This window comes from Eptesicus fuscus, chromosome 21 (genome assembly GCF_027574615.1).
Source record: "Eptesicus fuscus isolate TK198812 chromosome 21, DD_ASM_mEF_20220401, whole genome shotgun sequence".
Classification (NCBI taxonomy): Eukaryota; Metazoa; Chordata; class Mammalia; order Chiroptera; family Vespertilionidae; genus Eptesicus; species Eptesicus fuscus.
Window position 1 is genome coordinate 49,337,597 of NC_072493.1, and position 69,170 is coordinate 49,406,766.

At 52.0% G+C, this 69,170-nt stretch overlaps 4 protein-coding genes across 5 annotated transcripts in view; all 4 read left to right on the forward strand.

Moving 5' to 3' along the window:
* The first annotated feature begins 11,467 nt into the window (after window positions 1-11,467).
* LOC103303844 (zinc finger protein 264-like) lies at window positions 11,468-28,754 on the forward strand. 2 transcript variants are annotated; one of them, XM_028138045.2, is made up of 4 exons: window positions 11,468-11,828; window positions 14,034-14,160; window positions 21,488-21,589; window positions 25,712-28,754. In XM_028138045.2, the coding sequence occupies exons 1-4, from the start codon at window positions 11,802-11,804 to the stop codon at window positions 27,349-27,351; spliced, it is 1,896 nt and encodes a 631-aa protein (XP_027993846.2). In that variant the 5' UTR covers window positions 11,468-11,801; the 3' UTR covers window positions 27,352-28,754. The 2 variants fall into 2 exon arrangements, with proteins under 2 accessions (XP_027993846.2, XP_027993847.2); XM_028138046.2 differs by lacking the exon at window positions 21,488-21,589.
* Window positions 28,755-33,704: 4,950 nt separating this feature from the next.
* AURKC (aurora kinase C) lies at window positions 33,705-42,855 on the forward strand. The gene is made up of 7 exons (XM_054710413.1): window positions 33,705-33,918; window positions 34,499-34,538; window positions 34,790-34,981; window positions 36,780-36,918; window positions 38,307-38,455; window positions 40,853-41,027; window positions 42,379-42,855. The coding sequence occupies exons 1-7, from the start codon at window positions 33,870-33,872 to the stop codon at window positions 42,547-42,549; spliced, it is 915 nt and encodes a 304-aa protein (XP_054566388.1). The 5' UTR covers window positions 33,705-33,869; the 3' UTR covers window positions 42,550-42,855.
* Window positions 42,856-46,091: 3,236 nt separating this feature from the next.
* Window positions 46,092-59,440, forward strand: ZNF805 (zinc finger protein 805). Its single transcript, XM_054710409.1, has 4 exons — window positions 46,092-46,318; window positions 50,743-50,869; window positions 52,529-52,630; window positions 55,652-59,440. Exons 1-4 carry the CDS (start codon window positions 46,133-46,135, stop codon window positions 57,268-57,270), a joined length of 2,034 nt encoding a protein of 677 aa, XP_054566384.1. The 5' UTR covers window positions 46,092-46,132; the 3' UTR covers window positions 57,271-59,440.
* Window positions 59,441-67,531: 8,091 nt separating this feature from the next.
* LOC103303847 (zinc finger protein 543-like) overlaps window positions 67,532-69,170 on the forward strand; it is an 8,463-nt gene continuing 6,824 nt past the window's right edge. Inside the window, exons 1-2 of the mRNA XM_054710410.1 lie at window positions 67,532-67,710; window positions 68,558-68,684. Coding sequence (XP_054566385.1) covers window positions 67,696-67,710; window positions 68,558-68,684 — 142 coding nt within the window. The 5' untranslated portion in view covers window positions 67,532-67,695. The remainder of the gene's footprint in view (window positions 67,711-68,557; window positions 68,685-69,170) is intronic.

Consider the following 69,170-nt stretch of genomic DNA (forward strand, 5'->3'; position numbering starts at 1 on the left):
TGTTTCTCTCTCATCGATGTTTCTGACTCTCTATCCCTCTCCCTTCCTCTCTGTGAAAAAAATCAATAAAATATATTTAAAAAAATAAAACGCACTGGAAAATAAAAACAAATAAAACACGTGTTGCACTTGGAAGACGTGTGAGAAGAACGAGAAAGGCCTGGGTGACAATGTCCTCTAATGGGCAGCCCGCCGGGGTGGTGGCCCCGGGCCGGGAACGCTGCTGCTTGTCTGCGGGGGGTCGGGGTTCGGGGTTCGGGGTTCGGAATTCGGAGTGAGGGTGGGGAGGCCTCCTGCCGCACCCCCTTCCCAGGGACCCCCCACAGCAGCTCAGGAGCCCCGACTGGAGTCCAGGCTGGGGGTCCGCACCCACCGGGACACGCGGCCCTGGACAATCCCCGCCCCGTCACCCCCGCCCCCCGCCGGCTGCCGTTTCCATAGCAGCGGGGTCGCCGCCCGCAGCCCCGGGGCTGAAACCCGCGCTGGAGCCGGGAGGCGGGGCGGTCCGTGCGCCTCCGACTGGGGTCTCGGCAGGAAGGGGAGAGAGAGCGTTTGTGGGGGTCCCTGCTGCCTGTTGCAGGCCCCGGGTCACCCCAAAGAGCCGGTGCCGCCAGCCCGCTGCTCCCGGGTCTCCCGCTCCCGCCCTGAGCCACGTGTCACTCCTCACACCGGGTTCGGGGTTCGGGGACCCACGGTGAGCCCGGCGCTGAGGCGCCTCCTCCGTGTTTTCAGCTCCGGCCGCGTTTCAGGGCTCCCCCCCCCCCCCCCCCCAGGCTCTCACGTCGCAGACGCACAAACCGGGATCGGCCTGTGCGGAGGGCGGGGAGCAGGCACCGGGGCGCCCTCCGCTCTGCGGTGGTGCATCCTCACCCCGGGGTGTTTTGTGGTTTTTGTTTGTTTGTTGCAGTGAGTGTTGGAGAGAGCGGGAGGGAGGGGGGAGAGAGAAAACACCGGTGTGAGGGGCGCAGGGTTGGCTGCCCCGGCAGGTGCCGGACCGGACCGGACCGGACCGGGACCAGACCTGCTCTGACCACAGCGCGTTTGTGTCCGTGAGCGAAATCGTCTTCCGGGAAAAGCTGTGCCGTGAAAACTCCCACCTTCCTCATCCCAAGCCTCCCGCCCCCGCTTTTTCCTTATTTTATTTTTATTATGTTTGAACATTTTTTATTGAACTTATATTTTAATGTATTTTATTGATTTTTTACAGAGAGGAAGGGAGAGGGAGAGAGAGTGAGAAACATCGATGAGAGAGAAACATCGATCAGCTGCCTCCTGCACACTCCCCACTGGGGATGTGCCCCCAACAAAATATATTTAGCCTTGACCGGAATCGAACCCGGGACCCCTCAGTCCGCAGGCCAACGCTCTATCCACTGAGCCACACCGGTCAGGGCTAAATATATTTTTATTGATTTCAGAGAGGAAGGGAGAGGGAGAGGGAGAGAGAAACATCCATGATGAGAGAGAATCATGGATCGGCTGCCTCCTGCACACCCCACACTGGGGATCAAGCCTGCAACCCATGGATGTTTCCGTCTCCCCGTTCCTCTCTCTCTAAAATCAACTTTTAAAATATACCCTGGGGTGAGGATTGGAAAGTAAAATGGCCCCGCAGGTGTGGCTCAGCGGTTGAGCGCCGTCCCCTGAACCCAGAGGTCAGGGCACCTGCCTGGGTGTGGGCGCCACCCCAGTGGGGGCAGGCAGGATGCTTCTCTCTCTCTCCCTCTCCCTTCCTCTCTCTCTAAAAAGTTCAATAAAAACATGTTTTTTAAAAAATAAAATAAGCCCCAATGGCATGGCTCAGTGGTGGAGCGGCCACCTAGGAACCAGGAGGTCAGGGTTCGATTCCCAGTCAGGGCACAGGCCCGGGTTCGGGGCTCATCCCCAGTGGGGGGTGTGCAGGAGGCAGCCGATCCATGACTCTCTCTCATCATTGATGTTTCTCTCTCTCTCCCTCTCCCTTCCTCTGAATTAAAAAAAAAATTAATTGAAATAAAGAAAATAAAACAAAACAAAGATGAGGCCGAGGCCCCGGCTGTGCTAGCCTCCTGGGGCCACTCGGCAGTCACCCCGTTGTCCGTGGGCAGGACAAGGGGCTCAGTGACCTCATAATGCGCCCCCTGCCGGCGGCCCCCGGGGTGGGCAGGGGCGCCTCCCTGGCCAGCGCCCCGCAGAGCTCAGGTCTGGCACCTGCTCCCACACAGGCCCCGCCCACCCGCCCGACCTCCCATGACCTCTGGGAAGACACAACCTCCTCCCCCTCCCCCTCCTCCCCTTCCCCCGCCCCTTCCCCCGCCCCCCCTCCTCCCGCCTCCCCCTCCTCCTCCCCCTCCTCCCCCTCCTCCCCCGCCCCTTCCCGCGCCTCCTCCTCCCCCCGCCTCCCCGTCCTTCCCCTCCCCTCCCCCTCCTCCCCCTCCCCCTCCTCCTCCTCCAGGGGCTCCGAGGTAAGTGTCCGCGTGACATGCCCACCCTATACCCGAAATGGGGTCCCCAGGTGTGGTGAGGGTCCGCCCTGGGGTCCCGGGTGTCCGCGGGGCCGGCCAGGTGCCCGCTGAGGAGTGGAGCCCGGCATCCTGGCGACGGGGTCGCTGGTCGGAGCCCGCCCGGGGCCCCAGGCACCCCCAGTCCCCGGGGAGGTCGAGGTGCCCCAGAGTCTCTGGGCTGGAAACCGGAGGGGCTTTCCCGCCAGGCTCGCTGGTCCCTCCACGTGAAAACCCGGTGGAGGCCCTGGCCGGTGTGGCTCAGTGGACAGAGCGTCGGCCTGCGGACCGAAGGGCCCGGGTTCGATTCCGGTCAAGGGCACGGACCTCCGTTGCAGGCTCCTCCCCAGCCCGGGCCCTGGTCAGGGTGGGTGCAGGAGGCAGCCGTCCGTCGATGTCGCTCTCACATCCATGTCTCTCTGTCCCTCTCCCACGCCCCCTAAAACTCAGTGGGGAAGCGTCCTGGGTGAGATTAACGACAACAAGGAGGCGCTTTGCCCCCGGGCGTCTGAGTGGCCGGGACTTGCATGTCACCCCTGCCACCCGCCCTGGTGATTCCGAGCCGGGGACCCCCCCCCGCCAGGGGCCCGGGGGCGGCGGGGTCAGGGAGGATGACCTTCTCCCCGGCCCTGCGCCCTGAGGGGCTCTGAGCGTGGAGGCCGAGGTCCAGGGCCCTGACTGGCCATTTATTCGCAAACAACAAGGACAGACGTGGACGGGCCGCCTGCTCCGGGCCCAGGAGGGGGTTCTGTGCGACTGAGGGCCGGGGGACGCCTCTCTGTCTGTGTGTGTGTCTCTGTCTCTGTCTCTGTCTCTCTGTCTCTGTCTCTGTGTGTCTCTCTGTCTCTCTGTGTCGCTCTCTGTCTCTCTCTCTCGCTCTCTGTCTCCCTCTACACTCCGTCCCCCACACCAGCCGGTTTCCATGGCAGCGGTTCCTGTCGCCAGCAGAGTGCCCTGGGGGATGGTCACAGGCTGGAGGGACTGTCCCCTCCCCCCCACCCCAGTGCGTGCTCACCGCCTCCAGTCTTTGTTAAGAGGGCTCCTCGGGCCGGAAAAGAGAAAGGAAAGAAAAGAGAGAAAAGCAGAGAGAAAATGGTCCGTGCAGCCCCTGCTGACTAAGGCCATCTCGTCCGCTCCCAGCTGTCACCCGTGCAGGACGCTCCCCCGCTCCGTCCTCCCTTTCAGCCGCCTCCCGCCCGCGCTGGCGAGGCCCGGACCGCAGACACTTGAGGATAATTGGAGACACCCCGACAGGAGAGACACCCCGACGGGAGAGACACCCCGACGGGAGAGACACCCCGACAGGAGAGACACCCCGACGGGAGAGACACCCCGACAGGAGAGACACCCCGACAGGAGAGACACCCCGACAGGAGAGACACCCCGACGGGAGAGACACCCCGACAGGAGAGACACCCCGACGAAGGAATGAAAGCCGGCCGCCACTCCCTGTCTCTCCCCCCCGAGCCCACGGGAGGGTCCAGTCGCCGGGCTCCCAAGCCCTGAGCCTGTCCCCTGGGGCCGTGGCCCCCACGCACCCCAAGAGCGACAATGCCTGGAATGCCCCCGAAGAACGGGCCCTGCTCGGCACCCAGATCACATTCCGTTCCCGGGGAAGGAGTCGGGAGGTTGGTGTGGGCGGTGCGGCCAGAGACGATCCCCACCCTGGTTTGGGGAGCCCCCCCCCCCTCCTCACTCATCACAAATCAGAACCTCGGACCGGTGCTCCCGGGGGACTTTGGGGGGACACTGTCCAGGAGCAGGCGGCTGCTCGCTTCTCCCCGGTTGTTGGGGTGTGTGTGTGTGTGGTTTTAACAAAAGCTCTAAAAAAAAATCATAATTCTGCCCTGACCGGTGTGGCTCAGTGGATAGAGCGTCGGCCTGCGGACTGAAGGGTCCCGGGTTCGATTCCGGTCAAGGGCATGTTCCTTGGTTGCAGGCACATCTCCAGTTGGGGGTGTGCAGGAGGCAGCTGATCGAGGTTTCTCTCTCATGGATGTTTCTAACTCTCTATCCCTCTCCCTTCCTCCCTGTAAAAAAAAAAAAGTCAATAAAATATATATTTTAAAAATAAATAAAAATCAGTAGAAAACTTTTTTTAAAAAATGGGTTTGTTCCACTGACCTATGCGTTCATTGGTAGCTTCGTGTATGCGCTCTGACTAGGAGTCACACCCACGACGTTGGTGCGGAGGAGGGGACCGGGGACCGGGGGCCGGGGATGGGGGACCGGGGGCCGGGGACCGGGGATGGGGAACCGGGGACCGGGGGCCGGGGAGGGTGGTGAGGGCCTGGGTGATGTCTTCACCAGGGAAGACTTAGAACAAACCGTGGCGCGGGGACGATGCTCTAGCCGCTGAGCTGCCCACGAGGGCTCGCTCCTTCCCTCTCCCTTCCCTTCCTTCCTTCTGATTCACCGGCTGAGGAGAGGCGGGGGGAGCTGCGGCACCCACTCGTGCATTCACGGGGTGACCCTCCTGAGTGCCCTGCTCGGGGGTGGAACCCACAGCCTGGGCGTGTGGGGCGGCGCTGGAACCAGGCGGCCCGGCCAGACTCGCTTTCCTCTTTGAAAGAAACACCTTCTGCCGTGGGGCGAGGAAGCATCGCCGCCAGCAGCCGCAGGGCACGCCCGCCCGGGGACAGCGGCCTTTTTCTGCCTTCACTGCCCGGGCATTTACGAGAAAACAGCAGCCCTGCGTTCCTCCGTGGAGTCCCCGTTCTCCTGCCTGGACGGCGACAGGTTTGTGGCGGGCGAATGCCTCCTGTTTTGTGACTTTGTGGCAGTTCCGCGGCGTCGCCACTAGATGGTGATAAAAGCCAACTACCAGGAGGCCATTGTGCGCCGGGTCCAGCAGACACCAGAGCCTCTGCCCTGCTCACCATGGCGCTTCCCCTTTAGCCGAATCCCCCACAAATCACACCGTCTTCTGATTCCTTCATTGCTGCTTTTAAACCAATTGTTATATTTTATTATATTAACTTGATTTTGATTTTTTTATTTGATTGGTTTCAAGCTTTTTAAAAAATACTTTTTATTTCATAGAGGGAGAGGGAGAGGGGGAGAGGAGGAGAGAGAGGGGGGAGAGGGGGAGAGGGGGAGAGAGGGGGGGGAGAGGGGGGAGAGAGAGAGAAAGCGAGAGAGACAGAGAGAAATGGAGAGAGACAGAGATAGAGAGAGAGAAACATCAGTGATGAGAGGGAATCATGGATTGGCTGCCTCCTGCACACCCCACACTGGGGATGGAGCCCCCAACCCAGGCATGTGCCCTGGCTGGTGTGGCTCGGTGGGCTGACAGCCTCCTGTGCACCAAAAGGTGTCAGGTTCCATTCCCACGGAGGGCGCACACCCAGTGGGTCGGGGCTCATACAGGAGGCGGCCGATGGATGTTTCCCTCTCTCTGAGGTCAATAAGGAGAATTTTTTTAAATCACAATAGCACACACATCCTTTGATGGTTTTTGCCTGAATCCGTCGGTAGGCCGATGAGTTCCAAATGACAGGCATGACCCTGTACAGCCTTGTTGCTTCAGAGAGAGCAGGCGGGTGGCCAGCAGCCCTCAGGGGGAGAGGCGCCCAGGGCTCTCCGTCCTCCTGATGATGTGTGGTCTCAGCCTGCACCGGGCACCACGCATCCGCAAACCCGCCTCGTTCTGTGCGCCCAGCGTCCCACCAGTGCGTGAAGGCTGTAGGCCTTGTCAAGGTGGACGCGGCGAACTTCCGGAAATGGGCAATTCTGGACATCTGCCTCACTGTAGATGCTTTAAAATAAAAATAAAATAACTTCCAGATATAAAAAGTAAAACGAGCCCGGCCGGCGTGGCTCAGGGGCTGAGTGTCCCACCTAGGAACCAGGTCACGGCTCGATTCCAGGTCAGGGCACAGGCCCGGGGTGGGGGCTCGATCCCCATTAGGGGGCTTGCAGAAGGCAGCCGATCCATGATCCTCTCATCACTGATGTCTCTCTCTCCCTCTCCCGTCCTCTCTGAAATCAACAGATTGTTTTAAAATGAATAAATAAAATGACTGAGGGAGTTTATCTTCCGGGTCCTTGGTGTCGCCGTGCTGTGCCGCCGGCTCGGGGCGGGCTGCGTGGTCCCTGCACCTGTCAGCCTCCGGGTCGGCCTCCGGAAAGAGGGCTCGGCGTCCGGGAGCAGGAGACGGATGGAAGGGGGTGCTCCCAGGCAGAGGGGGCCTTGGGCCCGGGCCGAGGACGTCAGGCGCAGGGTCCGTCGCTGGTCGTGTGGTCCGGGCCTTGGAGAAAGAAGTCGGTGGCTAATGAAGCTGGTGCTATTGTTGTGGCTTACGTAGCCGAGAAGCCTCGCTGAGGGGAAAGGAAAGAATCGAAGAAGCCGGTTTAGACGTGCATGGAAGGTGACTCTTCCCATCTTTCTTTTTATGATGATTTTTATTTAACTTCAAAGCTAACATCATGTGTTTACTTAACAGGATAATGGCACCTGCTTTGAATGGGCAGATCTATACCCACCTTCTTTTTTCTCCTAAATATATTTGTATTGATTTCCCGGAAGGGAGAGAGAGAAACATCAATGACACGAGAGAATCAGGGATCGGCTGCCTCCCGCACGCCCCACGCTGGGGATCAAACCTGCAACCCGGGCATGTGCCCTGACTGGGAGCCGTGACCACCTGGTTCACAGGTCAACACTCAACCACTGAGCCAGGCGGGCCCACCTTCCCAGCCCAGCGGGAAGCTCCGGCCTCCGGCAGGACACCCCGAGGCTCCCCGCCTCAGCTCAGCGGGCCTTCCAGGGCGCCTGCCTCCGTCGCCCACTGTTCCCCGCACCGGGATTCACCGGGGAACCATCTTCCGCGTTCCCACGGGGTTTCTGCCTGCAGCCGGGAAAGCGGGCAGAGCGCAGCTGAGGGGCTCCTCCTGACGCGCCAAGGCGCGGGTTCGATCCCCGGTCTGGGCACAGACAGGGACCAACCAATGACAGCGTCCAGGAGTGGAACAACAGAGCGACGTTTTTCCTGACAACCAAGCAATAAACATGTTTTCAGTGCACAGGGAGCCCTAGCCACTCTGGCTCCGTGGAAAGAGCATCAGCCCGCAGACCCAAGGGTCCAGGTTCGAGTCCACTCAAGGGCACGTATCTCAGTTGAGGTAACCAATCGGCGTGTTTCTCTCACATCACATCGATGTTTCTCTCTGTCTTTCCTACTCTCCCCAAGAATCAATGGAAAAATATCCCCGGGTGAGGATTAAAAAAAAAAAAAGTGCGCAGTGGGATGCCGTAGGAGGACCCAAACGAGGGAAGGCCTTCAGGTGTTGTGGCTGAGGCCCTGCTCCATGGAGCCCGCCAGCCCTGGGCCTGAGAGGAAGCAGGCGTCCCTGCAGGTGGGAGGCGGGGGGCGGGCTCTCAGAGGCGCCCCTGCAGGTGGGAGGCCAGCCCGACACTCTATCCACTGAGCCAAACTGGTCAGGGTTCAATATGATAATTTAATATTAAATTAATAGATCCAAGTGGATCATACCACATTCATCATATGTAACCCATCATGTGTAATATAATCCATCATAACAATGGATCAATACCAGATTTGATCTGATTAGACAAAAGTATATCCTTTCTTTTGGAGATAAAATATGGTTTAAGGATCTGTGTATGGCTGGGGTGCACACGGGAGGCAACTGGTAGATGTTTGTCAGATTAATGTTTCTCTCTCCCTCTCCCTTCCTCTCTCTTTAAAACAAAACAAAACAGCAGCAACAAAACAACAAATTGAAAGGGGTGGAGTATGATGGCTAGTTTTACGTGTCAACTTGTCTAGGCCAGCATTTGCCAACCTTTCAGACCTCACGGACCTCAGTGTTCCATGGACCACCGGTTGGCGATCGGTGACCGCTGGTCTATGCTAGAATTCAATTATTGGGTCAAACACTACACTGGGTGTTGCGCTGAAGGGATTTTGTAGGTGTGCTTACCATCTGCAACCAGTTGACTGTAAGCAAAGGACTTTATCTTGATAACATTAGGTGGGCTTTATCTACTTAGCTGAAGACCTTGAGAGAAAAGGGAAGGTTACCATGAGGGAGAAATTCAGCTTCCAGAATGCAGGTGAAGTTTGGCTCTGGCTGAAGAGTTTAGAGCCTGCCCTCTACCCTATGGCTTTGGACTTGCCAGGCCCACAATCATAAGCCAATTCCTTGAAATACATTTTTACACATACACGCCTAAGTGTGCATATATGGATGCACACATACACACAACACAGGCTGTCCCCCCCAAAATGTATCCACACTTTAACAGCTGATAGCTCCATTTTGAAAGTGACATTTTAATAAACACTGCCTTTATCATTATTCAAAGTATGTGTAATATGTTTTTTGGGGAAACGATGTATTTATTTATTTATTTTTAAAATATATTTTATTGACTTTTTACAGAGAGGAAAGGAGAGGGACAGAGAGCTAGAAACATCGATGAGAGAGAAACATCGACCAGCTGCCTCCTGCACACCCCCTACTGGGGATGTGCCCGCAACCAATGTACATGCCCTTGACCGGAATCGAACCTGGGACCCTTCAGTCTGCAGACCGATGCTCTATCCACTGAGCCAAACCGGTTTCGGCCGATGTATTTATTAAATGTATGTTCTACTAGTTCTTGCAAAACTGATCGATACTCCTCACCCCTCCATCTAATTAACATCCCGCCAACATATTTCTCTCACATCTGTTCCATGTTTCCATGACTCTGGTTCTATCTTAATTTACTGTTAAAGCATTTTTTTCTTGTTAATCCTCATCCCAGGATATTTTTCCGTTGATTTTTAGAGTGAGTAGAAAAGAAAGGGAAAGAGAGACACATCGATGTGAGAGAAAAACACGCATTGGTTGCCTCCTGCACGTGCCCTGACCAGGGCTGGGGCGGGGAGCAGCCTGCAACTGAGGAATCGAACCCGGGACCCTTCGATCCGCAGGCTGACACTGAGCCAATCCGGCTATGACAAAAAAAAAAAAAAAAATCCTTAAGGGCGTTTTCTACACTCTCTGATTCCATTTCTCAATTCATATGCATCTTCAAATCATGGGAGACGTATCTCATTCTCTTTGATCGTTATTTAAAAAACAAAAAACAATCCCTAGTCAGTTTGGCTCAGTGGATAGAGCATCAGCTGTCCAAGGGCACATGCCCGGGTTGCCGGCTGGATCCCCAGTGGGGGGCGTGCAGGAGGCAGCTAATCCATGATTCTCTCTCATCATTGATGTTTTTTTCTCTCTCTCCCTCTCCCTTCCTCTCTGAAATAAGTAAAAGAAATATATTAAAAAAAAAAAAAACAAGCCCTAACCGGTTTGGCTCAGTGGATAGAGCATGGGCCTGCGGACTCAAGGGTCCCAGGTTCGATTCCGGCCAAGGGCATGTACCTTGGTTGCGAGCACATACCCATAGGGGGCGTGCAGGAGGCAGCTGATCAATGTCTTTCTCTCATGGATGTTTCTAACTCTCTCTCCCTCTCCCTTCCTCTCTGTAAAGAATCAATCCTATATAATAAAAGCCTAATATGCTAAGTGTCTGGTCGACTGGTCAGCCATTCAACCAATCAAAGTGTAACATGTTAATGAATGCTAAGGTCACTCAACCGCTCGCTATGACATGCATTGACCACCAGGGGACAAACAGTTGACCAGCCGACCAGTCGCTATGATGTGCACTGACCATCGGGGGAAGACACTCCAACCTGTAGGTTAGCTTGCTACTGGGGTTCAGCTGTTCCAGACTGAACGAGATGGGTCAGACACGCCCTGGATCCCTCCTGCGGTCCCTCCCCAGCTGGCCAATCTCCCACGGTCCTCCCCTGCCTGGATCTTGCACCGGTGGGGTCCCTTGGCCTGGCCTGTGCCCTCTCACAATCCGGGACCCCTGGGGGATGTCAGAGAGCCGGTTTTGGCCTGATCCTACGGGCCAGCTTGAGGGACCCCCCCTGGTGCACGAATTGGTGCACTGGGCCTCTAGTAAAATATATATTTAACAATAACAACAACAACAACAACAACAAAAACCACCATCCCCAATGGTGACTTCTAAGATGGCTTAATACGCCTCCAGGTGGCCGTCAGAACCCCTGACGAACACGAGTTTGTTGAGTTGTCCGTTGCCTGTCATCAGCCATTGAATGAAGCCAGGTCGGTCCGGGGTTCAAGCTCTGTCGGTTCTCCTCTCCAGTCTACAGCCCTTTCCTCCTGGGTCTCACGGAGTGCCATGCCTTGAAGCCACCGTGTGAGCTGACCCTCCAGGTTACAGATCCAGGCGCCAACTCTCTCCCAACAGACGTGGTGGCCTCAGAGACTTCGAATGGCCCGCACTGGAGGCGGGAGGCCTGCGTTCACCAGGCCTCCTCCCCTCGGGCCTCCCCGCCCCGGCGGAGGGCCCAATGGCATGGTTCGGAAGTTCGGGCGTCATCCGAAGGCCACGGTTCGGAAGTTCGGGGGTCACCCGAAGGCCGCGGTTCGAAAGTTCGGGCGTCACCCGAAGGCCGTGGTTCGTTAGTTCTGGTACCAACAAATCCCAGGCGTGCGCGGTAGGTGGGCGCGCCACGTGCGCCAGGTGCGCGAGGAATGGAGGCGGGACTTCCGGCGTCCCCCTCTGGAGGCTTTTCAGTTCCGTTTTACGTTTTACTAGCTGTCTCTCCAGGAGCGAGTCTGGGAAGGCGCCAGGTGAGCCCAGGGACCAGCCCCGCGCCCTCACACTTGTCCGGAACTGGGGCGAAGTTCCCTGCCGCCAGAGCCTCCATTTCCCCCTCAGCTTCGGTAGCCCGCGCCTTTTCCTCGAAGAAAGACGTCCAGGTTACGGCGTCCCTCGCGTCGTCGGCTAGAGGGAGGCGGGGGACTACGTTACCCAGAAGGCCGTGTTTCGTGAGCCTGACGCGGACGCTGGCCAATGATGCCCCGGGACAAGGTGGCATTTCCGGAAGCTCCTGTATGTGGGCGGGACTTCCTTGTTTTTCTCCGCGGACGCCATTTGCCTCAGCGGTGGGGCCCCGGCGGGGCCTGACTGGCCGAGCGCGGGGTCAGCGCTTCCCGTCAGGCTCTTCGTCGGCGGCCTTCCAGGGCAGGGGCGGCGGACAGGCCTCACCTCGGCGCCGGTGTCCGCGCGGTGGCTCCCCGCCGCGGGCGCTTGGCCTGTTGCCCGGCAGGCCCGACCTCCCGGGGGCCTGTGCGCCCGCCCTTCACTCCCGCGGTCGCCGAGGGCGGCGCCCTGTGCGCGGAGGACACCGCGGCTCGGAGCGCGACGGTCGGCCGGCCGAGGTCGCCGGGTGCTCGCCTGTCCCCGCGTCGCTCGAAGCGCAGGCTCGCAGGATGGCGGCGCCGACCCGCCCCGCGCAGGTGAGTGGACGGGGATTTCGGAACCGACGGCTGGGAGCCGGGACCCCCCGGCGCTTTGACGTGCGTGGCAGGTGTCGCGTGTCCCCGGATTCCGACAGGGGGACCCGGGTCGCCACTTGGCTCGTCCCGGGCCCTGACGGGCTGGGGCCTCCTGACAGCGGGTCGCGGAGCCCCGGTTGTGTCCTTGGCGGTTTGCGCTCCTGACAGCCTGGCCTCGGCGCTCGGTCCTGTCGGGGTTCGGGAAGGAAACGGGGCGAGTGCTTTGTGGTGGGGTCTCCTGGGAGGCGGGGGGAGACCCAGGGCGTTGTGGGGAGCGGGTCCACTGACGGGAGAAGGGGCGACGCCGTCATAGACCCCAGCCCCACGGCGTGCTGCGGGGATCCGGCCCGGCCCACCTGCCTGCCCTCCTCCCACAGGTGACGTGACCTTTCCAGGCACAAGCGCCCCGACCCAGGGGAGGTGGGTGGGTGGTGTCTTGCTGCCCGCAGCTGCTGAGAGCGGCTGGGAGGGTGACAGTGGGTGATGGTTCGCGGGGGTCCCCCACCGCAGCCGCCACACACCCGGGTGTATCCTTCGCGGTTTGCGCCCCTGGAATCTCCTGGCCTCGGGGGTCAGTGCTGTGGGGGTTCAGGAAGGAGGAGAGGCTGGTGCTTTGCTGTGGGATCTCCCCGGGAGTCGCTCGGGGGGCTCAGGGGGTGTGGGAGCGGGTCCAGGGCCGGACATGAGCAGGCAGGGGCCGCTCTTACAGGTGTTTCTCCAGCGAGGTCCGCTGGGGGGCTCCGCTCCGCTGTCCCTGCTCACAGGTGGGGTTTTCGGGGCGACAGAAACAGCCCTGGCCGGTGTTGCTCAGTGGATAGAGCGTCCACCTGCGGATTGAAGGGTCCTGGGTTCGATTCCTGGTCAGGGCACATACCCGGTTTCCCTCTCATCATTGATGTTTCTGTCTCCTCCTCCCTTCCTCTCCAAAATCAATAAAAATATATTTTTTAAAAATGGGTGTAAATGCTTCACGGTCTCTTTATCATGTATCCACTTTTTAAAAAACAATTTTTTTTTAAATTATTGATTTCATAGAGGAAGGGAGAGGGAGAGAGAGAGAAACATCCATGATGAGAGAATCATGGATCGGCTGCCTCCTGCACGCCCCCCACTGGGGATCGAGCCCGCAACCCAGGCCTGTGCCCTGACCAGGAATCGAACCCGGCACCCTTCAGTCCGCAGGTGGACGCTCTATCCACTGAGCCACCCCGGCCAAGGCTTCGCTTTGATAGTGGAGGAGGGTCAGGTTACTCTGTTGGACCCCGTGGGAGGAACCTGTGATGAAGTCTGGCCTCTGGTTTGTGAGACGTGAGTCCCTCGGGTGAAATGCGGACTCCCTCAGGCCGGGTCTCCGACTGGCACGGAAGGATGAGGGTTTACCTCGGGCTGTGGGAGAGTTAATAAAGCCCCGAGCACAGCGAGCGTCACTTCCGTCACAGATGTCATGGGGAGTGAGCACTTACTGACCCGGAACCGCGGCTCAGAAGTGAGGTGATGTCCCCAGGTAACACGCTGGCAGGCATCGGCTTTCAGGAGTGTGGGCGCAGCCCTGGCCCCAGGTGGGCTTGTCCGGTGCAGGGAAGGTGCCGTTCCATCCCCGTCAGGCACTTCCTGGGTTGTGGGCTCCATCCCTGGCCGGGGTGTGCAGGAGGCAGCAAAGGTCCGCTCTCACTTTGCTGTTTCTCTCTCCCTCTCCCTTCCTTTCTCTTAAAAAAAAAAAAAACAAAAGTCAATAAAAATATTGAAAATTTTTTACAAAACGAGTTTGGGAGCAAAGCACAGGAGATGGAACTGGGGCTTTTAGTCCGTTTGACCAGGAAGTGGAGCCTTCGGCTCGGGGAGGCCCAGGACACCTGTGGTCACCGTCACGGATGTTGTGACTTCCTCATCCCTCTCGTCCTGGAGCCCTCCTGTCCGCCTCACCTCCTACGGGACGTTCCATTGTCTCGTGTCCGTTTACATCGGCTCCTGCCCGGGAGGCTTTTCCTATGCGACTGTGTCGCACCCACGGCATTGCCGTCCCCGGGAGCGAGCACAGAGCTCGGCCCCAGCAGGCGCGTGGTGCTCTGGGCCTCGACGTCTGCCCCTTGACCACGACGCAGAGACAATCGCTGATCCCATCAGCAGCTCCAGGGCCATCGCTGCAACCGCTGTCTTACTTTCCAGGTGTCTGTGACCTTCGAGGACGTGGCCGTGACCTTCTCCCAGGAGGAGTGGGGGCAGCTGGACGTGGCCCAGAGGACCCTGTACCAGGAGGTGATGCTGGAGACCTGCAGGCTCCTGGCGTCTCTGGGTGAGTCCTCCCCCCCGGAGGGGGACCTGCCACTTCCGTTTCCACGTCTGGTCACAAAGGCCTCAGGAGCCCTCGCTCCTCCTCCCCGGCCTCAGTCATGTTCTAGACTCCCCTCTGCTGGTCTCCACGGTCTCCTCTGGCTCCTAGAACGCGGTGGAAGGAAATGGGGGTGCTGTGCCGAACCAGAGGCGGGGCGTCCCATCGCGCCCTGAGGGACTGATGCGGGAGCTGGGACCCCGGGATTGTGCCCTGGCTCTGGGTCCGCTCCTGTCATGTTCAGAATGGCTCTGTCCTCGGCGAGTTTGCGACAGGACTGGCTCCCTCAGTCCCTGCTCTCTGTGGTCCCCAGACTCCTTGTCTGCTTTTCTGCATGTTTATGTTTCTGTTTCTTTCTGGGGTGTCCAGGAGGCAGCACTGGCCACCTGAGCCCATACTTCCTGGACCTCTCCCCTCTGCCCGGCACAGACTGGCCTCTGTCTAAGGGTCTCATTCCACAGCCGACTGAGGGAGCCTGGTGGACCCACGCGTCCCCCCTGTCCAGTGGTCAGGGCCGGGGTTGAGGGGCTGCTCTCCCAGTAGAGGGGGACCAGGCAGGTCCCAGGAGGCCTCGGCCCTCGGGTCCACCAGGTATTGCTCTAAACCCAGGTCTCGGTTACGGCCTCGTTATCCTCTTGTAGCGTCAGGAAGGCCTCACTTCCCGAGTCCCGGTGCTTCCCACCAGGGCAGTTTCGTCCCCCGGGAGACACTGGGCAGTGTCTGTGCCACTGGGATGGTCGCAGCCGGGGTGTGGGTGGTGCTGGCGTCGAGTGGGCAGAGTCTGTTACATCCTGCCGTGGGCAAGACCTCGCCCTCAACAAAGAATTATGCGGCCCAGAGTGCCAGCCCTTAGTTGTTCTTAGTTGGTTAGAGCGTCATCCCGATACGCCAAGGTGGCGGGTTCGATCCCTGGTCGGCACATACAAGATGCCGGGTTGAGAAACCCCAGCGTGGGCGGTCCTGTGCTTGAAGATAATCTCTGGGGACCCCTCGCCTTGAGGGGAAGGAGGGCTGGCCATCCAGGGCCCAGGTAAGGCGTGCCTGTGTGTACAGGTCTGGGATTATGTTTTGTGCCAATGAGAAGTAACGCAGAACTAGAAAGTTTGGTAATAAAATATCTTGTAAGAAAAACTTTTGAAATAAAGGGTCCCTTGACTGGTCCTGCTAACTGCCACACCACACACACACGCACACACACACGCACACACGTGCCCTTAGCTCACACACACACACACACAAACACACACACGTGCCCTGAGCTCACCGTGTCCACCTGGCAGGCTTATACACACACACACACACACACACACACACACACACACACACACACACACACTTTCCCTGAGCTCACCCTGTCCACCGGGCTGGCTCCCGGCTCGGCCCAGGCACACTGACATGCTTGCTGTTGTGTCTCCGTGAGGGTTGGGCACCCAGCCTTTCCTAGAGCCGCCCCTTCTGGCCAGGCCCCGCCTCCGTGCTGTGTCCTGACCCAGGCCGGGCAGGGTTCCCCCAGCATTCGCTCTCTGTCTTTACGTTTATAACCGAAGCCAGTGCTTCTCGCCCCGGGCGGGTCTTTTCCCAGACACTCAGCAATGTCCGGAGACGGCGGGTGGTGAGGCTGGGCGCCGATACCACAGACACGCAGCGGGGGCCAGAGCGCACTGAGGCGCGGGGCATGCCTCCCTGTCCAGAGGCACAGAGGCACCTGGTCCCCGCACGCCGAGGGCCTGGGCGCCGGGCCTGCGTTTCTTCTCCCTCCTCCTCTGATTGTTCCTGCTGCAGAGTCAGGTTCGTGCTGAAGCTGATCCACCTTCTCCCCAAACCGGTGCTGCTCGTCCTTTCCAGCAGGCACAGCGGCCTCAGGCTCGCAGCCGGTGGGGCAGCGGGAGCTCACCGGCACTAATAACCTGTCACTGACCTGCCATCAGGGAAGTGACTGGGGTTCCCGTTGGCCAGAGCCCTGCAGGATTCTTTTCTTTCTTTCTTTAATTAAAAAAAAAAAAATTTAAATCCTCAACTGAGGACATGCTTTTACTGATTTGAGAGAGAGAGAGAGAGAGAGAGAGAGAGAGAGAGAGAGAGAGAGAGAGAGGGAGAGAAACATCGCTCAGTTGCCTTAGGTATGTGTGTCAACTAGGGATCAAACCCACACCCTGGTAGGTGCCCTGACTGGGAATGGAACCTGCGGCCTCTCCGTGTACAGGGCGATGCTCAGCCAACAGCTGTGCCGGCCAGGGCCACGGCTCCCTTTCCGCAGAAATCTGAGGAAATTAAAAAGTGGGTCACCTTTAGGAAAAGCAAGGAACTGTCACACGCAGGTCCCCTGAGCACTGTTCATGCTCCACTCACTGAATACTCACAGCACCCCACTGCGTTCACCTGTACCTGCCGGGCTCCAGTGAATGGGGGTGACTCAGTGACAGGACGTGGAGAAGCGAGTGCCCTGAAGGAAGGATTATTACGGCTCTCAAGGGAAGGGGACCCTGCCCGTCTCCGGAGCCGTGTGAGGAATCAGAAGACCATGGTTGTGGGGAAGCCTGGCCCAGAGCCCTGCTGGCGTTTCACGGAGCACCGGGAGCGAGGGAGGGGACTGGGAGCGAGGGAGGGGAGCGGGAACGAGGGAGGGGACCCGGAGGGTGGGCAGGGGACCGCGCGGGTGGCCAGCGGGAGCGCTTCCGGCTGGCCCTGGATGTGGAAGCCGGGGCTGGGTTGGCGAAGGCGGGAAGGCTGGCTGGCGGGTGGAGTTAAAGGGGGAGGCTGTGGCTCTGGGTGTTCCCATGAACTGTGCCGCCTGGCGAGCTGAGCCAGGAGTTGGCTGGCTCTGGGAGGGTCGGCTCCGCGGTGTCAGAACTCTGAAACGGTAACGCTTTTGAAAAGAATGACTGATTAATTGGTCCTCACGTTAGGGAAGCTTGGGGTGAGGATGGTGGCGTTTTACAGAGCTTGGCGTAAGTTGCCGGGAAGAGCAGAGAAAAGCATTGAGAGGGGGACACAGGTGACCCAGGAAGTACCTGCAGAGGCCGGGAGCCGTTCCCATTTGCATAACTCCAGCCAGGAAAATCCACCTGAAATTGGGGGGTTGCCTAGCGCCTTCGGGAAGCTGTGCCGTGTGCTAAAGCAGAACGTGTGTGTGTGTGTGTGTGTGTGTGTGTGTGTGTGTGGTGGTTGTGTGTAAAAGGAAAAAAAACGCTTGTTCTCAACACGTCTGACATCACACCCGTGGGGTTTCCACCAAGCAGCGCCGGCATTGACGAGCTGGGATTCGCACCCCGGGGATTCTCAGCCTCGTTGGCAGCCTTTCCAGTTCCCACCGCCCCCCTGAGATGGGGCACAGCCCGGGTTGTCCCCCGTCTGCACGTCTGGCTGTAAACTGGAGGTTCCCACAACCTCTCCTTGAGTTTGGTAATTTCCCAGAACAGTTCTCAGGACTCGGGACAGCGCCTCACTCACTGTCACCTGCTTATGATAAAGGCTGCAACCGGAATGGCACATGGGAGCACAGGCCAGGCTTGTAGGATGGGGCAGCGCCAACCGGCCTGGAAGCCTCCTCTAACTGTGAAATCACTGGCCACTGGGGATTAAACACACCTCAGGCTCCTCCCGCCACCGAGGTCGGGTGGGCTGCCCATCTAATCCTCTAATCCCGTGGTTGATTCCAAAAATCACCTCGTTAACAGGGCGGTAGAAAGGGCTTATTATAAGTAACAAAAGATCACCCTGGCCAGTTTGGCTCAGCGGATAGAGCGCCAGCCTGTGGACTGAAGGGTCCCGGGTTCGATTCCAGTCAAAAGCACATGCCTGGGTTGCGGGCTCGATCTCAGAAGGGGGTGTGCAGGAGGCAGCCAATCCATGATTCTCTCTCATCATTGATGTTTCTCTTTCTCCCTTCCTCTCTGCAATCAATAAAAGTACATTTAAGAGATACACAACTAAGATGCTCCTTTCATTTTCATCTGGGCGTTCTGGCTAGGGGTGGACAGCAGGACCACACTCCTGACTCCCTGTGGTGGCGGGCAGTGTCTCGTAGTCCATGAACTCGGGTGACTGTTCACTAAGCCCCAGGGATTCTGGGGGGGAGGTGACCCTCAGCACCGGACACCTGGAGGGGCCTGAGCAGAGAGGCCACCCTCCCTGCAGGTGGGACACCCCAGAGGGCTGTTTCACCACTTAATCCTCACCCAAGGGTATTGTCCATTGCTTTTTAGGGAGTGGGAGTGAGGGGGGAGAGAAACAGAAACATCAACCGGCTGCCTCCCGGATGCACCCCGACCATAACGGGTCAAACCTGCAACCCAGGTACATGCCCTTGACCGGGAATTGAGCCCGAGACCCTTTGGTGTGCTGGCTGGTGCTCTAACCACTGCGCTACTGGCCAGGGCTGTTTAACTACAGTCGGGTCTGGGGTCTCATTTTTCCAGCTAGTGTATAAGCGCCAACACTTTATTTTAATGCTGTATTGTGTCGGAGCATCTGTGCCCAATACGGGATATTTCCTGATGATGGGTACTTCGGGAAATTTAGGCAAAGCTACAGTTACAGTGAGGCATACCGTGTTTTCCTGTTTCATTACTTTTTAAGATTGGGGAGTATGGTGATTATATTTAGTGGGACACCCCCCCCTCCACAAGCTATAACTGACTTGAGCCCAGTATTAAGTTCATGAAGTTTGTATATTGATGCATTTTAGCAAATTCTAAAGTTAATTTGGAGCCTGTGTTGTAGAGGCACAACAGCCAATCCGTGCCTTGTGTTTTGTAATGTTAAATTTTTTAGCGTGTACGTTTTTTAAGCCTATGCTATACGTAATTATTGTATGTAATTTCTTATATAAGTTATATGCATGTTAATACGTAAATTTTGGGTTTCCAATTGGGTGAAGTTGTAGATGGTGTTAACTTAGTGGGGTTTTTTGTTTGTTTTTACGGATTTCGGAGAGAGGGAGGGAGAGGGATAGAGCGGGCTGCCTCCTGCACACCCCCTATGGGGATCGAGCCCAGAATCCAACTGGCGACTCGGTTCATGGGTCCAGGCTCAGCCACGGAGCCACACCGACCGGCCATGCTGTATTGTGTTTTATTTATCTTTGCTTTCTTTCCCCTTGTGTCTCTAGTTTTTTATTACTGGTTTGATTGTTTTTTATTAATTTCAGGAGGAAGGGAGAGGGAGAAAGAGATAGAAACATCAATGATGAAAGAGAATCATTGATGGGCCGCCTCCTGCATGCCCCCCACTGGGGATCGAGCCTGCCATCTGGGCATGTGCTCTGATCAGGAATCCAACCATGACTTCCTGGTTCATAGATCAGTGGTCAACCACTGAGCCCCACTGGCAGGGCTGTGCTTGGTTTTTAGTGTGTCCTGGTTTTTTTTAAAGGGCGGATGGGGAAGGGCCTGGGGCCCCCAGGCAGCAGCCTCCTCTGAGATGACCCTAGCCTGAGCGTCACGCAGTCCCTTCATCCCTCTTCCTGCTTTCTCCTCTCCTCTTTTTCCCCTTTCCTTTAAACAGAATCTTTTGGGGGTTGGGTGGGGGTGGAGGGGCTGCCTCTCTGTCCCTGACCATTTTTCTTTCTTTGATTTGAATGTTTGCCCGACAGGCTCCTGGCAGTCCCCGTGGCCTCTGCTGGGAGTGGCGGCCCGGTTTCTAGGTGGCCCCAGCCCCTCAGGGCGGCTGGGCTTGCATCTGGGCAGTGTGGTGGCATTCCGGCCGCCCGTGTGTGACTGCGGGCCTTAGGGAGGAGACTGGGACGATGCGGACGGCGGCTGCCGGGGTAGACAATCTCAGGTGAACTGAGAAACCTCTCAGGTTCAGGGGGAGTAAGACGAGGTGTTTCTTGCTCTCGGTGTTTGATGTTGGATTGTACACTGACACCAGTCTCCGTGGATGGGCCCTTACAGCTTGCTGGGTCAGGAGCCAACGGCAACAGCAGGGAGACACGCGGCAGGGACGGGCCTTGCCTGTGGAGCAGTTTAAGCCTCTTTTGTGCCTCGGCATCAGGAGGAAGGGACGCTTGAGCTGAGACCCAAAGAGTTACAGCAAGGAGGAGCAAGGTGTGGCGAGAACGGCTTTCCTGTAGAAGAGCTGACACGTGCAAAGGCCCTGAGGTCACAGGGAGAAAAACTCCTGCCAGGTCTCCTCTCCATCTTTCCTCTGCCCCTCCCCCGAGCCCTGCTCTGACCTGACAGTAGACTCTAGGGAACATGTGCTCTGTGACAGCGGCTGGGTCCTGGGCTGTGGACAGGATCTGCCAGGGGAGCCTTCTGTAGGTTGTGCCTCTCTCCGACTTCTCTGTAGACATCCTGTGTCTGTTCCCTGCATCTGAGCTTGGCTGCCAGTGACAGACCCGCTCGGCCTTCACCCTCCAAGTAGTTGCTGCCACACTAACGAAGCTCAGCCGTGGGGCTGGCTCCGGTCTCGGTGGGTGCCGACCCCCTGTCAGTGTCTTTGCTTCCTCCTGGGTCACCTCACACAGTCCCAGGTCACCTCACACAGTCCCAGGATGCTGCCGGACAAGCAGAGCGGCAGCCCTCGTTCAGCCATCTGGCAATAAAACTCCCCGGAGTGGCCGGTGTAGGTCACCTGCTACCTCAGACTATTAGCCACTTGCAAGTTGGTGGAGACCAGGACTTCTCAACCCTCTGTCAACACCAGAATCGTCTGGGGGGGGGGGGGGGGAGTAATCTCCTGAGATGCAGGCCTCACCTGCAGGGACTTGGTCTCGTTGCCTGAGAACTGACATCCTAGGGCAGTGATGGGCACCCTTTTGAGCTTGGTGTGTCAAACTTCGCCAAAAACTGAGCATAACTCGGGTAGTATGTCACTTTGAGGAAAAAACATTATTTCGTAAATGTTTCATCCTCAGGAGCAGCAAATGTTTCATCCTCGGCATGCGGCCGCTCAGCGGCCGCGTGTCATCAGAAATGGCTAGTGTCATAGGTTCACCATCACTGTCCTAGGGGCACTGGTGCACAGGTGGGTCAGACCCCCTCGCTGTGATTAACGAGAAAACACCCGGGAGGAAGGGTGGTTTCCTCGGGTCAGGGCAGCACGAACAGACTTGGGATCCAGGCGACGGGGTCAAGGGGAGCGGTGCTGTCTGCACAGCCCATTTCTGCCTCGTCTTCGGGGCTCAGGGATGGCGTTGTGTCCTGGGTTTCCAGGTCTCACGGCATTTTTGTGTGGATGGGAACAGCCTCCTGCTGAGGTTGTCCCCATCCTGCAGTCCCGGGCTCGATGGAGAGGCTTTATTTCCTCTCCAATTATCCTCACGTCCTCTTTCCCTCTCCCTGAACAGGGTGCCCCGTTCCCAGACCTGAGCTGATCTGCCAGCCGGAGCCGGAGCCGGAGCAGGAGCTGTGGATGGTGAAGACGGATCTCTCCCGAGGCCCCTGGCCAGGTAGGAGCCGCCCTGGCAAATGGCAGACCCTGCGCCGGGAGACCAGGAGACCAGACCACTGGCCGTGGCTCCCTGGGGGAGCTTCGTGTTGTGGCCTGTCTGGTGGCTTGGAAGCCATGGGGCCCTTTGACCTGTGGGCCCTCTGACCTCATGGAGGACAGAGGTGTACGGCCTAAGGCCTGTCTGGGGCTCAGAGCCTGGCTTGCCAGGCACCATCTCTGCGCTGGAGCGAAGTGGCACGATCTCATATCTTTGTGTAAGTGAAGCCCAGCTTCCGGACCAGACAGACTCCAGAATCTCGGCTCCGCATACGGCAGCTCTTCTTCTCACTCGGCCGGGCCCATGGGGTCAGCAGGGAGCTGACCGCGCCGTTACTGAGGGAGCCGTGTCGGTCCTGTCGTCAGTGTGCCGCTGTCAGGTTGTGCTGACGTCCTCCAGCTGGCAGAGAAGGGAGAGAGGAGGGGGGATGGCACCCCCTCCCGCACACACCAGTTCCCCTCACATGCCACCGACGAGAACTGGGCGTGTGGGACCTGGGGGTGGGACTGCGTGTCGGTGAGGAGCAGCGGCTTTGCTGAGTGTAGCCTGCGACAGTCGGGCTCTCCATGGAGACGCTGGTAATGATGGTGTCTGTTGTCAGGTTGTGTTTTTGTTGTCGGGTTGTTTGGGGTGTGATCACAGAACGCATTAATGCGTGAAACTGCAGAGCACAGTGTCTGAGCCACAGCAAGTGGCTCATGAGAGGCAAGCTGTTGGCAGTGTCCTGTTACCATGAGTGACGTGTCACGTTTCCCGCTGAGCTCCCTCTCCAGTCCCTCTCCAGCTGTACCCCGTCTGCCCCGCCCCACCTCTTCATCCCCCCACCCTCTGGTCAGTCAGGAGCACAGGCACTCCCGTTCCTGCCCTCCTGTTCGGTGAAACCTCAAGATGACATTGGCCTTCTCTGCCCCGCACGTGCGCTGTGGAGGGCACTGGGGCGTCACGTGTGAGCTGGGTGCCACTGCCTTCATTTCTGTTGGTCCCGTGGGCTGCTCAGCCAGCCTGTGAGTCTCTGCAGCTCGTCGGCAGCCCCTCCTCAGTCCCACATCGCCACTTGCAAGTCCAGAGGCACCAGCGTCGATGTGCCTGGCAGGAACCCACGACGTTGCCCACTCCTGTCACCTCCCCATTTCAGCGAGTGGTGCTGCCATTGACACAGGTTAGAAAGTAGGTGTGGCCTCCAGACGACTCACCCCTCCAGCGCCATCACTCCTACCCACCCCCCAGCCATTCCCAGTCCTGGTCATTCCCATGGACTCATCTCCCGAATCCATCACTAATGACTCCCCTCCAGCACCATCATTCCTACCCCCAGCCGTCCCGGGTCTGCTCATTTCTCATCACTGCAGCCCCTCCTTCAGACCCGACCCACCCTCAGTTTCAGCTCATCCTCTGCCCTGGGGGTGCTCAGCGTCTCCTAACTGGTCTCCACTTGCTGGCGCCTCAGCTCAGCTGTGTGTCCTGCATGAGCTGCTCAGGGGCCAGGCTTGGTTCCAGGCAGTGACCCTTCCCCAGCCCCAGAGGTCTCAGCCTGTGGCCACCACTGTGTCCGGTTTCCGGTTGGAAGTCCAGTGGGCCTCCTGCCAGTGCTTGCTCCTCAGCCTTCCGCACTCCCGTGGACTGTCCTGTCTGCAGCTTCCCCTTTCACCTGGCAGGGGAGGTCTTGCCCCAGCCACAGCCAATTCCTGAACCAGAGTCTAGATCACACCTGTTCTGGGAAATGCTTCCTTTGCTTACATTTTCACTTACATGCTTCTTTTCCCCTTTGGGTAACTTCATCCTTTTTCTACTCAAAATAAAAGCATGTTCAGGGTGCCCTCACCGGTGTGGCTTATTGAATTGTGTCATCCCATGCACCGAAAGGTAGATGGTTTGATCCCCAGTTGGATTGCGTACAGGAGGCAACTGATCCATGTTTCTCTCCCTCTCCCTTCGTCTCTCTCTAAGATCAATAAAGACATATTTTAAAAAATATATGCTCAAGGTCCTTACAGAACATAAATTTTAAAATGCTCTTGTCTCATATTCATCTACTCTCTGGGGCACTTTAAATATGTTTTTTATTGATTTCAGAGAGGAAGGGAGAAGGAGAGAGAGATAGAAACATCAATGATGAGAATCATTGATCAGCTGCCTCCTGCACACCCCCTACTGGGGATCAAGCCCACAACCCAGGCATGTGCCCTTGACCGGAATCGAACCCAGGACCCTTCAGTCCGCAGGCCAACGTTCTATCCACTGAGCCAAACTGGCCAGGGCCACTTTTTTACTTTTTTTTTATTTTTATTGCTATTATTTTAGAGGGAGAGGGAGAGATGGAGACCTATCGATCTGTTGTTCCACTTATACATTCATTAGTTGATTCTTGTATGTGCCCTGACTGGAGAGCATGTGGCTGATGGGGATGACACTAACCACCAACTGAATTCCTGAGCGCTCTGTTCTCTTTCCAGCACCTGCTTGTCTTTTCTCTGTGCCTGTACAACCAGGTCTAAAGCCTGCAGTCCTCGGACAGTGTTACCTGGTCGGGTCGGGTTCTTCTCCTGTACTCTTTATTCTCACCTCTGGTCTTGCATGCAAATCTACAATCAGATCTTTGGGTTCTGTGGTGTTGGGATTATATTGAATTTACATATTTACCTGGGTACATGGTTGGTTTTATTTATATTAGCAAATCCACTGAGCCAAACCGGTTAGGGCTATATTAGCAAATCCTTCACTAATAGACCTTGGCTTTAATACTGTCATTTTCTCCGCATAGATCATGTGTATTTTGCCATTCTTCACCTAACTGTTCCTCAGGCAGACCAGGCTTCATGTGTTCGGCCTGTGCAGAGTGCTCACTGTCCCCGAGTGTCCCCACCGGGCCGTCCCTGGCTCCTCAGCACCATCCACTCACACTCGCAGTGCCCCTCCCCTTTCTTTTGTCGCAGCTTATTACGGTGCCAGTGGCACTCACCTCGGGGCACCTCCATTGGGAAGCTCTGGCTTTCCCTTCACAGTATTAGCCAAACCGAGGGTGAAGGACACAGAACTCAAGACAGCCATGTCTGCCCAGGTCTTCTGACACCAGGGTCAAGTTCAGGGATTTGCTAGAACGACTCAGAAAACTCCCTGAAACCCACCATACTCACTGTCATATCTAAAAGCACACAGATCAGAAGAGGTGAGGGATGTGGGGCTGAAAGTGTTCCAAACACGAAGATTCTGTGTCCGTGGCAACTCCTCGCCAGCATCTGTGTGGCAGCATGAGCACAGGGTGTGGCCCACGTGGCCGGGACTCTCCAAACCTCGGTATCCAGAGTCTCATAGACACGTCACTGAGTCTTTGCTGGTGGGACTCAATCCCAGCCCTCCTTTCCTTTCCAAAGGTCCAGTTGATGAGACCTTGTGGCTCAAAGCCCCAACTTTCTAATCACAAGGTTGGTCTTTCTGAGGTGGCCAGACCTTACCCTGAGTCATCTCCTTCTATTAGAGGCCCATAATGCATCATCTGTTGTTATAAACCAAGCATGTCAAACTCGTTTAAATGAAGGAGGCATGGGGCCTGCTGGCCAGGAATTTGATGTGCTTGTCATAAACGATGGTGTGTTTCCGGAGCCCTCCAGGAATAACCACGACACTCCTGTCACTCTGGATATGCCCAGAATTTAGAGGTTACATCCTTGGAGTTGGGACAAAGATCACACTTCTCTCTGGGGGGAGTGGATCTTGCACTATGCACTTCCTGTCTTCCATCAGGGTCGCATGAGCTCTCCCTTCCAAGTGTTCAACTAACAACGTGGGCCGTCCTTGCTCAGAGGAAACTCAGAACACAGCATCGCTATTCTGTACAGCCACGTCCCGTCTGTGACTGTGGCTGTGTCTCCACTCCAGACATTCTGTCCCCTCCAGGCAGGCGCGTGGTGTCAGCAGTCCAGGGACCAGGAGAGAAAGAGATTACAGGCCTGGGAGTCGGAGGTAGCAAAGCACAGCAGACAAGGAGGCACTGTTTTCATTTTCATAATTTTCACTGAACTGCTGATTGTGTTTCTTCTGGGTTGACATTACTAACTGGCCTTTTTGTGTATTGGATTTCTTCAGGTGACACAGAAAAATTCAAGACCACAGAAACTACCACTTGTGAGCCATCCCTGTGTGAGAGGTTCTCAGCCCAGGAACAGCTGACACAGAAAGTTCCAGGGGACTCCCGAGGAGACCAAACCCGGGACCAGCGTGGCCCATCAGGAGTGTCCCTGCAGGAAGGACACTGGAGGCCAGGAATAGACCCTCCACGGAAGAAGCTCCCTGGGAGCCCTGAACGTGGCGGCTCAGGGGCACCCGAGGGTGCGTGTGTGAGGACTGTGCAGGAGCCAGTCCCTCCAGGAGGTGCTGTCCTGGACCACGGCTCACGTGAATTCCGTAAAGGTCCCGTGACTCAGGAAGAGGAAAATCCCTTTAAATGCAGTGAATGTGGGAAAGCGTTTAACAAGAAGCACCTTCTTGCGGGACATGAAAAGATTCACTCTGGAGTGAAGCCCTATGAGTGCACAGAGTGTGGGAAAACATTTATTAAGAGCACGCACCTCCTCCAGCACCACATGATCCACACAGGGGAGAGGCCCTATGAGTGCATGGAGTGTGGGAAGGCCTTCAACCGCAAGTCATACCTTACACAGCACCAGCGGATTCACAGTGGAGAGAAGCCCTACAAATGCAACGAATGTGGAAAGGCCTTCACCCACCGCTCCAATTTTGTCCTGCACAAGAGGAGACACACTGGAGAAAAATCCTTTGTCTGCAAAGAATGTGGGCAAGTTTTTCGACACAGGCCAGGCTTTCTTCGACATCACATCGTCCACAGCGGCGAGAACCCCTACGAGTGCTTCGAGTGCGGAAAGGTCTTCAAACACAAGTCATACCTCATGTGGCACCAGCAGACTCACACTGGGGAGAAGCCGTACGAGTGCAGTGAGTGTGGGAAAGCCTTTTGTGAGAGCGCAGCCCTCATTCACCACTACGTCATCCACACGGGGGAAAAGCCCTTTGAGTGCCTCGAGTGTGGGAAGGCCTTCAACCACAGGTCCTACCTCAAGAGGCACCAGCGGATCCACACCGGGGAGAAGCCTTTTGTGTGTACGGAGTGTGATAGGGCCTTCACCCACTGCTCCACTTTCATCTTGCATAAGAGGGCCCACACTGGAGAAAAACCGTTTGAGTGCAAGGAATGTGGCAAAGCCTTCAGCACTAGGAAAGACCTCATTCGGCACTTCAGCATCCACACCGGAGAGAAGCCCTATGAGTGCGGTGAGTGTGGGAAGGCCTTCAACCGCAGGTCAGGCCTCACGAGGCACCAGCGGATTCACAGCGGAGAGAAGCCCTATGAGTGCATGGAGTGCGGCAAATCCTTCTGCTGGAGCACTAACCTCATCCGACACGCCATCATCCACACCGGGGAGAAGCCCTATAAGTGCAGTGAGTGTGGGAAGGCCTTCAGTCGTAGCTCATCCCTCACTCAGCATCAGAGGATGCATTCTGGGAGAAACGCTGTCAGTGTAACAGAAGTAGGAAGGCCCTTCCCAAGTGGTCAGACTGCGCTCACTCTCCGAGAGCTCCTGTTGGGGAAAGACTTTCTGAGTGGAAACACCGAGGGCAGTCTTGTGCCCGAGAAAACATCCACCACAGCATCGGATTGCACCTACCAAAGAGAGACCCCACAGGGATCTTCGTGTGAGGGAAGATAATGGTTGCAGAGCATCACTTGTCACGTGAAGACACATTTTAGAAACTGACGCAGCCTAGAGCCTTATCCTCACCTGAGGGTTTCTCTACGAGGGCATGCACCAAGGAAACCTTCACCTCTGTCTTTGACTTAGTTTACATTGCAGTGTATCTCAGGAATTTCTTTTTTAGAAGAGAAAATGCAATGAGACTTCTCTGTTAAGCCTACAGCACTTTGTCGTGGATTACCTAGTTTACTTGGGGCAAGGGGAATGTGGTTTCGGGGGAAAGGCCTTGATCCTTGATGTGTTTTGTGTATATTCATTGTTGTCTACTGTCAGGAGAGTTAGACAGTCGAGGGCAAGTATTTCAGAAAAGGATACACATATGAATGGGCATACCAGTTAAGACTGTTAAAGGCTTAGATTTTACAAAAAAACCCACCATTCTTTATGTGGTTTTAAAACATAAAACATTTTTTTAAATTCCTATTTATTTTATTTCTGTATTAGACTGTAAATCTTAAAGTTCAGTGAAGTGATCCCTCTCTAAATATTATTTGAAATTGACTTAGCTTTCCTAGTTTCTTTAACTTTTCATATAAATCTTAAGGTATGTTTGTCTATTCTTATAAAAAAAAATCTTACTCTCATTTTGATAGAAGTTGATTTACAATGTAGGTTGGTTTGAGAATCAGCATTATGAACAACTATATGATATGACTACATTTAATTAGTAACTCTTGATTTACTAGTATTTCATTAGCATTTTATCTAGGTTTTACAGTGATAGTGGCATTGATTTTTAAATTTAAATTTTCCACACGATCTTAGGTAGTATACAATAATGTAATTGTTTTTGGGGGGTTGTTTTGGTAGCCTGCAACCTTGCTAAACTCACTTATTAGCGATTTCTTTAAATAGAATCCTTGGGGTTCTCTATCTAGAAATGTCAACTGCATCTAGTTTTATTCCTTCCTTCCCAATTTGTATGCCTGTTATTCTGTTATTTCCTTTTCTTATTGCACTGGCTAGGACTTCAGTATGATGTTGAATAGGAATAGTATAGTAAGGAAGGACGTCCTTGACTGGTTCCTGATACCTAGTAGAGGGAACATTCAGTTTTTTGTCATTAAGTACCATATTAACTAAGTTGTTTTCATAGTTTTCTCATCAAATTTGTTCAAGTTTCCCTCTATTCTTAATTTGCTGAGATTTTTGTTGTTATGAATAGGTATTGGATTTTGTCAAGTGCTTAGTCTGCATCAATTGATATGATCATCTGATTTTTCCCCTCGATAGTTTGTTGATTCTATGGTATTGCACTGAGTATTGAATATTGAACCAGCCTTGCATTCTTGCAATAAACCCACTTGGTTATGGAGTATAATCCTTTTTATATACCATATTAAAGCATTCCATTTGAATATATCTTGTTGAGGAAGTTTTCTTCTAATTTCTTGAGTGCTAATGATGGGTAGTTCTCTCTTTTTTTTTAAACTCATTATCTGGTTTTGGTAAGTATGGAACAATTGAGAATATATATTTCATATTGGATAAATTGGATAGTTTGTCCTCGCAAGGAATTGTTGCATTTCATCTAAATTTTCTATTTTGTTTGTAGTCCTGATTGAAGCAATCTCTTTTTTCCCCCCATTTTTTTATTAAGGTATTATGTGTGTACATATCTTACCATTGCAACCCCCCCCCCAATCTCTTATTTTTTTAATGGCAGCAGGATCTATACTTATATCACATTTTATTCCTGATTTTGGAAATGTATCAATCTTCTTAGACATTTATCAATTTCATTGACCATTTTGAAGAATCTGTACTTTATACCATCGATTTCCCCACATTATTATTCTTCTGTTCTAATTTCTGGTCTTTATTATATCCTTTATTCCATTTGTTTTGGTTAAATTTTGCTATTTGTATTTTTTGATGTAGGTTTTGAAATTATTGTTTTAAACTTTTTTTTTCTTTCCTAATGTAAACATTAAGTACAGTTGAAAAACGGGGTATAACTAGTCAGCTGTCTATATACGCAGATCAAAAATACAGTTGGGCCGAAACCGGTTTGGCTCAGTGGATAGAGCGTCTGCCTGTGGACTCAAGGGTCACAGGTTCAATTCCGGTCAAGGGCATGTACCTTGGTTGCGGCTGATCGATGTTTCTCTCTCATCGATGTTTCTAACTCTCTCTCCTCTCTCTTCCTCTCTGTAAAAAATCAATAAAATATATATTTTTTAAAAGTACAGTTGGCCCTTAAGCCGGATTTCTACATATGAGAGGACCTATGGACTTTATTAAACCTGCATTATTTAAGAGTCAACTGTTCCATAAACTTCCTTTGTGGCACTGTTCTAGCTTCATTCCATAAGGTTTAATATGTTTTAAACCTTATATAATATGTTTTATATTAAACCTTATGGAATATTTAATATATTCCTCCTCCAAAGGAATCAGGAAATATTTAGAACGGAACAAGTTTTAATTGTTCAGTTCTAAATATTTTCTGATTCCTTTAGAGACTTCCTCTGTGATCGTGGATTGTTTAGAAGTATAATGTTTTATTTCCTAATGTTGGGAGTATTTCATGCTATGTTTTTGTTTCTGATTTCTAGTTTTCCCATTTGGCCTTACTGTTTAAATTTGTGAAAGTCTGTTTTATGACCCAGGATATGGTTTATCTTCTTGAATATTCAGTTTGGCTGCTTGAAAAGAATGTATGTCCTGCTGTCATTGGGTGGTGTTTCTATGTATGTCTGTCCAATTCTGTTGGAGGTATTCAGATTTTGTATATCATTGCTGAATTTTTTTGTCTAGTATTTCTATCAGTAGATGAAAGAGGGGTATTGAACTCCGATAGTATAATTGTAGAATTGTCTGTTCCTCCTTTAAGTTTTATCAGTTTTAACTTCAGGTATTTCCAAGCTATGTTGTGTAATGACCCTTTTATCATTAGTATCTCATTTTCTTTCTGTTCATTTCCTTACCTTTGAAGCATGCTGTATCTAGTATTAATATAGGCAGTTCTGTGTTGTTGTTTTTTTAATATATTTTTGTTGATTTCAAAGAGGAAGGGAGATGGAGAGAGAGAGAAACATCAATGATGAGAGGAAGTCATTGATCGGCTGCTTCCTGCATGCCCCACACTGGGGATCAAGCCACAACCTGGGCATGTGCTTTGACCGGGAATCAAACCCTGACCTGGTTCATAGGTTGACACTCTACCACTGAACCACATCAGCTGGGCAGGGCATGCTTTTTGTTGCTGTTAATCCTCACTCAAGGATATTTTTTTCATTGGTTTTTCAGCGAGTGGAAGGGAGGGAGGGAGGGATGGTGAGAGAGACAGAAATATCGATGCACATCAGCTGGTTGCCTCCTGCATGCGGTCCCCAGTCAGGGCGCTGAGGATGGAACCTGCAGCCCTTTGGTGCTTGGGCCGATGCTACAACCACTGGCCAGGGCTGGGGCCTGCTTTTTTATCCATCCTGCCACTTTGTGTTTTAATTAGTGTAGATGTAGATCATGTAAATTTAAAGTAATTATTGACACATTAGGGCTTAAGTGTACCATTTTATAATTTGACTTTGTGTTCCTTGGGTATTGTTTCTCTGTTGTTTCCTGGTTATTTTTTGCTTGAATGGATTTGTTTTGTTTGTTTGTTTTAATATATATTTCAGGGAGGAAGGGAAAGGGAGCGAGAGATAGAAACATCAGTGATGAGAGAGAATCATTGATCGGTTGCCTCCTGCACACCCCACACCAGGGATCAAGCCTGCAACCGGGGCATATGCCCTACCCGGGAACTCAACTGTGACTTCCTGATTCATAGGTCGACACTCAACCACTGAGCCACGCCAGCTGGGCAGTTTTTCTTTTTTCCTTTTGCCTTCCTGTGGGGGGCTTCATCTTATTTCAGAATTCCTTTTGGCATGTCTGTAATTTTTTTAAATTGGTGTCTTAATTTTAGTTGGTTACTTTGGAAATTATATTGTATAACGTAACTTATTACGGTCTAGCTTTATCATCAACGTAGCACTTTCATGTGTAGAAATCTTAATTCCATTCAGTTCCTTAACATTCCATCATTCCATTCTCTCTTTTTTTAACGCTCCCCATTCTTAACATAATTGTTCTAAGTATTTCCTCTTCATACACTGATCGCCAGATTGGATATTGTTAGAGTCTTGCCTCAACTGTCAAATGCTTTTTACAAAACTCACAATTCATTTTCTTTTCTCATTTCACAATACCTCTTGTCCATCCCTTTAGGTTGAGTGAGATAAAGTCACTCTTTTCAATGGTTGCATAAAGTGTGCAGAAAATACAGGCGACATCTGGGTTTGAGGTGGGGTAGGGGAGGGAAGGGCTCAGTCAGGCCTTTGGTCTTGGACATTGTGTTTGAGGTGCCTGAAAACCATCTCATTTAATCCCAATGTCTTCTGCCGTGTTCACGCCAAATAACTTGCAGCCGTTTTTCTTTCATCACCCTCCACCCAGCCACTGTCTCGCTTTGTTCGTTACCTTTTTATTTTCCTTAGTAGACAATATACATGCGAGTGAATGGCCACACACAGCAGTGTTTGTTTTTTCAGATACAATTTTAAAAATATTTTTCATTGATTTCAGAGAGGAAGGGAGAGGGGAGAGAGAGAAACATCAATGATGAGGGGGGCGGTCGATTGGGGAAAGAGACATGTAAAACTTTAGACAATAATAAAAAAGTTATTCAAAAAGAAAAAGAAACATCAATGATGAGAGAAAATCATCGATTGGCTGCCTCCTGCACTCCCCCTACTGGGAAACGAGCCCCAAACCCGGGCATGTGCCCTTGACCTGTACCGAACCTGGGACCCTTCAGTCCGGTGGCCCATGCTCTATCCACTGAGCCACACCAGCTAGGGCTTAATTTACATTCTTTATTGTTGAAGGTATTCCATACGTCTCCTTTCCCCCCATAGAATGCTATGACTTATTACAGCAGAAGGAATCGGAGCAAGCAGCCCAGGGACAAGGCACGAGGACTCGAGTCCAGAGGAGAAACCGGGACCGTTCAATAGTCCGGCCTCGGTCGGGGATGTCACACGGGACGTGCTAACTGAGGCTCCCTCAAGGGACGACGACACCAGGCGGAAATGTCTGCTCGGGAAGCTCACTAGAGACGGGGCCCAGGGGCTTAGCGGCACTCCTACCGGCTCGCACACATTCCAGCTCCCAGGGGAGAGCAGGTGTGGAGCACAGACCACTGTGGACACAACACCCGGGCACATGAGCCACCCCGTAAGGGTCACAACTTCGGGGTGAAGGCTTCCATATGTGCATCACCGTTACAACCAAACAGATCACCTAGTCACAGAACTCTCCCAAACTAGTCAGGATTTGGTTTTTTTTAAAATATTTTTTTGATTTTTAGAGAAGAAGGGAAAGGGGGAGAGGGAGAAACATCAATGAGAAAGTCAACGGCCCCCACTGGGAATCGAACCGAAGACCTCCCGGTTCCCCGGTCGATGCTCATATGTTGAGCCACACCAGCCGGGAGATTTTTTTTTTTTTTTTTATGACATTGTTTTTAGAGGAAAAGAGAGAGACATCCATTTGCTCCATTTATGCACTCATCGATGTCTCCCTTTCTCGCTTAAATCAATAAAAATTTTAAAATAAGTTTTATTTCCCTGCTATTTTTGCGAAGAGGTTCTCGGTTGGGAGATTTCTTTCTTTTTAAATTACATTTACCCAACAGTTTATTCTGTTGCCTCTCCAAAGGATTTCAAGGTCACCAAATGTTGACCCTTCTGTATACGTCCCCCAAATGAACAGGTGTCTGGGTGGGCTGGGGGAGCGCGGGATGTGGGAGGCAGAGGCACCAACGCGGGGGCCCTCACGTACGTGCGTGATCGACGAGGGTCCTGGGAGTGGCCCGAACTGGACACGACCTTCCAACGGGCCGTTTGGGCGCACACGTGGTTCCGGAGTTTTCCAACCGCACAAGGTGCCCCAGCAGCTTCCGGGGTCGCTTTCCATCCCCTCGCGCGCGTCCGGGTGCCTGGCTCCCGCAGCCTCCACGCCCTCATGTCCGCGCTCACCCACTGGCTGCTTCCTGACACTTCCTCGCGCTCCCTCAGCTCCCGCGTCTTCAGCTTTCGGCACGTACCACCTCCCCACCCAAGGTCCCGCCTCTTCCGGTTGGCGCGCTGCCATCTCATTGGCCCGGCGTCCTCGGTACCGGGCGGAAGCTCCCATCTCTGTCCCTTCTATTGGGCACGCTGCCTGCGCCTCAGAAATGTCCACCAATGGGAATAGACCAGGGACTCCCCGCTCAGCCAATGGGGCGAGGGCGCGAACTATAAAAAGCCTGGTCAGCGCCGCCGGGGAGCTCCCGAACCGCAGGTGAGTCGTTGAGGAGCCTCCAGGGGGCGCCCCGAGGCCGCGGCGGCAGCTGGTTGTGACTGGAAGAGCGTCAGCCCGAGGGTAACCTCCTGAGGCCCCGGTTCCGGTCAGCCGGACTCGCCCCGCCGCCCTCTCCTCTGCCCATGAGTGTCTCCCAGGCTGCGGCGACCTCGGGCGAGGCGCGGCCCGCAGGTGAGAGGGATGAGAACCGGGACCAGCGCTGGCCCGGGTGGCTCTGCATAGAGCGGCGGCCGGCGGACCGGAGAGCCCCAGGTTCGATTCCCGCCAAGCGCACTTCCCTCTGCTGCAGGCTCCTCCCCGCCTGGGTCCTGGTTGGGGCGCGTGCAGGAGGCAACCCCTCCGTGGGTCTCTCTCACATCGATGTTTCCCTCCCTCTCTCTCTCTCTAAAAACCAATGGGAAAATATCCTCAGGCGAGGATTAACAACACCTGGTGTCAGCCCTGACCGGTGTGGCCCAGTGGATAGAGCGTCTGCCTGCGGACTGAAGGGTCCCGGGTTCGATTCCGGTCAAGGGCATGTACATTGGTTGCGGGCACATCCCCAGTAGGAGGTGTGCAGGAGGCAGCTGATGGATGTTTCTCTCATCGATGTTTCTAACTCTCCATCCCTCTCCCTTCCTCTCTGTAAAAATCAATAAAATATATTAAAGAAACAAAAAACAACAACAACCTGGTGTCAGTGGTGGGGGTTTGGGGTGAGTGCCTAGAAGAAAGCATTAACGGCTCTTCTTTCGTTTTCTCTTGTTTTCAGCAGCTGCAGAGGGCCCACCGCTGGCCAGCGCGCCCACCGGGTGAGTGCCTCCGGGTCTGCGTCTGGAAGTGGAAGGGAAGCGGGGCCCAGGGATGGGAAGCCAGCTGTGCGTGTGGAGCGGGTGGGCTCCCCGGACAGAGAGAAGCTGCCCGCTGACAGCCCTGGCCTCCCGGAGCAGGGGCGGCGGCGGAGGGACGGTGCACGGAAGAGGAAGGCGAACCCTCCCTCGAGGCCCCCCAGACTCTCCCTCCACCCAACTCCCCAGCCCGGCTCTCTCTTCCTCCCCGTCAGCCGGAGCCTCACCGTCGATGACTTCGACATCGGGCGTCCTCTGGGCAAGGGGAAGTTTGGGAACGTGTACCTGGCTCGGCTCAAGCAGAGCCATTTCATCGTGGCCCTGAAGGTCCTCTTCAAGTCGCAGCTGGAGAAGGAAGGGATGGAGCACCAGCTGCGCAGGGAGATCGAGATCCAGTCGCATCTGCAGTAAGGCCAGCCTCCGCGTGAGCTCCGCGCTGGGCCTTTGTCTGTTTGTGGGTGTTTTGTTTGTTTTCATTTGAGAGAGAGAGAGAAACATCAGTTTGTTATTCCACTTATTTCTGTTTTTTTAATTTTTAAAATATATTTTATTGATTTTTTTACAGAGAGCAAGGGAGACGGATAGCCAGAAACATTGACGATAGAGAAACATTGATCAGCTGCCTCCTGCACACCTCCTATTGGGGATGTGCCCGCAACCAAGGTACATGCCCTTGACCGAAATCGAAGGTGGGACCCTTAAGTCCAAAGGCCCATGCTCCATCCATTGAGCCAAACCGGTCAGGGCAACTTATTTCTTTATATATATATATATATATATATATATTTATATTTGAGTTTTTTTGCAGAGAGGAAGGGAGAGGGATAGAGAGTTAGAAACATCGATGAGAGAAAAAAACCCATGAGAGAGAAACACTGATCAGCCCTCCCCCCCCCCCCATACACACACACACTCCCCACTGGGCATGTGCCCACAACCAAGGCACATGCCCCTGACCGGAATCGAACCTGGGACCCCTGAGTCCAAAGGCCGACGCTCTATCCACTGAGCCACACCAGTTAGGGCTGTTCCACTTATTTCTGCATTCATGGGTGATTCTTGTATGGCCACCCCTGGCCGGGGATCAAACCCACAATGGCATCCATGGGGAGGATGCGCTAACCACCTGACTCCCGGCCAGGGCCCACACGGGGGCCTTACCCTTGTTCTTCTGTGTCCTCTTTCATCTTTGACACACGAACCCAGCATCTCCCTCCAAACAACCCCCAACGAGGCCCTTGCTTTCACCTGAAGGTTGTTGGTGTTTCTCTCTTTTCCGTATCCAGCATGGAAAGAAAGCGGGTCCAGTTCCTGAGTAGAGGAGCTGGGGATTGAGAAATAAAAGAAAGAAAGAGACAAGACACAAAATGGAAGGAAAAGCTGGGACCGGATGGGACCACCGTCCTCTCTGATGGAGGGACAGGGACCCAGAGCCAATACAGCGAGTTTATTTTATACCCCAAATTCCAGGAAGTTTCACCAAAAGTTAGGATCAAAGGAGATTATTTGCATTCTTGAGTAGGCCGGAGCATTCCTGGTGCTTGACTGGATTTACATATCAAAGTCCCACTACCCAACACCTGGGCAAAGGTAAGAGGCAGTGCTGATAACACATCTGCCTTTTTGGTAAATGTGTATCCAAGACACGGCTTTGCCTGTCGCCTTGGATTCAGCTGACAATAATTAAAGAAATGCCCATGTGCCTTTCCAGGCGCTGTCTACAAAGGTTTTTTTCAATTTATCACAATTGCACTATGCAAAGCCCCCTGTGTCACACACCGAACGCCCGCTCCTTGTCCTCCCCTCATGCACTCCCAGATCAGGCTGTTATTCTGGTGTCAGCACAATCTGCTTTTTATTTATTTTTAACATTTAAGGAACCATATTCTTTTTCTTTAAATATTTTCTTTTCATTGATTTCAGAGAGAGAGAGAGAGAGATAGAAACATCACTGATGAGAGAGAATCATTGCTTGGCTGCCTCCTGCACGCCCACCACACTAGGGATCAAGCCCGCAACCCGGGCATGTGTCCTGATTGGGAATCGAACCGTGACCTTCCGGTTCATAGGTCGACGCTCAACCACTGAGCCACGCCGGCTGGGCCACAACCTGCTTCTTGTGTCTGGCGTGACCAATCACTTGTGATAACATCATGAGTTGGGCCTCAGGGAGCAGTCTGACCCTTCTCCCCATCTGCCCTCCAGACACCCCAATATCCTGCGCCTGTACAACTACTTCCATGATGAGCGTCGTGTGTACCTGATCCTGGAATACGCGCCCCGGGGCGAGCTCTACAAGGAGCTGCAAAAGAGCCACACGATCGATGAGCAGCGTACGGCCACGGTGAGGTGGGGGGCAAAGGGAGGGTGGCTGGGGCTTTGGGGTCCATGAGTTTACTGTGGGCTGGTGAGGGAGATCACTGCTTGTGGCTGTCATGAATATCCAGATTGCTTTTTGCTTTAAAATATATATATATATATATATATATATATAGCCCTGACCAGTTTGGCTCAGTGGATAGAGCGTCAGCCTGCGGACTCAAGGGTCCCAGGTTCGGTTCCGGTCAAGGGCATGTACCTTGGTTGCGGGCACATCCCCGGTGGAGAGTGTGCAGGATGCAGCTGATCAATGTTTCTAGCTCTCTATTCCTCTCCCTTCCTCTGTAAAAAATCAATAAAATATATTAAAAAACAAATAAATATATATACATATATATATACATATAATATATATATATATATATATATATATATATATATATATATATATATATATAGTTGGTTTCCGAGAGAGAGAGAGCTGAAACCTGTTTGGCTCAGTGGATTGAGCGTCGGCCTGCGGACTCGGGGGTGTCCCGGGTTCGATTCCAATCAGGGGCATGTGCCTTGGTTGCGGGCACATCCCCAGTGGAGGGTGTGCAGGAGGCAGCTGGTCGATGTTTCTCTCTCATCAATGTTTCTAACTCTCTATCCCTCTCCCTTCCTCTCTGTAAAAAATCAATAGACTATATTTAAATAAATAAATGAAGTGTAAAATGTTTCCACCTGGCTATAAAGTAAGTCCTGTTCCTGGGCTGAAGAAACTCCAAGGAGGCTGGTCACGAGGGAGAGAAAGCCGGGCATTGCTGCGTGACGTCATTACTCTGACAGACGCTTAGCATATTAGCCTTTTATATATATATCATTTCCTCAGGCCTTACGTCCTGCAGTAGATCATTGGAGTGGCCCAGCCTAGATCCTCTGTTGAGCCACCTGCTGAGCTAGGGCAAAAGGGAGTATCCGGTCACTTTAGCACCTATCCTAACAGTCTACATAAAACAGGGGAGCAGAAATCCTCCCCCACCAACAATAACGGTGCTGTATCGGAGCGGGGGAGGGGGTCATGGCGTTGGTGACCGGGAAGTAAAAAGCCCCGACTGCTCAGTGCAAGCGGAGTGCTTCACCCCAGGGAAGCGGCGGCAGGCTTCTTTTCTGAGGCTGCTCTTTTTTTTTTTTAATGTTTTTATTGATTTCAGAAAGGAAGGGAGAGGGGGAGAGAGAGAAACATCCATCACGAGAGAATCATTGATCGGCTGCCTCCTGCACATCCCTTACTGGGGATCAAGCCCACAACCTGGGCATGTGCCCTTGGCCGGAATCGAACCTGGGACCCTTGAGTACGCAGGCCGACGCTCTATCCACTGAGCCGCACCAGTGAGGGCTCTGAGGCCGCTCTTGTCTCTGCTCACACAGATCATGGAGGAGCTGGCGCACGCTCTGGCCTACTGCCACGAGAACAAGGTGATCCACAGGGACATTAAGCCAGAGAACCTGCTTCTGGGGCTGCTGGGGGAGGTGAAGATCGCGGACTTCGGCTGGTCTGTGCACACCCCCTCGCTGAGGTGAGTCGGGCCAGGGCGGGGTGGGCCCTGGGTCGCTCGCTTGGAATGATGCACCATAACACATTCCAGGTGTGAGGCCCGGGTACAGGCCTGGGTTTGTAGCTGAGTACCGGCGAGCTCCACCTAACGGTGCTTGCTTTGGTCAGGGAGGGCCCGCAGGTATGATGGTGGTCCCCCGAGGATTATAATGGAGCTGAAAAATTCCCTTTTGCCTGGTGACATAGCTCAGTGGTCGGCAAACTCCTTAGTCAACAGAACCAAATACCAACAGAACAATGACTGAAATTTCTTTTGAGAGCCAAATTTTTTAAACTTCTTCTAACACCACTTCTTCAAAATAGACTCGCCCAGGCCGTGGTATTTTGTGGAAGAGCCACACTCAAGGGGCCAGAGATCCGCATGTGGCTCGCGAGCTGCAGTTTGCCGACCACGGACATAGCTGAATAATGCTGTAGTGCGATGCATCCTGTGCCCATGGTGATGCTTGTGTAATAAACCTCCTGCTCTGCCAGTTATCTATAAGTGTAGAGCATACAGCCCTAGCCCAGCGGTTGGCAAACCGCAGCTCACGAGCCACATGCGGCTCTCTGGCCCCTTGAGTGTGGCTCTTCCACAAAATACCACGGCCTCGGCGAGTCTATTTTGAAGAAGTGGCGTTAGAAGAAGTTTAAGTTTATTTTTATTTATTTTTAAACTTTTTTTATAATTATTTTTTACAGAGAGGAAAGGAGAGGGAAAGAGAGTCAGAAACATCAATGAGAGAGAAACATCAATCAGCTGCCTCCTGCACCCCCCCCACACACACACTGGGGATGTGCCTGCAACCAAGGTACATGCCTTTGACCAGAATCGAACCCGAGACCCTTGAGTCTGCAGGCCGACGCTGTATCCACTGAGCCAAACCGGTTAGGGAAAACATTAAGTTTAAAAAATTTGGCTCTCAAAACAAATTTCAGTCGTTGTACTGTTAATATTTGGCTCTGTTGACTAATGAGTTTGCCAACCACTGCCCTAGCCAGTTTGGCTCAGTGGATAGAGCATGAGCCTGTGGACCGAAGGGTCCCAGTTTTGTTTCTGGTCAAGGGCACATACCTCAGTTACAGGCTCCTCCAGGCCCAGGCCCTGGTCAGGACTGGTGCAGGAGGCAACCAGTCGATGCGTTTCTCTCACATTGATGTTTCTGTCTTTCCTTTTCTCTTCCACTCTGCCTAAAAATAAAAATAAAAATAAAAAACAATGGAAAAATATCCTTAAGTGAGGATTAAAAGAAAATTAAAAATAAAAGTAAAAGTATAGCACATATAGTTATACATAGTACATGATGCTTGATAATGATAACAAATGACTGTGTTACCAGTTTGTGTATTTATTATACTCCTAGAGGCCCAGTGCATGAAAATTCATTCACTGGAGGGGGGGTCCCTCAGCCCGGCCTGCCCCCTCTCACAGTCTGGGAGCCCTCAGGGGTGGGAGGGGACCCAGCAATCAGGGGAAGGCGATGCCCCATCACACCTCTGCTGCTGCCACTGCCAGCAGCGCAAGCCTCAGCCGACCCTGGTTACCTGAGCCTCAGGCAGCCCTGGGCAGCTGGGCAGCCGCCATCCAAGGCTTGCCTGCACCTCGGGCCAACCCTGGGCAACTGGGGGGCTGAGGTGACTGGGCGCTGCCATCTTGTGGCTGTGGGCACCACCATCTCTGAGGGTGTGGCAGTCAATTAGCATATTCCCTCCTTATTGGCTGGGGGCGTCACCATCTTTGTGAGGGAATGATGGTCAATTAGCATATTCCCTCTTTCTTAGATAGTATGCTGATGTAATTCAGGGAGGATTTACAACATCTGTCACTGCGTCTGCCACTGCATCAGGAGTCTTGCGTGGGCCCTGGCCAGTGTGTTCAGTGGTTAGAGCCCAGGCCTGCTCACTGAAGGGTCACGAGTTCAATTCCAGTCAAGGGCACACACCTGAGTTGCAGGTCGAGAGCCAGGCCCCGTGGGGGCTTGTACGGGAGGCAACCAATCGATGTCTTTCCACCTCTCTGTCTTACATCCTTGTACGAATAATTCCAAAACACGGAACCGGTGGGGCCCAGTCCCTGCCTTCTCTGAACCCTGACCCATATTAAAACTCGGTGGCTTCCATGCCCAGCCAGCGTGGCTCAGTGGTTGAGTGTCGGCCTACGAACCAGTAGGTCACAGTTCGATTCCTGGTCAGGGGGTGTGCAGGGGGCAGCCGATCAATGATTCTCATTTTTGAAATCAATAAAATTAAAAAAAAAAAAAAACTTGGTGCTTCCCAGCTCCTGTGCTGGGGAGGGGACCCCCGTCTCACTGGGGCCCCACGAAGGGTGTTTCCCTTGTCTGGGCCCCTTGGCAGCACTCACATCTCTGCCCTCCTCCAGGAGGAAGACGATGTGCGGGACTCTGGATTACTTGCCCCCAGAAATGATCGAGCAGAGGACGTACAGCGAGATGGTGGACCTGTGGTGCCTGGGCGTGCTCTGCTACGAGCTGCTGGTGGGGAATCCCCCCTTCGAGAGCTCCTCCTACCACGAGACCTACAAGCGCATCCTCAAGGTGAGGTGGCCGTGCCCCTGGCGCTCCTGGGGCAGCCAGTCAGCCGTGGCGGCCGGGCCTGCCCAGCCTGCGGCATGCACAGAGCTTGCCGCCTTAGGTCCTGTGCCTGGAAGGGACTCACCGCAGACAGAACCTGGGCCAAAAAAGTCAACCATACTAGCCCTGGCTGGTTTGGCTCAGTGGATAGGGTGTCAGCCTGCTGACTGAAGGGACCTGGGTTCAGCAGGCTCACTGAACCCTTGGCTGTACTGGCGTGGCACAGTGAGAGAGAGACATTGATTGGTTGCCTCCTGCACGCACCCCAATCAAGGGCACATGCCTGGGTTGTAGGCTTGATCCCCAGTAGGGGGCGTGCAGAAGGCAGCCGATCAATGATTCTCCCTCATCGTGGATGTTTCTCTCTCTCCTTCCCTCTCCCTTCCTCTCTGAAATCAATAAAAATATATTAATACGCACAGACACACACACACACTGAGTGGCCAGATTATTATGACCGTCCCATCAGTACTTCGTTGGGCCACCTTTTGCCTTCAATACTGCGGCGATTCTTCTTGGCATTGACTCCATGAGAAGTTGAAAGGTGATGCGAGGAGTCTGACACCATGCCTGATGGATAGCACTCTCCAGTTCTGTGAGATTTGATGGTTGTGGAAGCAGCTGCCTGATGGCTCTTTTAACTTCGTCCCATAAATGCTCAATTGGATTGAGATCTGGTGATGGTGGGGGCCACCTAAGCAAGGTAAAGTCTCCCTCATGTTCTTGAAACCACTCCTGCACAATATGAGCACTGTGGCATGGCGCATTGTCTTGTTGGAAGAGGCCATCTCCACTGGGATACGCCATCAACATGATAGGATGAACTTGATCAGCAACGATACTTAGGTATGTTGTGCTATTCAGACGTTGTTCCACACGAATTAAAGGGCCCAAATCATGCCAGGAAAACATGCCCCAAACCATAACACTGCCCCCACCAGCTTGAGGGGTTGTACTCATGCATGTGGGGTGCATGCTTTCATGCTGTTTCCGCAAAATTCTCACTCTGCCACCTGCATGATGCAACTGGAAACGTGATTTATCGGAACACGTGACTTTTTTCCAATGCTCGACTGTCCGATCCTTGTGTTCCTGTGCGAATTGGAGACGTTTTATCTTGGTAACTGCAGACAGCAAAGGTGTTCGAACAGGCCTTCGGCTTCCATATCCCACACGATGCAGCGTACGCCTAGTTTGCCTACAAACGTCAGGTGGTCATAATAATCTGGCCACTCAGTGTATATACACAAACACACACACACACACATATATTTGAAATTTAACCATATTTGTGTTTCTCCTCCGACCTCCTCAGGTTGATTTAAAGTTTCCTCCAGCAATACCTTTGGGGGCCCAGGACTTGATCAGCAAGCTCCTCAGATACCAGCCCTCGGAGCGGCTGCCGCTGGCCCAGGTCCTGCAGCACCCGTGGGTGCAGGCCCATTCTCGGAGGGTGGGGCCTCCACCCGCCCCGTCGGCTTCCTGAGCCCGGCCCGCCCCGGTTCCTGTTCCTGTGTGTTTGTTCAGGGAGCTCTCCTGGCCCCGCTATCGTATCTGCCTTTTGTGTCTTCCCTTTTAAAACATAAGATGCTAATTAATAAAAGATTAATCATTTATTTTTAAATTTTTTATTCATTTTTGTTTTCTTTCTTTATCTCTTCACCCGAGGATATTTTCCATTGATTTTTTTAGAGAGTGGAAAGGACAGGGAGAGACAGAGAGAAACATCGGTGTGAGATGTAGGGAGCGGTTATAGGGTTAAGCCTCGGACTGAGCTGCTGGCAAAGTCGCAAACAAGTCCCAGCTTGGAGGGCACAGCCCTCTCAGCATGATTAAGCTTGATCTTGTGACTGCTCCCTAGATCTTTCCTGGGTAGCTAGTGGGCTGTGGGAGGGCCAGCAAGTGCTGCCAAAACAAGTGAAACTCACAAGAACATTGTAAATTGCCTTGTTTGCCCCTGACTATAAATAAAGCATCAGCTTTGCAGTCTGGATCTGTTCTGTGGCCTCAGCCAGGCACAGAAGATCCACCTAGACCCAGCTCTTTCTCTTGTCTGTCTTTTCTTCATCCTTCACCGGCCCCCCTCAGGCTCGCCGAACCCTTGGCCGTGCTGGTGTGGCACAGTGAGAGAGAGACATTGATTGGTTGCCTCCCGCACGCACCCCGACCAGGGCCCGGGATCAAGCCTGCAACCAAGGTATGTGCCCTTGACCAGCATCACACCCAGGACCCTTCAGTCTGTACAGTCCTTAGGCTGATGCTCTATCCACTGAGCCAAACCATCTAGGGCAAAACTTTTTTATTGATTTTAGAAGGAGAGAGAGAGAGAGAGAGAAACATCGCTTTGTTGTTCCACTTATCTATGCTTCCATTGGCTGATTCTTGTATGTGCCCTGACCGGGGATTGAACCTGTAACCTTGGTGTATTGGGATGATGCTCTAACCAATTGATCTACCTAGGGCCAGGGCAAAAGATCAATCATTTTGTACCATGTCCCCCCCCCCCCCTTTTTTTTTTATTTAAATATTAGGAGGTTTTTGGAAATTTTTTAATGCAGTCTTGGTAACTTAATTTTTTGTATAGAAATATGACTGCTTTGGAGTCATTGCATGTTAAGCAATTTTACTATGAGATGAACTATCAGTAAAAATTTTAGCTAATACTTCAGGAATAGTTTCTTGTCCAGTACCATTAAATTCTCTTGAATATTCACTTATTTCAATTAGCCAATTTAAATTAACCCAAAATAAGGTTAATTTATTTAACTTTACTTGTCCTAGGTCAGTGGTCAGCAAGCTCATTAGTCAACAGAGCCAAATATCAACAGTACAACGATTGAAATTTCTTTTTGAGAGCCAAATTTTTTAAACAATCTTCTTCTAATGCTACTTCTTCAAAATAGACTCGCCCAGGCCGTGGTATTTTGTGGAAGAGCCACACTCAAGGGACCAAAGAGCCGCATGTGGCTCGCGAGCCGCAGTTTGCCGACCAGTGTCCTAGGTTATGGACAGTAAATGACATTAATTAAATTTCTGCAATTAGTCGTTGAGTAACGTAACATAAACTTTGTCAGGGAGGCAAAAACCCAAATTATTTACTTAAGTTTATTGACCTTCAATTACAGTTCTTCAGATGTTTGAAGGAAACCTCTCTTTACTTCCCTCCAGAATAATTTTCAGGCTACAGAGAGTTTCATCTAAGTCTTTTGTCTTCCTTTCTTTACAACAAGCAACCTACATGGCTGCTGCTTCTGGACCACGTCTATAGCTGTGTACGTTGGAGTGTCATTGGATAGAACCTTTATTTCTGGTAGAACCCTTTCCGAGGAGAGGGGCTCACGATGATGCCCCTCCTGGCCCCCAGGGATGGTGAGCTAACCACTCTCCTTGCGACTGCTTCCCCCAGGTGACCACCCCCGTGCCGCATAGCCTGCCCCTATCTCAGCGGCTCCTACACTCAGCTCCTTGTTCCCCCATGTTTTCCCGAACACAGGACCTACCGGTCCACCCAGGTTCACTCTCTGACATCCACACGCCGAGGTCGAGATGAAACGTCTCACTGGCCCTGGCCAGTGTGTCCCAGTGGTTAGAGCATCGGCCCAAACATGGTAAGGGTCGTGGGTTCAATTCCCGGTCAAGGGCACGTGCCTGGGTTGCAGGTTCGATCCCCAGCCCTGGATCCCCAGGGTGCATCAGGAGGCAACCAATCGAAATGTGTCTTTCACATCGATGTTTCTCTCTCTCTTTCTCCCTCCTTCTTTTGTTCCCTTCCATCCTCAGGTTCAATTCCCGGTCAGGGGCATGTACCTGGGTTGCAGGTTTGATCCCAGGCCCCAGTAGGGGCCCCTGTGGAAGGCAACCAATAAATGTGTCTCTCACATCGATGTTTCTCTTTCTCTCTCTCTCTCTCTCTCCCCCTCTCTCCCTCCCTTCCACTCTACCTAAAAGCAATGGAAAAATATTCTCCAGTGAGGATTAACAACAACAACCAAAATAGCCTGCTATGTGTGGTCAGACATTTAATTAACTCACCCCTAATGCCTTGGCAGGGCCAGACCAAATGATCGCGGGTTCCGTTCCTGGTCTAAGGGCATGTACCTTGGATTGCAGGATAGACCCTGTCCTGGTGGGGGTGCATGGCTGGGGCAGCCAATTGCGCTCGCTCTCTCTCTCTCTCTCTCCTTCTCCCTCCATCCCTCCCCTCTACTCTCTCTAAAAAGTAATGGAAAAAATACTGTCCTGGAGTGAAGAGTTTAAAAAAACACACACAATCAGAAAGAATGTATGCACCCCTATGTTCATAGCAGCACAATTTACAATAGCTAAGACCTGGACACAGCCCAAGTGCCCATCAGCAGTGAGTGGATTAAAACAGCTGCAGTACATTTGCACCATGGGATACTATGCAGCAATAAAAAAGAAGGATCTCGCCCTTTGAGACAGCATGGAGGGACCTGGAGAGTATCATGCTAAGTGAAATAAGCCAGTCAGAGAAAGACAAGTATCACATGATCTCACTCATGAATCTGAGGAACAAAATAAACTGTTGAACAAAATAGATCCGGAGACATAGACGCAAGGAACAGACTGTGGAATCTCAGAGGGCAGGCGGGGGTGGGTGGGAAGAGATCAACCAAAGACCTTGTATGCAGATATGCATAACCCATGGACACAGACAATAGGGTGGTGAAGGCCGAGGGTGAGGGTGGAAGCAGGCTGGAAGGGGTCAGTGGGGTAAAGGGGAACGGACATATGTAATATATTCAACAATAAAGATTTAAAAAAATAAAATAAAAATCAGAAAACACGCAAACAAAAAGACAAGAAAATAGACCCGGACCACCTGCTCCAACAGCACTGCCCTGCAGCCCTGCTGGTGGTTTGCAGAGGAAAAACTACATTACCCAGAATACTGCGCACCAGGGCAATGGCGTTTCTGGTGACGGAGGCGGGACTTCCGGTCCCTCAGTGCCCTGCGTCATTTGCGCGCGACTGCTCCGTCCACGCCAGCTGCCAGCTGTGGCGAAGCGGTGGCCGTTGGTGGCCGCTGCCGGGGCGGCTCTCGGAGAATGAGCTGGAAGGAGGCCAAGACGCGTCCCTGGAGCGCGGAGTGCGACCGTCGGCCCAGGTGGCCCCGAGGGCAGGGAGACGGGGACGGCCGCCCGGGCCCGCGGGCCCCGCCTCGGCCGCCGCCCGCCCGGGCCCCGCTGTCCCCTCGGGGTCCCGCGATGGCGGCGCCGGTGGACCCGGCGCAGGTGAGCGCACGGCGGGTCGGGCGGTGCCGCGTCGCCGCGGGTTCGGAGCGGGGTCGCGCTTTGTCCTTGTGGTGGGTGTGAAGGGGAGCTGGCTGGTCCCGTTCTCCGGCCTCCGGACGCGGGCGGCCGGAAACCCCAGGGGCGCCGACGGGAAAACGGAGCTGCGACCGCAGCCTGCAGCCGCCCGCCCGGGCAGCCACCCTCACAGCCCGTGAGCAGCGCGGGAGCCGCCGCTGCGTCTGTAGGGACAGGCCGGGGGCTGACCAGAAACTGCGGCCCCGTCCGCCCCACAGGGCCAGGCCTTGGTGAATAACCACCCCTTTTCCTAATTTTTTTTTTAAATATTTTTTTATTGAGGTATTACATGTGTACATATCTTACCTTTTCTTAATTTTTAAGAGTATTTTTATTGCCCTGGCCGGTGTGGCTCAGTGGACAGAGCGTCGGCCTGCGGACTGAAGGGTCCCGGGTTGGATTCCGGTCAAGGGCATGTACCTTGGTTGCGGGCACATCCCCAGTGGGGGGTGTGCAGGAGGCAGCTGGTCGATGTTTCTCTCTCATCGATGTTTCTAACTCTCTCCCTCTCCCTTCCTCTCTGTAAAAATCAATAAAATATATTTTTTTTAAAAGAGAGAGAGAGAGAGGAAGGGAGAGGGAGAGCAAGATGGAAAAAAAAAAATGATTTGTTGTTCCACTCATTCCTGCATTCAATGGTTGATGCATGTGCCCCGCCCACGAGAGAACCTGCAGCCTTGGTGTTCTGGAGGATGCTCTAACCAATGAGCTGCCCGGCCAGGGCGGAGAGTTTCTGTTACTCAAACGTGTGTCATCTGGTAGTAAATGTGGAGGCCCTAGTTGGTTTTTCTACTCTTACCTCCCTGCCCAGAATGTGCACATGACGTGAGTTTATCCCCACCACAAATGAGTAATATTGCAGGGCTCCCAAATATGGACAAATTCATTTATGAGGAATGGCCGCGTGTTTAATTGAAATATTAAGTCAAGAAAATTCATGGAGCCCTGCGGGGTGCGGCTAGCGGTTGAGCGTCAACCCAGGACCCAAGAGGTCACCAGTTGGATTCCCAGTCAGGGCACATGCCTGGGTTGGGGGCTCAATCCCCAGTAGGGGGCGTGCAGGAGGCAGCCGATCAGTGATTCTCACTCGTCGTGATGTTTCTTCTATCTCCCTCTCCCGCTCTGAAATCAATAAAAACATATTTAAATAAAAGAAAACTCGGAGCTCTAACCAGTTTGGCTCAGTGGATAGAGCTTGGTTGTGGGCACATCCCCAGTAGGGGGTGTGCAGGAGGCAGCTGGTCAATGTTTCTCTTTCATCGATGTTTTTAGTTCTCTATCCCTCTCCCTTCCTCTCTGTAAAAATTCAATTAAAAAAGAAAAGAAAAAACTCGGAGAGTTGAAGCTACAAAGCCGAGAAGTGAGCACTGAAGGTGCAGGTGAAAAACCATGAATCAGTGTCTGGGAACATTTATTTATTTATTTTAATATACATATATATATTTTAATCATTATTGTTGAGCATATACAGATGTACCCCCTCTCCACCCATTCCCAGGCCTTCACCACCCTGTTGTCTATGACCGATGCGTATATGCATATAAGGTCTTTGGTTAATCTCCCCGCCTCCCTTCCCTCTGAGACTCGTCAGTCTGTTCCATGTTTCCATGCCTCCCTTTCTATTTTATTCATCACTTTACTTTGTTCATTATTTCTTGTTCATTTATTTTGATTTTTAGATTTTAATTGTTGGTAGATATGTATGTACTGTGTTATTTTATTGTTCACTTTTTTTTTTTTTTTTACCTTTTTCTTCTCCCTCTTCTTAAAGCAGCGGTCGCCAACCTTTCAGACCTCAGGGACCACCGGTGGTTCACAGATCACCGGTTGGCGACCGCTGTCTTAAAGAATACCCTTCAACATTGCATGTAATACTGGTTTGGTGGTGATGAACTCCTTTAGCTTTTTCTTGTCTGTGAAGCTCTTTATCTGACCTTCAATTCTGAATGAGAGCTTTGCTGGGTAGAGTAATCTTGGTTATAGGTTCTTGCTATTCATCACTTTGAATATTTCTTGCCACTCCCGTCTGGCCTGCATGGTTTCTGTTGAGAAATCAGCTGACAGTCGTATGGGTGCTCCCTTGTAGGTAATTAACTGTTTTTCTCTTGCTGCTTTTAATATTCTCTCTTTGTCTTTTGCTCTTGGCATTTTGATTATGATGTGTCTTGGTGTGGGCCTCTTTGGATCCCTCTTGTTTGGGGTTCTGTGCACTTCCTGGACTTGTAAGTCTCTTTCATCAGGTGGGGGAAGTTTTCTGTCATTATTTCTTCAAATAGGTTTTCAGTATCTTGCTCTCTCTCTTCTCCTTCTGGCACCCCGGTAATTTGATGTTGGAACACTGTAATTGTCCCAGAGGTTCCTTACAGTATCTTCATATTTTTTTTATTCTTTTTCTTTTTGCTCTTCTGATTGGGTGTTTTTTGCTTCCTCATATTCCAAATCGTTTATTTGATTCTCGGAATCCTCTACTCTACTGTTGAGTCCCTGTAAATTATTCTTTATTTCATTTAGTGTATACTTAACTCCTGACTGGTCCTTTTTCATGTCTTTGAAATTCTCAGTAAGATCCTTGAAAGTCTCATTAAGTCCCTTGAGGTTCTCCATAAGATCCTTGAGCATCCTTATCACCATTGTTGTGAACTCCGTATCCAGTAGTTTGCTTGCTTCCATTTCATTTATTTCTTTCCCTGGAGATTTCTTCTGTTCTTTCATTTGTGACATGTTTCTTTGTCTCCACACTTTGGCTGCCTCCCTGTGTTTGTTTCTCTGTATCAGGTCTCCTGGAACTGGTAGTGTGACCTTGTGCAGTACATGTCCTGTGGGGCCCAGTGGCTCAGCCTCCCCAGTCACCCGACCTGGGCCCTCTGGGTGCCCCTCTGTGGGCTGTGTGCACAGTCTTGTTTAGTTGAGACTTAATTGCTTTTAGCCGTGGTCGGCAAACTGCGGCTCGCGAGCCACATGTGGCCCTTTGGCCCCCTGAGTGTGGCTCTTCCACAACATACCACGGCCTGGGCGAGTCTATGTTGAAGAAGTGGCGTTAGAAGAAGTTTAAGTTTAAAAATTTTGGCTCTCAAAAGAAATTTCAATTGTACTGTTGATATTTGGCTCTGTTGACTAATGAGTTTGCTGACCACTGGCTTTAGCATCACTGGGAGGAATTGACCTTCAGGCCTATTGGCTGTGAGGACCAGCTGTGATTACAGTGGAGGAGCTGCTGTGCAGGAGACACCCCGGTGGAGCAGGACGTGCTTCAGTGGGGCTTTGGTGCCCCCTGAGTGTGTCCGTTGTGGAGTGTAGAGTTGTAATCTGTATGGTCTGAAGCTGTCCACCGGGCGCACTGGCTCTGGGGCCTCCCAGGAGGTGCAAAGTCAGCCACTACCTGGGGCCACCTGGCAGGAGCTATAGAGAGATCTGCAGATGGCTGCTATTTGTATTGGGCTTGGAAGTGCCCAGGTGAGGCCCAGCTGTGCAGCAAGGCAGGTGGTGCTAGTGCCAGATCTTGGGCCTCTTATTGATAGGTTTGGGGCACACTGACACCAGCTGCTGCTTGTTTGAGAGATTTTTAGGAAAGTCTGAAGGTCTGGGAGCATTTGAATGGCAGATCTGCAGTGGTGGCCTGTGCATCTGAGAGTGGAGTGGCTGGATTGTTTGTGTTTCATGAGTGGGCCTGGTCACCACAGGGCTGTCAGGAGCCACTGGTGAAAAGGATGACTCGGGAGCAGGGGCTTGTCGCGTGGTTCTGGGATCTTTGATTTTACCCCTTTGTGAACTGTCCCAGCTGCTGACAACCAGGCACCTGCCTGCCCGTGTTTGTCCTGTACCCCGTGTTTCCGGACACTGGTTTTCATGGGCCAGCGTATGTACTCACTATAGATAAAACGGAGCTGGGACTGCCAGTCACTGTAAGACCTGATGTAACTAACGTCAAAGAAGACTGAGTGTCAGCTGTAACTAGAGGCTGGGGGGAGACAGGATGGGAAGCCCCCAGCACTGGCAGGCACCTGGCAGGACCAATGAGGCTCAGGTACATCTGTTACTACCATTACTGAGACTTTTTATTACCATATTTCCTCATCTGATTGCCCAGAGCCCTCCTGTCCGCCTCACCCCCTACGTGACGTTCCATTGTCTCGTGTCCGTTTACGTCGGCTCCTGCCCAGAGGCTTCTCCTGTGCGACCGTGTCGCACCCACAGCATTGCCGTCCCCGGGAGCGAGCACAGAGCTCGGCCCCAGCAGGCGCGTGGTGCTCTGGGCCTTGACGTCTGCCCCTTGACCACGACGCAGAGACCATGGCTGATCCCATCAGCAGCTCCAGGGCCATCGCTGCGACCGCTGTCTTACTTTCCAGGTGTCTGTGACCTTCGAGGACGTGGCCGTGACCTTCTCCCCGGAGGAGTGGGGGCAGCTGGACGTGGCCCAGAGGACCCTGTACCAGGAGGTGATGCTGGAGACCTGCAGGCTCCTGACGTCTCTGGGTGAGTCCTCCCCCCGGAGGGGGACCTGCACTTCCGTTTCCACGTCTGGCTCCGGGCCTGGCTGCTCACGAAGGTCTCGGAGCCCTGGCTGGTGTGGCTCATCTGGTTGGGTGTCACCCCATGCACCGAAAGGTTGCTGGTTCGATTCCCAGTCAGGGCACAGGCCCGGGGTGTGGGCTCCATCCCCCATGGGGGGCTTGCAGGAGGCTGCCAATCAGATGTTATGCTCTCACAGCAATGTTTCTTTCTCTCCCTCTCCCTTCCTCTCTCTCTAAAAACCAATAAACTGTTCTTTCTTCCCCCACCTCCATCTACCCGAACCCGCTGTCCCTCTGGCTGTCCGCCCGTCGCACTATGTCTGTGTGTTACATGTATGGTTCTTGCTTATTCCCGTCACCCTCGTTCATCCGGCTCCCCAGTATCGGGGCCACTTGGATCGTCACAGCTGGGTGTGGGTGGCAGTGGCATCTGGTGGACAGAGCCCGGGGGTGCTTTACGTCCACACTGGACAAGACCAGCCTCGGCTGCGGGCCCCACACAGGTGTTTCTGTTTCTTCCTTAGCGGACAGGTGTCTAGTGCTGGAATCTTGTTTAATCCAACTCTGCTTCTGAAAAGCTGTGTGGCCTTGGGCAGGTTACTGAACCTCTCTGTGCTGTGGTGCGCTTATTGGGAAAATGGGTTAATGTGGCACCTGCTTCTCAGTGCGGCAGGGTACGTGGGCAACTTAGGGGAAAGGCTCGGAAAGTGCCTGCTGTGGCCAGGTTGGTATTGAGGACCCCCTGCTGCTCTCCCGCTGCTGTGACTCTCAGGACCTCGTCACCCTCGTGTCTGGACTGAGCCTCTGGAGCGGGGGTGGTGAACAGCCAAGACAGCAGACAAGGCTAGACTGGGCTTTCCACGCTGTCCTCTTGGGCACAGCACGTCATGTGCTGGAGCCTTGGTCTCCTCACCTGTAGAATGGGGCTGGTCACAGTATGTGCTTGCTGGTGATGCTGAGGAAACCCTGAGGTAGAATCTTCGTTCTGTCTGTGGCTCTGAAAATAAGACCTAGATCCTGGCCACGTAGCTCAGTTGGTTAGAGTGTTGTCTGATACGCCAAGGTTGTGGGTTTGATCCTGGGCAGGGCACACACGAGAATCAGCCAGTGATTGCGTACATAAGTGGAACAATAAATCAATGTTCTCTCTCTCTCTTTCTGTCTCTGTCTCCCCCTCTCCCCACCCTGCTTTCTCTCTAAAATCAATACATGTTTAAAAATGGGGAAAAAAGACAGATCAATGAAGACACATACCTTGTTTTGACTGAAAGGAGTAAATATTTTAGGTATGTCAGTTGTTTACATTACTCCATCAATTCATTTTGATTTTGAAACGAAATAATGCTTTTAAGCTGCTTGTCACTGTCCTTTGAGTGTGGTCACACTCTGCATTAGCTTTTAACTTTGTCTGAGGAATAAACACTCCCTGCCAGCATGGCCTGTCATTGGTTTCAGGTCATGTCAGCACTTGGTGTGGATGGAAGGAAGCAGCTTCCTTCTGAGGTCTTGTCCCAGGCTCGATTGAGGGGCTTTATTTCCTTTCACAGATATCCTTATGTCTTCAATGGTATAAAAAAAATGTTTTTAAATCCTCACGTCCTCTTTCCCTCTCCGTGAACAGGGTGCCCTGTTCCCAGACCTGAGCTGATCTGCCAGCCGGAGCCGGAGCCGGAGCCGGAGCTGTGGATGGTGAAGACAGATCTCTCCCAAGGCACCTGGCCAGGTAGGAGCCGCCCTGGCAAATGGCAGACCCTGCGCCGGGAGACCAGGAGACCAGACCGCTGGCCGTGGCTCCCTGGGGAGCTTCGTGTTGTGGCCTGTCTGGTGGTTTGAAAGCCAGGGAGCCCTTTTCCCCAAAGATTTTTTTATTGATTTTTAAGAGAGAGGGAAACATCGATGTGAGATGCGAGAGCAGAATAACTGCATGCTCCCTCCCGGGGATCAAGCCTGCAACCCAGGCATGTGCTCCGACCGGGAATCAGACCAGTAACCTTTCAGTGCATGGCATGACGCCCAACCCACTGAGCGACACTAGCCAGGGCAAGCCATGGAGCCCTCTGATCTCATGGAGGGCAGAGCTGTGTGAGCTAAGATCTGTCGGGGGCTCAAAGTCTGGCTTGCTGATTGCCAGCTTTGTGGCTGTAGTGAGTTGCACGATTTTCTTGTGTTTTTGTATAAGTTAAAAGTAGCTTCTGGATCAGACAGACTCCAGAATCTCATGGCTCAGCATGTGGCAGCTCTTTCTCTCACTCACATGGGTCAGCAGGCAGCTCTGTACCACGTGGTTTTCAGGGACCCGTGTCGGTCCTGTCGTCAGTGTGCCGCTGTCAGGTTGTGCTGACGTCCTCCAGCTGGCAGAGGAAGGCAGAGAGGAGGGGGGATGTCACCCCCTCCCGCAAACACCAGTTCGCCTCACATCCCACCGACGAGAACTGGGCGTTGGGGCACCTGGGTGTGGGGCCGCGAGTTGTGGCGAGGCTGCGTGTCCAGCCTCAGGCGCAGAGCGTTTGGTGAGTGTAGTCTGCTACACTGGGTCTGTCCCAGGACGTGCTAGTAAAAGTGGTGTTTTTGTCATTGGGTGGTTTGGGGGTGTAATCACGTCACGCATTAACCCTTTGCACTCGCTTGCTTTTTTCTCGATTCCTTTATTCTACTCGGGATTTAATTTTTTAAATACCCCAGATTTTACAAAGCGCGGCAGTAGAATAAAAAACTGGAGTTTCTTTTCATACAAACTTATTTATTTGGATTTTTTTTATATTTCAAATTATTGATACATTCAATACAATTCGACATACGAGCTGCTACCGATGCTAACCATGTCGAGTCACACTCGACATCCGAGTGCAAAAGGTTAATGCATAAAACTGCTTAGCAAAGCGTCTGAGTCATACCAAGTGGCTCATGAAAAGCAAGCTATTGGAAGTACTTATTGCAACAATTGAGATAATCATGTTGCTTTTTTTTTTTTTTTTTTCATTTTGTTAATGTGTATTACACTGATCACTTTTCATGTGTCAAACCATCCTTGCATTACAGGAATAAACCACCTTGGTCATGGTGTATGTTCCATTACATATGGATTTTAGCTTGCCACTCTCTCATTGAGGATTTTTGCATCAGTTTTCATGAGAGATGTTGGTCTGCAGTTTTGTTTTCTGTTAGTGTTAGTGCTTTAGCTTTTTTTTTTTTTTTTAATAATTATTTATTTATTTATTTATTATTTTTTTATATATTTTATTGATTTTTTTACAGAGAGGAAGGGAGAGGGATAGAGAGCTAGAAACATCGATGAGAGAGAAACATCGACCAGCTGCCTCCTGCACACCCCCTACCAGGGATGTGCCCACAACCAAGGTACATGCCCTTGACTGGAATTGAACCCGGGACCCTTCAGTCCGCAGACCGATGCTCTATCCACTGAGCCAAACTGGTTTCGGCAGTGCTTTAGCTTTATTATCATGATATTGCTAATCTGAGAACGAGTTTAGATGAGTTTGAGCAGGATTGGCATTAGTTCTTTAGAAATGTTTGGTAGAACATTTATATTAACTTTACCAGGTCCAGTGTTTTACTTTGTTGAGAGATTTTTGATTAGTAATGCAATCTCCTTAAATATTATAGGTTTATTCAGATTTTCTGTTTCTCCATGAATAGGTTGGTAGGTTTTGTGTTTTTCGGAATTTGCCCGTGTCACATAGATTTTCTCCTTGGTAGGTTTTGTGTTTTTCGGAATTTGCCCGTGTCACATAGATTTTCCCGTTTTGTTGGTGTACAGTTAGTTGTTGGTAGCATTGTGTTTCAGAAATTCTTTTCTTGTTTATTTCAGGTTTTCTAGCTCTTTGTTGATATTTCCATTTTGTTTAGACATAATTTTCTTCACTTTCTCCATATCTTCCTTCAGTTCTTTGAACTTCTTTAACATGGTTTCTTAAATATTTTATTTATTTAATTTATTATTATTATTTTAAGCCTAAATCACCTGGTATTCCCAGGTGATTTCCCATCCAAGTATTAACCAGGCCCGACCCTGCTTAGCTTCTGAGATCAGACAAGATTGGGTACGTTCAGACAAGATGATTTTTTAAAAGTCTTTGTCTAGTAGGTCTACATCAAAGTGTTTTTCAGAGTTTTTGGAGGGATTCCAAACATGCGTCTCCATGTCCTCAGGGACTCATTAAACTCCTAGTATTGATGTTGATGATACATGCATGAAGTATTTTCAACCGAGGGATTTCACCTGGCTCCAGGGTTCAGAGTTTTACAGACTTGTTTCATAAGCACAGTTGATTGACTAATGACCTACATGACACAATCTCCTGCCCCCTCTTTTTCCAGAAGCTCAGTTGTTATCATATAGCTCAGTGTCCCAACCCTCTAATCATGTGGTTAGTCTTTCTAGCATGACTAGGCCTTGCCCTGAGTCATCTCTTCAGCATAAACTATATAGGGGCCCAAGTGAGTTACCTATTTGCATAAATATTCTCTCTGGAATTGACTGTTTCTTCTCATCACTCTGCCCTGTAACCCAGCTACATCCCTTTGTCTCCTGTTTAAGGTGTCCATAGTCCAAGGACTAGGAAAGAAAAAAATTGCAGTTCTTGTATTCAGAGGTAAAACATAGCAGACACAGAAGCACTATTTTCACCTTTTCTTAAGTCACTGAAATGGTGGGATTTTGTGTGTGTGTGTGTGTTTATGTTGGCATTACTAACAGGCCCTTTGTGTACTGGATTTCTTTCAGGTGAGAAGGGAAAAGCTAAGACCACAGAACCTGCTACTTGTGAGCTTGCCCCGTCTGAGGGACCCTCACTTCTGGAACTACTAATACGAGGAGCTGAACCCCCAGAAGACTTCCAGGTGGACCGAACCTTGGGTCGGAATGGGCCATTGGAAGTGCAAGAAGGACAGCTGGAATCAGGGCTAGACCTGCAGAAGGGATTTCCTAGGAAGTCCCGCTCTGAACATGGCGGCTTAGGGACAGCTGAGGGTGTGTGTTCGAGGACTGTGCGGGAGCCAGCCTCTGCCGTGCGAGCTCTCCTTGAGCATGACTCATGCAGATTGGGTACAGATTGCATGACTCAGGAAGAGGCGAGTATCTTTAAATGCAGTGAATGTGGGAAAGTGTTTAACAAGAAACGCCTCCTTGCTCGACACGAGAGGATTCACTCTGGAGTGAAGCCCTATGAGTGCACAGAGTGTGGGAAAACCTTTAGCAAGAGCACTTACCTCCTTCAGCACCACATGGTCCACACCGGGGAGAAGCCATACAAGTGCATGGAGTGTGGGAAGGCCTTCAACCGCAAGTCACACCTTACACAGCACCAGCGGATTCACAGTGGAGAGAAGCCCTACAAGTGCAACGAATGTGGAAAGGCCTTCACCCACCGCTCGACTTTCGTCCTTCATAACAGGAGCCACACGGGAGAGAAGCCCTTTGTGTGCAAAGAGTGTGGGAAAGCCTTCCGAGATAGGCCAGGTTTCATTCGGCACTACATCATCCACAGCGGCGAGAACCCCTACGAGTGCTTCGAGTGCGGAAAGGTCTTCAAACACAGGTCATACCTCATGTGGCACCAGCAGACTCACACTGGGGAGAAGCCCTACGAGTGCACGGAGTGTGGGAAAGCCTTCTGTGAGAGCGCAGCCCTCATTCACCACTACGTCATCCACACGGGGGAAAAGCCCTTTGAGTGCCTCGAGTGTGGGAAGGCCTTCAACCACAGGTCCTACCTGAAGAGGCACCAGCGGATCCACACTGGGGAGAAGCCGTACGTGTGTGGTGAGTGTGGCAAGGCCTTCACCCACTGCTCCACTTTCATCTTGCATAAGAGGGCCCACACTGGAGAAAAACCGTTTGAGTGCAAGGAATGTGGCAAAGCCTTCAGCAATCGGGCCGACCTCATTCGGCACTTCAGCATCCACACTGGAGAGAAGCCCTATGAGTGCGGTGAGTGTGGGAAGGCCTTCAACCGCAGGTCAGGCCTCACGAGGCACCAGCGGATTCACAGCGGAGAGAAGCCCTATGAGTGCATGGAGTGTGGGAAAACCTTCTGCTGGAGCACTAACCTCATCCGACACTCCATCATCCACACCGGGGAGAAGCCCTATGAGTGCAGTGAGTGTGGGAAGGCCTTCAGTCGTAGCTCATCCCTCACTCAGCATCAGAGGGTTCACACGGGAAGAAACCCAGTCGGTGTAACAGAAGTGGGAAGACCCTTCCCAAGTGGACAACCCTCAGTCAACCTCCAAGAACTCCTGTTGGGGAAAGACTTTCTGAGTGTAAACACCGTGGAGAATGTTTTGCCAGAAGAATCGCCGTACTCAGACTTGAATCGCTCATACCAAAGAGAAACCCCATAGTTGTCTTCCCTGTGAAAAACCCGTTGCAAGATGTCAGTGGTCTTCTCATGAGTCATATTGGAAATGGACCCTGCCTGGAGCCTTATTCTCCATGTGGGAATTCATTCAGGAGAGAGACCCAATGGTTATCAGGCACTTAGAAAACTTTCAGCTCTCTTTCTCCTTAGTTTACACTGCAGTGCTATCTCAGGAATTGTTTCTTTAAAAAGAAGGGAGAGACTTGGAAGAGAGAATGAACTATCCCCAGTTTCTTTCAGACTCCTGGCAACGCCTATGGCACTTTGTCATGGATTTCTTTCTTTTTTTAATATATGTTACTGATTTTTTACAGAGAGGAAGGGAAAGGGACAGAGAGTTAGAAACATCGATGAGAGAGAAACACTTCCCACTGGGGATGTGCCTGCAACCAAGGTACATGCCCTTGACCGGAATTGAACCTGGTACCTTTCAGTCCGCAGGCCGACGCTCTATCCACTGAGCCAGACCGGTTAGGGCTGCCATGGATTTCTTAGTTTCGTTGGCAGGAGGAGAGTTTTGTTTGAGAGCTAAAGGACTAGGGTCTTTATGTGTCTTGTACATACATTCACTGCTGTCCAGTGTCCAGAAAGTAGACGTTGAAGGCAGGTCTGGAAACTTTCAATGAACATCTTTGTTCTAAAACATTGTCTGTATTCTTTAAGAAGGAAAAATAATCCTTACCGAGGACATGTTCCCATTAGAGAGGGGTCAGGGAGAGCAACACCAAGTGGTTGTCTGCCAGACACACCCCAACCAGGGATCGAGCCTGCACCCCACGTGTGTGCCCTGACTGGGAATTGAGCCCGCCGTCTTTTGGTGTGTGGGACAGTGCTCAATCCACAGCCACACCAGCAGACCACGGTCTCTACTCTTTTTTTTCTTTTTTTTAAATATATTTTTATTGATTTTTTTTTTACAGAGAGGAAGGGAGAGGGATAGAGAGTTAGAAACATTGATGAGAGAGAGACATCGATCAGCTGCCTCCTGCACACCCCCCACTGGGGATGTGCCTGCAACCAAGGTACATGCCCTTGACCGGAATCGAACCTGGGACCTTTCAGTCCGCAGGCCGACGCTCCAGCCACTGAGCCAAACCAGTTAGGGCAACTGTCTCGACTCTTAAGGAGTTTAATTTTTGTGAGAAAAATGAAGGCTTGAACCATTAATACTTTTTTGTTTGAGGGGATTAGAATACACGTATGGACAGTCACATTTTATTGCACCGGTTAACACTGGTTAAGGCTTTGATTTTTTTAAAAAAACAAATCTTCACGGGGCTTGAAAGACCCAATACTTGGACATTTTTTGGTCCTGTACTGTTGGTTGACTTGATTGCTATAGTTATATGGTAAAATTTTTAATTGGGTAAAGTGATTCTTTTGCCCACATTTTTTTATTTGAACCTTATTTGTCACTCCTACTTTAATTTCTCTGTAAAGTTTTAGATATACTTGATTTTTTTACCCCCCAAAATAATCAAAAGTTTTGCTAGAAATTGATTTAAATTGGCAGGTGGATCAATTTGTTGAGAATAGGCATCTTCGCTGGGTTGGGTCTTCCAGTTATCTAACATGGCATGTCTCTATATTGAAGCATTGCTTATTTCCTTACTGTTTTATAAAGGTCAGTAACAGGTCTTGTACAGTTTTTATAAGTCTATGGTATTATACAAATATAATCATTTTTGGATGTTATTTTGGCATCCTGCAAACTTCCTGAACTGTAACCATTTATTGGATAGAATGCTTGGGATTCTTCTACATCAAAAAATAGATATAGTTTTTATTTTTTCTTCTTGTCTGTATTACCTCTTCTTTTTCCTGTCTTACTGCACTAGCTAGGATTTCCAGTGTAATGTTGAATAGTAGTAGTAGTGAGAAAGATATTCTTGCCTGGTCCCTCATATTAGAGGGAAAACACTCAGTTTTTTATCACCAAGTCTGATGTTAGTCTTAAGGTTTTCTTCATAGAGGTTTCTTACCAAGTTCAGAGGTGTACCTGTTCCTAATTTGCTGAGGTTTTTTGTTATCTTGAATGGGTGTTGAGTTTTGTCAAATGCTTTTTCTCTCTTAGTTGATATAACCATGTTTGTTTGTTTGTTTTTCCTGTAGCCTGTTGGTATGATGTTTTAAATATATATATTTTAATTTTATATATTTTTCCCCATCACCATTTACCCTATACCCTCTTCCACTTCCACCCACCCCACCTCTCCCCCCAACTCCTATCCGCTGTTTTCAATATCAAACAGTTTCCTAACCTTGGAATAAGCCCCGCTTGGTCATGGAGTCTAATTATTTTTATGTGTTATAGTATTCAGTATGCTAATATTTTAATTGAGGAAGGTTTCCTCTATTCTCATAAAGAATAACCAGATTTAGGTTCTTTTTCTTATTTCCATTCTTCGGTTTTGCGTGTTTGGCTTTTTGTACCATCAGTGTCTGGTTTTGGTGCGTCGGTGGGCCTGGCCTCCCCGCCTGTGCTGAGAACGGCTCCTCCTCCTGTTATTTAGAAGTCAGTGTGTAGAATGACTTATTTGTTCTTCTAATGTTGGGCGGCATTCTCCAGAGAATCATTCAGTCCTGGGGGTTGTTCTTCTGGATGCTTTTTAATTTGGTATTTATTTTATTTAATATGGGTAGAACTATTTAGAGTATATTTCATATTGGATGAATTTTCATTGTCCTTTTCTAGGGATAATTCTACTTCATGTCAATTTTCTTATTTGCTTCAAGTATTCCTTTATTATTCTTTTGGCAGTAGAATTTGTTTATTACCCTGTTTTATTCCTGATATTGAAATGTTTCAACTCTTTTTATTTTGTCAATCTTCTTAGTATTTATCAATTTTTTTTATCATTTCAAAGAACCAGCACTTTATATCGGTTTTTGCTTGGTACCTTTCTGTTCCTAATTTCACAGATTTTCTGATCTTCAATATATTCTTTTTTCTACTTTCTTTTGTTGTGTTTTCCTCTAGTTTCTTGAGGTGGATGCTCAGATTATTAACTTGAGATTATTTTTCTATTATAAGCATTAAGTTCTATCATTTTTCCCCAATGCACTGTTTTAGCTTCATCTCACAAGTTTTAATACGTTTTAACTACATTTCATTCAGTTCTAAATATTTCTTCATTCAAGACTTCTTCTCTAAACCATGGATTATTTACAAAGTATGTTGTTGACTTTTTTAAGTGTGTGACATATTTCATGCTCTTTTTCTAAAATACTTTTTTATTAATTTTTAGAGAGAGAGAAAGGGAGAGGGATAGAGAGATAGAAACATCGATGAGAGACATTATCAAGGAGCTGTCTCCTGCATGCCTCCTACTAGGGATTGAGCCCTCAACCCAGGCATGTTCCCTGATGGGGAATCGAACTGGCGACCTCTTGGTTCATGGGTTGACACTCAACCACTGAGCCACAACCGCCGGGCTCACACTCTTTGTTGATTTCCAGTTCATGGTGTGTTGGAGCTGGCTGTTTAAATTTGCAGTGGTTTTTTTCTTTTATCATCCATCACATAGTCTATCTTGATGAGTCTTCTGTACGGCTGCCTGAAGAAAATGTGTTTTCTACTGTTTGGCTGGAGTTTCTTTAAATGTCTACACGATCCTGTTGGTTGATGATGTTATTCAGATTTGCTAGATCCTTCCTCACCTTCTGCGTAGTATTTCAGTAGTTGAAAGACGGGTATTGAAGTCCTGCGGTGGAATTGTAGAATTGTCTGTTCCTCCTTTAGTTCCATCAGTGTTTACTTCATGTATTTCAGAGCTTTGTTGTTTGATGCATACACGTTTAGGATCGCTATGTCATCTTGGTCCGGTGACCCTTTTATCACTGTGTAATGCCCCTTTTTGCCCTGTAACTTTTCTTTGCTTTGAAGTATACTTTAAATGACATTAATATAGTATCTAGTGCATTTTTTGGTTCATGTTTGCATAGTTTGTATTTTTCCATCATTTCATTTTCAACCTTATCTATATACCATTACATTTAAAGTAAGTTTCTGTGAATAGCACACACTTGGGTCATGCTTTCTTTTTATCCACTTTACTAATTTCTGGTTTTAAATTGGTATATTTAGTCCATTTAAATTTAAAATTATTTTTGATATGTTAGGGCTTAAGTCTGCCATTTTATGATTTTTGTTTTTGTTTCCCTGTTGCTGTTTTGGCTTCCTGTGGTTACTTTAATGTTGAGAATTCTGTATGGTGTATCTATGATGTGGCTGAGTATATCTCTGTATTGTAGTGATCACCTAGGTACTGTGCTACACACACGTGACATCACAGCTACGACATCAACACGGAGCACTGGGAGGTGTAGAAACCTTCCTTTCACTGGCCGCCTTTACCCTCCCCTCCCTCCCCCCTTCCTCCCCTCTTCCCTCCCTCCCTCCCTTCCTTCCTTCCTCTCTCCCTCCCTCCCTCCCTTCCTTCCTTCCTCTCTCCCTCCCTCCCTCCCTTCCTTCCTTCCTCTCTCCCTCCCTCCCTCCCTTCCTTCCTTCCTATCCCTCTGGCCATGATCTTGAGGCCAGAGGGTATATAAAAAGTCACCTTACACTCCCCATTCTTTAATATAATTGTCTTAGGTATTTTCTCTTCACACACTGAGCACCGTACTGGATGATTTATCTGTTTCACCTTCCGAACCATTTTTACAAACCTCGTGAGAAGCAGTCTGTTCACCCATCCCATTGTTCCTTCCTTTTTCCTGAAGTCCCAGGGTGCCTCCTGCTCACATTTCCTCTTTTTCACTGACTCCTCTACCCTCTGGGTAGGTCTTTCTGCTAACAAATGGTTTTGTTTTTCTTCGTTTAAAAAGGTCTTCATGTGGCCTTTATTCTCAGAGGATATTCTGTGGGGTCTGGGATTTGGGGTCAGCACTGTAACCCTTTAAGAGCACGTCCTGTCCCGTCTCCCCTGGTCTCATCGGGGCCCAGTCCCGGCCGGAGTGCACCCTCCCGTCCAGCTGCTTTCGGAGCCTCCTGTCTGCACGTGAAGCTCAGGGCTGGTTAGGGTGTCACTGGCATGAACTCCGGGAGGGCTCGTGCTGTGTGTGTAGGCCCGTTGCCAGATTTGGGGACTTTTTAGTTAATTCTCCAAATGCTTTCCTCAGCCCCACACGCTCTCCTTCCTTTCAGGGACTCGGTAACCTGCTGGGCGGAGCTGTTTGTGCCCCTCGGTCCTTCAGGCTCCTCCCCCCCCCCCCCCCCCCCCCTCTCGGGCCTTTCCCTGCTGCCCTCCTCTCTGACTTACGGTCCTTCCTCCTCTTCGGAGCATCTGTCTTCCGTCCGTGGAGCCGTGTGCTTCCGGGACCCTGCGCGGCCGCCGCTTCCACATGGGACCGGTCCACGGGCTGAGCCCCCCGGGACCCGCACTTGCTCCCAGCCCGTCCCCAGGCGCCGTGTCCTGCCGGCTGCCCGTGGGTCACCCCCACGCCTCGAGCTCATGCCCGGCTCCTGGGTCCGGTGGCCGTGGTGATGGGCGCGCCAGACCGTCCAGGAGCGAGCGGACACGGCGGCGCCAGGGATGTTTGCCTCCTGCCACCCCCGCACCCCGCCGCCGCCCCGCTCCGGTGAGAACGTGGAACCGGAAGGTGGAGGTTCCCGGGCTGCGCGGCGGGTGAAGAAGCATGAGCTTCGGGGCGGGGGCCGCGCCCTCCTCGCTCCCCGTTTCTTCTCGGGTTCTGGTCCCTGTTCCTTTGCTGAAATGGGTCCAATCCCTCAGTGAGCGGCACCGCCTTCTCCCCGGACAGCACCCCGGGCCGTGGTCGGGCTGAGCGAGGGAACAGGCCACCCCGAGGGCTGCGTTACCTGTCCCAGCCCTGGGGGGGGGGGGGGCCTAAGGCCTGTGTCTGGTCAAAGGCTGTGTTTGAGGTGGCACCTCAGCGAACCCCTTTATCTTCTGTCTTATCCACGCCAGACCCCAGCCATTTCATTTCCCCGTCACCCCACAACCAGCCACCGTCTGTTTTGTCCATTTCCCCTTTTCGTTCCCTTCGTAGACACTAGTGTGTGTGTGTGTATGTGTGTGAGTGTGTGTGTGTGTGAGTGTGTGTGTGTGTGTGAGTGAGTGTGTGTAGTGTGTGAGTGTGTGTGTGTGTGTGTATGTGTGAGTGTGTGTATGTGTGAGTGTGTGTGTGTGTGTGAGTGTGTGTGTGTGTGTGAGTGTGTATGTGTGAGTGTGTGTGTGTATGAGTGTGTGTGTGAGTGTGTGTGAGTGTGTGTGTGTGTATGTGAGTGTGTGTGTGTAGTGAGTGAGTGTGTGTGTGTGTGTGTGTGTGTGTGTGAGTGAACGGCCCGGAGCTGTGTTTATTGTGACGTTGGGTCCCCAGAGCGGCGACAAAGCAGTGGGGTAGTCAGTGTGGCGTGTCGGCTTCGGAGGGAAACCACGGGCTTTGACGGCCGGATGGATAAGACTCGACAAGTCCGAATGGCCACCCCGGGTGACGATTCACCACGGAGACGCCGAGGACTCCGCGTGTCAGCATTCTCACCAGCTGGGACTTATTCCAGAGAGAGATCCAAAGCAAACCCAGCGAGGGAAAGGGTTCGCGGACGGAAGCCCCGAGGAAACGGACACGCGTTAGGGGTTCCGACGGCTTCCCCGAAGCTGCGTCCATGAGTTAGGGCCCTGCGTGCGGAGCGTCTAGGTGAGCTCATTGGGAACTCTCCAGAACACAGCCAGGATCCCAGACCTGCAGGCGCCAGCAGCCGGCCACCGGCATGCACCACGTGGTGGACAGAACAACGGGCACCCTGAGCTGGCCGTCCTTCCTGGGAGCGATGGAACCTCAGGCTCCGAACTCCACGGGGCAAACCCTGACGCTCCAAGGACACCAGTCTGAAGCCTGCCGTGTGAACTCTCCCCGTGGCCAGACGGGGAGTTCAGACTCTAACAAAGAGTGAACAGTTTGCTAAATAAGTCATAGCTTTGAGGCGAAGGCTCATGTACGTGCAAACAATTGTAACAAACACAATCAGTCACACAGTCCGGAGTGGATTTAGGGAGGACAGAGTGTGGAGAATGGTGACCAAGGACCTCGTCTCTGACTATATCTACATAGATATGCCTCCCAGTGTTCGACTTGCAATGCCCCCTTGGTTGGCCGTTATTTCCGCTAAGATGTGATGGCCAGGTTAACGCTGTGTGTTGCCACTGCACAGATGTTAACTATTTCCCATGAACTGTCTGTTCCCACTGCTGAAACTTGTAGCCTTTAAGAGAGAAAAGTAAAGCATGTGGGGTCATGATTCCTGTTATTGAATGTGCTCACCTTGAGATTAAAGAGTGTGACGATGCAGGCTTAGGCACGTTTCCAGCTCTGCGAGTCCCGCTGGGAGGGAGTGGGGGCCGGGGGGTCCTCTATAAAGACACGGGGCTGGGGGTCTAGGGGAACCTGCTCTGTGGGTGCGCTCCCCTTTGTGTTCACACTCCTCCCGTCTCTGTGGCGGGAAGCTGGGTTGCCTCGGAGTGCTTGGTGATGTCATCCTGCTGTTTTTGGGGTAAAGATTTACAGTTTGTCTGCTCACAGGCACGTTACACACCTCGGAATCGAATGGTCTCGGCTCAGTTGTAAATGAGCGGTGACGAGAGCCTGGGCCCTCTAGTCAGACCACCTGGTGTGCTTCCTGGCCTTGCTCCTACCTGCTGGGTAACTCTGAGGAAACGTGTCCACTCTGTCATTTGGAGATCCACATATTAAGCATGTCTCTCTTTTCTGATGTTCTGGCACCTGGCACCTTGCTCATACCAGAGGGACTGCTCTTCCCAGGGCTAGATGATTCCTAGAGCAAAGACCCCTCGGTGAGCATGAGAGAGAGAAGGGGAAGGGAGTGGGGGAGAGAGAAACATCGACTGGCAGCCTCCCGCACGCCCCCTACTAGGGATCGAGCCCACAACCTGGGCATGTGCCCTGACCTGGAATCAAACCAGTGACCTCATGGGTCGATGCTCAATCCACTGAGCCTTTTACATGCAAACCAGCCAGTCCAGAGCCCACACCCCTCACCTACCTCTTTTCAAGATCTCGGGCCTGGAGCCACCAAACAGTCCAGGGGCAGGTACCAGGCAACCAAGGGACTCGGGTGCCCCTCCGGGGGCTGGGCAAGGCCAGATTTTCCGTGGGACGTGCAGCATGTGGGCAATCGAGGCCTCTTCCGCTAACCTTCCCTGCACTGTCCACACCCTCGTCTCGGCCTAGGCTCTGGCACAACAAAAAACATTCGTCTTTGAGCATCTCCATATAGCAAAGCATTACTGTAACAGATACACTGCGGCGTTATCAAGAACATGCCTCACATGTGAAAGAGGCATCATGAGGAATGGATAGACTTACAGAAACAGCCAATTAATCCTATAAAGCCATTGCACGCAGATCCATATTTTTGTATTGATTCGATCACTGGTGCTCTTTGGTCAATTGTTACTTGTACTTTGTATTGAACCACCTCCCCTGTCAACTACATTAGTTTAGGCCAATGGTTGGCAAACTCATTAGTCAACAGAGCCACATATCAACAGTATAATGATTGAAATTTCTTTTGAGAGCCAAATTTTTTAAACTTAACCTTCTTCTAACGCCACTTCTTCCACATAGACTCGCCCAGGCCGTGGTATTTTGTGGAAGAGCCACACTCAAGGGCCAAAGAGCCGCATGTGGCTTGCGAGCCGCAGTTTGCCGACCACGGGTTTAAGCCATCCTCACACATGGGGAAAGCAGCGCCTCTCTTGCCACTTCCATGGTCTTAAATTCCACGCAGCACCAAGTGATTCTTTTATTTTTTTAAATATATTTTATTTATTTTTTTTACAGAGGAAGGGAGAGGGATAGAGAGTGGAAACATTGATCCTACACACACACACACACACTGGGGATGTACCTGCAACCAAGGTACATGCACTTCCTTGACCGGAATCGAACCCGGGACCCTTCAGTCCGCAGGCCGACGCTCTATCCACTGAGCCAAACCGGCTAGGGCACTAACTACTTAACTAATTTTTTATTTTTCAATTACAGTTGACATATTAGTTTCACTTGTACAACATGTACTATGTTTTCTTTTTAAAATATATTTTATTTTCTACAGAGAGGAAGGGAGAGGGAGCGTTAGAAACATCAATCAGCTGCCTCCTGCACACCTCCCACTGGGGATGTGCCCGCAACCCAGGTACATGCCCTTGACCGGAATCGAGCCGGACACCCTTCAGTCCGCAGGCCGATGCTCTATCCACTGAGCCACATCGGTCAGAGCTGTCCTATGTTTTCTTATCCATGTTCCTAATGCTCTGAATTCCGGGCCTTGCTCACAGCGGGGACCCAGCTCCTTGCAGGGCCAGCCAATTCGAAGGGAGAGCAAACTGTTCTTAGGGGGAATGTCCTTCACGTGCAAATTAAACCACCCAGAGCCCCTACCCGGAACCGCCTGCTGCTTCTGGCCCAACATTCCGTCCTCGCCTCCCCAGGGCCTGCCTGGGACCAGACAGACAGGGAAGAAGGCCTATTCCCCCAAGTCGGCCGCCAGTGTTCCAACTGGCCAGTTCTCCGCTGTTTCCCGGGCTCCCCTTTGCCTTTCCGGTGGGAAAACCCTGATAAAAGTTGTGGACAGCCGAAACCGGTTTGGCTCAGTGGATAGAGTGTCGGCCTGCGGACTGAAGGGTCCCGGGTTCGATTCCGGTCAAGGGCATGTACCGTGGTTGCGGGCACATCCCCAGTGGGGGGTGTGCAGGAGGCCGCTGATGGATGTTTCTAACTCTCTCTCCCTCTCTTTTCCTCTCTGTAAAAAAATCAATAAAATATATTTTTTTTAAAAAGTTCTGGACAGAACTTCGGAGGTCCGCGCGTTTAGTCAAGTGTTAGGGCGGGACTTCCGGAAGTCACGTGGCGGTTATGTCCCGAGAGAAGTCAGGGGCCGAGGGCGATTCCGCGCCTTGGCACTTGCCTTGCCTGCGGGCGAAGGTCTTGGGGCGCTTCTTCCGCCAGCTGTGCCCACCGACAAGTGGCGGGTCCGAGGCGGCGTCCCAGGCTGCGGGGGAGAAGGTGGGGTTGGACAGCTCCCCACATCCGGTTGTCTGTAGGGGGGGAAACTACAAAACCCAGGAGGCTCCACGGCGCTGGACCAATCACGGCCCAGAACAGGGTCGTTTCCTGCGGCGCGCTGGTGGGGCGGGACTTCCGGTCCCTGTGGGAACTCGTCATCTGCCTGTGCCTGGTCGCTCTCTCCGGCAGTGGAAGCGATGGCCGGGGCCTCGCGTGCACCTCACAGGCGGAGGCTGAGCTCGGAGTGCGCCCTCAGCCGAGGTCACCCCGCTCCGGACCGGGAAGGGGTGGCAGCCGCCTGAGGCGGTGGCACCTACCTCGGCCTCCGCCCGTCTGGACAGCGCTTGGCCCACGGGGTCCCGCGATGGCGGCGGCGCAGGTGAGCGGACGGTGGTTCGGGCTTCGCAGCTTCGCCGCCGGTTCGGAGAGGGCTCCCTGGCCCGGCGGAGGCCGCGTCAGCCGCCCGATCCCGCTTGGTCCCGGCCGTTTGTGTGGAGCAGTGTCGTTGCTTCCCTCCCAGGGCTCCCATTGCGCTGGGAAATCTCGCCCCACCGCCATCGGCTGGTCCAGACCTCGCACCCCTCCTCCCCCCAGCCGACCCCAGCTGACCTCTGACCTCCGACCTCCGTTCTCCGCCGGGCCATTGTGGCGCAGGCTCACCAGCTGACCGTGCCCCGTTCTCCTCCATCCCCCGACCTTTGTCCTTGCACTGGCTTTTTCCTGGAGACGGTGTCTTTTTTTAACTTATTTTAAATTTATTTCAGAGAGAGAGAGAGAGAGAGATCAACGGTGAGAGAATCGTTGATTGGCTGCCTCCTGCACGCCCCACCTTGGGGATGGCAACCCCGGCATGTGCCCTGACCTGGAATCCAACCGTGAGGTCCTGGTTCCTAGGGCGATGATCACCCACTGAGCCACAGGCTGGATGAGACTGTGTCTTATTTTTTTAAATATTTTTATTGATTTCAGAGAGGAAGGGAGAGGGAGAGAAAGATAGAAACAGCAATGATGAGAGAGAATCGTTGATTGGCTGCCTTCTGCACGCCCCACACTGGGGATCGAGCCCGAGACCGGGAATCGATCCAGGACCTCCTGGTTCATAGGTCGATTCTCAACCACTGAGCCACCCCGGCCGGGCTCTCTGCACCTTTTCTATCCAGAGAGACATCGCTGATCCCATCCAGCAGCCCCCAGACCAATGCTGCTGCCTCTGTCTTACTTTCCAGGTGTCTGTGACCTTCGAGGACGTGGCTGTGACCTTCACCCAGGAGGAGTGGGGGCAGCTGGATGTGGCCCAGAGGACCCTGTACCAGGAGGTGATGCTGGAGACCTGCAGGCTCCTGGCGTCTCTGGGTGAGTCCTCCCCGGCTCTGCCATGTGGGGGACCCCTGTCCCCTCCTTCACTCTGTCCTCTGGCTCCTGCCCGGCTGTGGTCAGCCGTTCCTCCTCCCACGGCTTGTCATCTTCTGGGCTCGCCTCTGCCTGCCGGGCCTCCTTGTAGCGCAGAGAAGGGTGGACAAAACACATAGCTTGCCTTTGGTCACAGCCCAACGCTGGGGGTGTGTTGGGAGGAAGTGGGGGAGTCTCACAGAACCCAAACACAGGCATTCCAGCTGGAATGACCTCCTGGTTCATAGGTCAACGCTCAACTACTGAGCCACGCCGGCTGGGCTAGGCCAGTGGTCGGCTAACTCATGAGTCAACAGAGCCAAATATCAGCAGTACAACGATTGAAATTTTTTTGAGAGCCAAATTTTTTAAACGTAAACTTTTTCTAACGCCACTTCTTCAAAATAGACTCGCCCAGGCCGTGGTATTTTGTGGAAGATCCACACTCAA

What these genes read in the sequence shown, in the direction of transcription:
- LOC103303844 (XM_028138045.2), top strand. Translation starts at nt 11,802, where the DNA reads ATGGCGGCGCCGACCCGCCCCGCGCAG. An exon ending in CGCCGACCCGCCCCGCGCAG is followed by an intron (nt 11,829 to 14,033) that starts GTGAGTGGACGG and finishes CTTACTTTCCAG; the next exon opens with GTGTCTGTGACCTTCGAGGA. An exon ending in CTCCCGAGGCCCCTGGCCAG is followed by an intron (nt 21,590 to 25,711) that starts GTAGGAGCCGCC and finishes GGATTTCTTCAG; the next exon opens with GTGACACAGAAAAATTCAAG.
- AURKC (XM_054710413.1), top strand. Translation starts at nt 33,870, where the DNA reads ATGAGTGTCTCCCAGGCTGCGGCGACCTCGGGCGAGGCGCGGCCCGCA. An exon ending in ATGAGCAGCGTACGGCCACG is followed by an intron (nt 36,919 to 38,306) that starts GTGAGGTGGGGG and finishes CTGCTCACACAG; the next exon opens with ATCATGGAGGAGCTGGCGCA. An exon ending in GTGCACACCCCCTCGCTGAG is followed by an intron (nt 38,456 to 40,852) that starts GTGAGTCGGGCC and finishes GCCCTCCTCCAG; the next exon opens with GAGGAAGACGATGTGCGGGA.
- ZNF805 (XM_054710409.1), top strand. Translation starts at nt 46,133, where the DNA reads ATGAGCTGGAAGGAGGCCAAGACGCGTCCCTGGAGCGCGGAGTGCGAC. An exon ending in CGCCGGTGGACCCGGCGCAG is followed by an intron (nt 46,319 to 50,742) that starts GTGAGCGCACGG and finishes CTTACTTTCCAG; the next exon opens with GTGTCTGTGACCTTCGAGGA. An exon ending in CTCCCAAGGCACCTGGCCAG is followed by an intron (nt 52,631 to 55,651) that starts GTAGGAGCCGCC and finishes GATTTCTTTCAG; the next exon opens with GTGAGAAGGGAAAAGCTAAG.